The sequence below is a fragment of the Myodes glareolus genome, chromosome 2 (assembly GCF_982192425.1).
Source record: "Myodes glareolus chromosome 2, mMyoGla1.1, whole genome shotgun sequence".
In the NCBI taxonomy this organism is placed as follows: domain Eukaryota; kingdom Metazoa; phylum Chordata; class Mammalia; order Rodentia; family Cricetidae; genus Myodes; species Myodes glareolus.
In genome coordinates this window covers 111,689,282-111,750,226 of record NC_142027.1, presented here as the reverse complement: position 1 = coordinate 111,750,226, position 60,945 = coordinate 111,689,282, and the positions used below count along the sequence as shown (strand labels likewise).

Genomic DNA, 60,945 nt, shown 5'->3' with positions numbered 1-60,945 from the left:
GACCATCCCGCCCCGGAGCGGTAACCACTTCTCAGCTGCAGCCACGCCCTCTGCAGGCCGGCAAGGGCCCTGCCCGCCGCGGCATTGGCGGAATTGTCTTTGCTCGGCACCGCCCCTTCTTGGAGGAAGCTCCGCCCCCTCAATGACAGCCACGCCCTCTTAGGATCGGCGGGGCCTGTAAGCCCCGGAAAGGGTGGAGCTGAATTGTGAATCTGCTTTTGCGTCGCTCCGCCCCCTCATCGGAGGCCACGCCCCTCACGGCGGCAGTTTCGCCCTCTGCCGCACAGCTGGGGTTGCAGAGCCTGCACTCCCACGCCCACCATAAAACCCGCCTCTAACCCGCCTCTTTCTCCTCCTCCTTTTCTGCCTTTCATTCATTATCAGCTTTACTAGGGTACGCCCCAGGACTGCTCAGCGGATTTCCTTGGAAAAGGCGCCTCCCTTCACAATCTTCCGGGAGCCTCTTTGGTCCACCCCACTGGAGTTAATCGCCTAGGACTGATGGTGGCCTTGCGGACCTTGAGGATGCTGCTGGTCGGGGGGAGATGGGGAGTCGGTTGGGTCGGAGGCAGGGTAGAAAAGATAGAAATGTATTATATAGCTTAGCCGGCAGAGTGCTTGCCTAGTATGCTCCAAGCTTTGGCTTTTATCTTCTGCACCACATATATCCTGCATAGGGTGCACACCTATAATCAATCCCAGGACTTGCCTCCTATTCCAGATTCTGATTGAAACCTTTCATCAGCTGAGACTCAAGAATTCCAACACAATTAAGACCATTTGCTTAAGGACTTTTGAAAGGGTTTCTGTACCCCGATATTAAGTCTTCTCCGACGATGCAATACATCAGATCAGGGCAAATTAATAAAATCAGTTTTAATCTGGGCAAAGCATCTCCCTGCTAACACACTGGTTGTAAACATACATTATTATCCGAGTCTCTCCAGATTCCCCCTTTACATGCTTTAAACCCCTTGTACAGCCCTAGTTGCACCTGGTTTTACATTATCACATTAAAATCGTATCCAAGGCACCTGGAGAACCAACCTATGATTTCACGTATTAAAAAGAAAAGTCTGGGGCTAGGGAGATGGCTCAGCGGTTAAGAACACCAGCTGCTTTTCCAGCCGTCCTGAGTTCAGTTCCCAGCAACAGCGGCATGGCGGTTCATAACCATTTATAGTTGGATCTAATACCCTCTTCTGACCTGCAGGCGTACATGCAGATAGAGCACTCATACATAAAATAAATCTTTAAAAAAAAAAGTCTGGCAGGGTTTGGTGGTGCAGGCCTTTTTGATCCCTTGAATGGCACAGGTAGATAGATGGCCATGAATTGGAGGCCAGTCTAGTCTTCATAGGAAGTTCCAGGACAGCCCAGGGATACATAGAGACACCCTTTCTCAAAAACAAAAGAAACGAAACAAACATCAGTCTGGCTAATGAGGCATTCCTATAATCCCAACATTTGTGAGTTAGAGAATCAAGCCTTCAAGGACTCCTTCAGCGACACAAGTTTGAGTCAACCTGGGCTATAAGAAACTATATCTCAAGAAACTAAAAATAAGGGGGCTGGAGAGATGGCTCAGTGGTTAAGAGCATTGCCTGCTCTTCCAGAGGTCCTGAGTTCAATTCCCAGCAACCACATGGTGGCTCACAACCATCTGTAATGAGATCTGGCGCCTCTTCTGGCCTGCGGGCATACATGGAGGCAGAATGTTGTATACATCATAAATTAATAAATAAATAAATCTTAAAAAAAAAGAAACTAAAAATATTAGAGAAAATGAAGAATTTTCTTAGTACTCTTTGATATATAACGGGAGACCCTCAAGCGCTACATATTCCTACTGCTAAGACAATTGCCACCACCCAAGAAGCCCCTTGAAGATGGTTGCACTCCATGTCTTTAATCCTCACCGGAGCGACTCTCTTTCTCTCAACCCTTGTCTTAGTTAGGTTCACTATTGCTGTAATGAAACCAAATGCAAATTAGGAGGAAAGGGTTTATTTGCCTTACACTTCCCCATCGCTGTTCATTATTGGAGGAAGTCAGGGCAGGAACTCAAGCAGGGCAGGAACCTGGAGGCAGGAGCTGATGCGGAGGCCATGGATGGGTGCTGCTTACTGACTTGCTCCCCATGATTTGCTCAGCCTCCTTCCTTCCCTTCCTTCCTTCCTTCCTTCCTTCCTTCCTTCCTTCCTCCCTCCCTCCCTCCCTCTGCAGAGATGTGGAAAATTTTAGAATGCTAGACAGAGGCAGGGGAAACCCTGTCACCTAGTGACATGCCCCAAGAAGGCATGAGGGTCTAAGAGGTAGGACAGCCACCTTTGAGAGGGCCTGATGCAGAGAGGGTTCAGCCAGAAAAGTGAATGCTGTAAATGCCAGGGCCCGATTGGATCCCTAGGACTCACCTGGGACTTGCTGACCAGCCAGTTTAGGACAATTGATGAACTCTAGGTTCAATGAGAGGCCCTGCTGCAAAAATAAATGAATAACTAATAAATAAAAAAAAATTTAAAAAGTGGAGAGGAAGACACCTGACATCAACCTCTGACCTCTGTGTGCATGTGTGTGCACACGAACACAGAGACAGACAGACACACACACACACACGCACACACACACCGACCTTTGGTTTGTGTGTCACTTTCCTGCAGGGTGTGATATTAGATCCTAGCGTCAGGAGAGGTAGCTTAGTGGTTAAGACTGCTTGCTACTCTCGCAGAGGACTGCAGTTTGGTTCTCAGCACCCAAAATAGGTGACGCCCCAACAGCCTATAACTCCAACCTCAGGGGATCTGACATCCTCTTCTGGTCTCCAGGGGCCCCTGAGTGCACATGCCCACACATATGGACACACAGGTGACATGGGAGGTCCTTTTGTCTATGTGTTGCTTTTATTGGTTAATGAATAAAGGAATTGCTTTGGGCCTATAGCAAAGCTGTAGGGGAACAAAGCTAGGCTGTATGCTGGGAAGAAGAAGGGTGGAGTCAGAGAGACACCATGGAGCTGCTGCCAGAGTAAGACATGCCAGAACTTTGCCAGTAAGCCACTGCCATGTGGCAATACACAGATTAATAGAGATGGGTTAAATTAATATGTAAGAGTTGGCCAATAAGAAACAAGAGTTAACGGCCCAAGCAGTGATTTAATTAATACAGTTTCTGTGTGATTTTGGTTCTTGGCAGCCAAGATGAACAAGCAGCCTCCCTGCAACACACAGTAATACACACAACAACAACAATAAATCATGCCCTTGCAGTACATAAAAAGTATACTTTTTGTGGGGGTAACAACTTGTGTTACTAAAAAAAATGTTATGATGAAATATTTATTTATTATTGCGTATATGTATGCACGGTGCGTTTCCGTGGGTAGCTGTGCAACCGCATGCACGTGGAGGTCAAAGGACAACATTAAGGTCAGGTTTTGCTTTCCACCTTTACTTGGGTCCCAGGGATTGAACTCAGGTTGCTGGGCTTGAAATCAAACACCTTTTTCTCACCCAAACCTCTCACTTGCCCTGTTTTATTTTATTGAGACAGGGTCTCATGTATCCCAGGCTGGGCTCAAATTTGCTGCATAACTGAGGGTGATCTTGAGCTTCTGATCCTGTGGCCTCTGCCTCCTGACTGTCAGGATTCTGGGTGTGGCCCACCTGTGTCCCGCCACTGTAAATCTTTCTTCGTGTCCTTGTCTAGTTTGGGTATTAGGGCAATTCCAGCTTCTCCAAATGGGTTTGGGGATATTCCATCTTCTTTAATTTTATTTTGGAAGAGCCTCAGGCGTATGTGTGTTGAAATCTTCACATGTTTGGCAGACTTCTCCATTGAAGCCATCTGCGCCTGGGCTTTTCTTGGTTGGACTCTTTGGGGGCTGACTCAACTCCTTACTCAACATTGATTTGTTCAGATTGCCTATAGTTCTTAGTAGGTTATGTGTTTGTAGAGATGCACTTATGTTATCTAGATTTTCCCCATTTGTTGGCCTACAGTTTTTCTGCTTCCTTACAACAAATGTTCTCCTTCTATGCTCTTCTTCCTCCATGGCTGGTCACGTGAGAGATGAAACTCAGGGCCTTGAGAAAACTAGGAGTATTAGTCAGTTTTTCTTCGCTGTGCTGGACTACCTGTCAGGAGCAATCTAAGTGGGGAAGAATTTATTTTGTCTCGTGGTTTGTGTGGGGACAGTTCGTCATGACAGGGAAGGCATGGTGGCTGCAGTGACTTAATGCACAGTGGCTGGATTATAAGGAAGCTGGTCACATGATGACAATGGACAGAAAATAGATAGGAGACTGGAAGCAGGGCCAGGGTATAGCCCCTGAGACCGTCCTCTAGTGGTGTGTGCCTACCAGCTAGGCCTTAGGTCTCAGAGATTCTACAACCACCCACCTGGGATCAGGTGTCCAAACACCTGAGCCTTCTTGCCTCCCACAGATCATTACTCTGCTTACCGTGGCGGTTGCAGAGACCTCCCCCCAAAGCCCACTCTGTCCAGGGTGATGATGTGTAAGCATTACATCCCTGGGACTCCCTGCACAACCTTGGTGGACCAGGACACAGAAAGTGGCCAAGCTAAAAAACCTGCCTCCAGTGACCAAATTCCTCTAGCAACATTCCCCCTTTTAAGAAGTTCTACAGCCTTCTGAGTCCGCCACCAGCTGAAGACCAAGTGTTGAAACACATGAGCCTATGGGAGACTTTTTACACTGGAAGCATAGCACTCTGGGAGTATTATTTTCCTTTCTTTGAACATTTTGTTACATTTATTTAGCTATGTGTTGTGTGTGTGCTCACCTGACATGATATACCAAGTGTATGAAGGTTAGAGAACAGCTTGGTGGGAATCAATTCTCTCCTTTCACAGTGTAGGTCCCAGGAATTGAACTCAGGTCCTTGGGTTTGGTGGCAAGAGCCTTTGCTCTTTGAGCCATCATGTCAGAGCAAATTGGCTAGTAAGACTAGCCATATTGGCAATCTGTGGGCTTGATTGAGAGACCCTGCTACAGGGTAGGAAGTTGAAAATTCTCTCCCTCCCTCCCCCTCCCCTCCACGCACACACAGAGTTAAATTACTCTTTAAAAATCTTTCCTAGTTCAAGTAGTTCCGATACAGGGTATTTTAGTTTCCCTTCTGTTGCTGTGATAAAATGTGACAAAAGAGAAACTCCGGAGATAAAAGGTTTATGTCACTTCACGGGTGTTAGCCCGTTACGGTGGGGAAGTCGAGGCAGCAGGGACTTGAAGCAGTCAATCACACCACATGAAATGAGTGAGCATCTGCTCATTGGTGCTCAGCTCACTCTCTGTACTTTTATAGTTTAGGGTCCCCTGCCTAGGGAATGCTGCTGCCCATAGTGGGCTGGGCCTTTCCCCATCAGTTCAATCAAGACAACCCCTGCAGTCATGCCTGTAGACCAACTTGATCGAGATAAGCTCTCGTTGGGACTCCTGTCCTTGGTGATTCTTCACTGGGTCAAGACAACAAAACTATCACACCGAGTACTTCTTAATTATCGTGTTTCCTGTACTGGCCGTTATGACCCCCCCCCCCCCCCATTGGCATGCTGAATTAAGGATTTTCCCTTCCTGGGCGTTAAAGGTTGGGCCTGGTGGGTATCTTCCTTCACTCCTAACTTGCTGTCTCTGAATCCTCACTGATTCCTCCCATGGGTTCCCAGCCTTTAGATCCGGATAAGAGCTCCTCAGCACAGACTGAATTCTCTTTCCTTTGGATCCTGTCAGCCGTGGGAAATGGCAAGACAACACCTTCATCTCACTCTTCCCTTCTCCTCACGTTTCTTGCCAAATCCGAGGCTAATGCAGAGGAGGACACCCACCTGCCTCCCTCCTGTTGTAATTCTTCCCTTATACGGGGAAATTCGATCTGGGAAAACAGCCCAGTCTCGGTGTCGTGTCACATCTCCCACAGCAATGGCCACGCTATGGGTGCCTACCGCCCCATCCCATATGCGCCACCACTAGAGATTGCCATGTACCCTGAAGTTCCTCAGCTGTTCAGAGGGCATGCCTGTGTTAATCAATGTTGTCGTCTGGAGAGGGACCTCAGTTATGCTTTCAGCTTTGAATGAGCTTATTAAGTACACAGGAAGTCAAAGTAAAAGAATAAATACCAAGTGACAGATAGACAGATAGATAGATAGCAAAACAATTGAACTGTGTACTCAAAATACCCAGCACGAATCAGCAAGCGGAAGTCATGGGGAGGTGGCCCCGCTGGAGTTCCCAATAAAGAGAGTCCTGGGCAGAGCAGAGTGTCCCTTTGGGTGACACTTCCAAGGAAGAGAACAGATAAAAATAATCAAACCACAAGTCATGGCATCCAGCAGGAACCGTCGGGTGGAGCTGCAGCAGGAACCGGGAAGGAATCCTCATTGACCCTTCATCCCACGACTGAGTTTCTCAAGGCTGAGCGTCCGGCTCCTCTCTCCCACTGCGGAGAATTTTGTATCATGGGGTGAGCACTAGGGACCTCTGTTGGGGATGGGTCACCTTCCGGCTATTCTCGAGCTCATGGTATTTTTACTCTTGGCTCGTTTTTGTGTTCTCTTCCCTTCCTGTCACAGAGATGCGGGGGGTATGGGGTCATAGACGACACTTGACATAAACATGCTTGGGTGTCAAGTTGGGGAACAACCCCACTTTCAGAACCAGTTTAGTGCTGAACTCAAATAACACCCAGCACTTTATTGATAGACTATAAACTACCACTTGGCAGACCTAGTCACCAATGGGGCATCTAACCCATATCATACGGAGGAAGGTGTACTCTCTGGAGCCCTTCTAAAAGTATGCCACTTTTAGACAAGTCAGTCCTGGCTCCAGTCTTATCACCCATTTCAGGGTGCAGCAAGGAGGTGCACCTTCATAGAGGGGAACCTACTGTGGTTGCCCCCACAGATCCTCTGCTCTCGGGTGGCTTGACCTCAGTTGCCTGGCTTATCACTCACCCATAGCCGGGACCATACAGCTAACACCTCTTTGGCGCCGTGAGCCTGTCCCTGTTGGGGTGCTAATTGTGTTGTGTGCTTTCTTCTTGATAGATCTGCACAGATATCCCTTGACTCCTGAGACAGGGCATTGATGACAGACCAGAGAAATGATTCCAGCCAAGCCTGGCTTGAACTAGAGAATCCGCAGGGGTCACTTAGAGGAACGTAGATGATTCAGGCAGCTGTACCACTGATTAGCCAACCCTGATGGGGGGGAACACTCGTGACAGCTATGTGGCTGGAATTCCTAGACAACTTGCAGGTGCTCCAACACAGTCTCCTCTCCCAGCAAGCAGCCACTGTCTGCATGAGATCAGCTCTGTCTGCCTGCTGGCGTCCGTCACTGCGGAGCCTGTGACCCTCACCTGCCGGTCCAGCAACTCTTCCCAGAATGTGTATACAATTCTGCCCTCATTTCCCAAGACACTGGAGTCTCTAGAAGTGGGAGGGTGTACAGACTAGGGGAAATGGATTGACAGGGGCTCCACCTATGTGTGGTGATGTGGAAGCCATCATTTGTTTTGGGAGGAAGACTTCCCAGTCTGGCAGCTTTGGGATTAGCCACACTCCTGTCGACGCTCTGTAAGTAAGTCCCATAAACTCAATGGTTCCCCAGGGTGAATTTTGGTGAAATTGCACTTTGGTTTGTCATTGGGATTTTGGAAGGAGGGAGTAGACATTTAAATCTCCTGGGGGAGGGAAGGAACTCTCCCAACACTCCCTTCTCCTCCTAGGAGGGAATGTTTCAAATTAGAGGAAATAACTGTAGACTAGGTCATGTCTATGCGATTTCTGATGGAGATGTTAGAACTGGCCTTGAAACCAGGAATGGTCACACATGATTATAATCTCTGGAGTTGAGACAATAGGATTGTGAGCTTGAGGCCAGCTTGGATTATGGAGAGAGAGAGACCTTGTCCCGAATAAGCAAATAAAAAACTGACTTGGGTATACAAGTCCTGGGCTTATGCTAAACTTAACAACTTGGCAGTTAATCGTTAAGATACACGGTATTACTTTCCTTTCCTATTTCTTTTCTCTTTTTCTTTTTGTTTTTCAAGACAGGGTTTCCCTGAGTAACAGTTCTGGCCGTTCTGGAACTTGCTTCGTAGACCAGGTTGGCCTCAAACTCACAGAGATCACCCGCCTCTCCTCCCGAGTGCTAGGATTACTGGTATGAGTGACCACAGCCCAGCTGGTATGAATTTTTTAATCACACTTATTTATTTCTGTAGCATCTATTTAGTAACACACAGGTTTGAGGGCCAGAGGACAACACGCGAGAGTCAGTTCCCTCCTTCCACTGTGGGGGCTCGGGGATTTGAACTCATGTTGTCAGGCTTGACAGCAAGTTCATTAAGCTGATGAGACAGCTTGCTGACCCCTCTGTGGTATTTAAAGTCATGAGCTGATCTGGGGTTGTAGCTCAGTGGTGGGGCATTGCCTAGTATGTGTGATGTCCAAGGTTTAACCCCCAGTACCATGAAACAAACTAGCAAACAACTTAAGAGAAACCAAGACAGGAAATCCTAGGTCTCAAGGTCAGGGCTTGCCTATTTGGAGGCAAAGGATGTCAAACCAGCAAGTGATTTTTTTCCCCACTTCGGATTGAAGTACTGGAAAGATGCACGGATGGATGGATCTCCTTTTCCACTTTCTTGAAGAAGCTGGGTCACCTTCACTGCAGCTCTCCTGAAAGGGATCCACGAACTTCAGTGGCCTTCGGAGGGTTCTTGAGTTAGCTCTCCCTTCACCCTATCCCCAGTGTTGAGAATGAGTCTCCACCTCTGATTTCCCAGTCTCAGCCCCTCACTGGAAAACTGCAGGCAGACACTCTAACATTGAACCAAGTGCAGATCCCTCACTGGGGGATTCTAGGCAGGTGCTCTACCATTGAGACACAGCCCAGTCCCTCACTGGGGGATTCCAGACAGGGGCTCTACCACTGAGTCACACCCCCAGCCCCTCACTGGGGAATTTCAGGCAGGTGCTCTACCACTGAGTCACACATCCCAGCCCCTCACTGGGGGATTCTAGGCAGGGGCTCTACCACTGAGCCACACCCCAGCCCCTCACTGGGGGATTCCAGGCAGGGGCTCTATCACTGAGTCACACCCCAGGCCCTCACTGGGGGATTCTAGGCAAGAACTCAACTGCTTAGTTATATCCCGAGGTGACAACAGCTGAATTGGGTCAACAGCCTCCTCACTATATCCTGGGCAGTAGGTATTCCTCATATTAGAACCAATTTACCACTGGGCCAGAAGTTGAAAGCAGATGATAAAACACAAAGGCGGCTGAGGAGATGGCTCACTTGATAGAATGTTTGCTGTGTAAGCATGATGATCTGAGTTTGCTCCCTGGAACTGGGCTCTTGGGAAGCGGCGGGGGTGGTGGTGGGGGAGCAAATACAAGCTAGCCTGCTTGGTGAGTGGACAGCCCCTGGAGGGTAACACCTAGGGTTGTCCTCTGACTTCTACGCACACCTGTGTGTACTTGCACACGCGCCAACACATACACATAAAGCAAAGAAACCCAAGACAATTTCCTTTAAAAGGTTTTCATTTATTAGTCTTTTCTAAAGCAGTTAATTCTCTTTTCTTATTTTGTTTTTGTTGTTTTTAAAAAAAAATGTGTGTTTCATCCAGAGTTATACCAAAGCGATTAAAATGAATTTTCTCCTGAGGATACAGCTCCTCAGATTAGAAAAGGATTTTCCCCCCCAATTAACCATAAAAATAAAACCCCAAAGCACACCAACAATCAAACATCATCCCCAAATATCCAGGACAAAAAATAAAATATTTATTGATCTATCACAGCGAAACACAAAGAGGTGGGTGGTGGGACATGCTCGGTAATGGAGTGGCTCCAGGAAGGGACTGGGGGATACAGTACTGCATGTGGGGAGGATAGCCCTGCCCCAGCCCACACAACCCCTTGCACCTCAGGCCAGCATTTGGGGTGTGTGGTGGGCGTGGGAACAGGGTACAGGCTGCCATGACAGGTGAACCAGGTTGATAGTAGGTGTGCCCAGCCAGCTAGTGGCCTTAGGCAGTCGGGATGGACGGATGGATGAATGGGTGGGGTAGGTGGATTCCACAAGAACAAGGGAGCTATTCCCAGTGTGGGGAGCCTTCCGACTCCAAGATGTCCCAGATGTGGGAAATAGCTACTGGTAGAGGGAGACAGGGCCAAGGGACCCGAAGAGAGAGGGATTGTGTCATCAAATCCAGCGTCAAGGCTTTTGGCACTTGGGTACCAATGGGATGCATCCAGGGATGGCTCCTGATGGGCAGGGGAGGTGGGACTGCCCAACAAAGGTGTGCACCATCTTAACAGAGGGGTTTCAAGGAAGGGAGGGTCCCCCTGGGATACCCTTCCCTCCTCCCTCCCCCCACGAAAAAGAAGCACCAACATGTAGCACCAATTTCTCTTGGAGATGGAGACTGTGTGGAGGGCTCCTGGGTGGGAAGAGATGGGGCACCCGCCCTGGCCTCTGATGGAGGGGGGGGATATTTCTGGTTAGGGGTACGTGGCCGCTGATGTCTGGTTTCCTTGTCCTGTGGGTTTCTAAGGCCGCTGGCCTGTTGTCCCCTCCCAGGTGAGGGTCAGGGGGATGGAGTAGGGGGCGGTCATGGAAGGTTTACATTCTCCACCAAGCAGTAGCACCAACGTTGATGAGGTCGCGAGTCAGGGGTCTCTGGAAGATCACTTCCTCTTCCGGCCACAAGATTTCCCAAAGCAGCCCCCACCTGGGTTGGAAGGAGGCGTAAACAGTTATGGTCAGCTTGGTCCCTTAGGGCTGCTTTTTGAGTCCCTGCCTCCTCTGCTCCCAGGGGCTCATAGCTCAAGCTGGCCATGAATTCAGTACGGAGCTGAGGATGACCTTGAACTCCTGAACCTCATGTCTCTACCTCCTGAGTCCTGAAATCACAGGCATCCACCACCTTGCTTGGTTCTATGCTGTGCCAAGGAAGAAGTCTAGTTTTGCATGGGGGTGTAGTTGTTAAGATCGTCTCCTTACGGAGTCCATGCTTGCCTCTAACTTAAAATCCTGCTGCCTCAGCCTCCTGAGTGCTGGGAAGCCCTGTTCAACAAACCTGGCCATGGATGACCTGGGGTAGGGAGGTACCCCAGGCTGGTGCACAACCATCAAGCAGTTTCTGCTAGATGTGGCCTGTTAGCGCCACTTGGTGGCACCAAGCAGATGGCGCATCCTGGAAGTCCTCATTGTCACTTTAAGTCCTAGGCTCCTCTGTGCAGGTGTAGGCACAGCAAAGAGATATGGGTAAAAATGTCCAGGTCGCACTGGAGGTGAGCATGGGGGGGGGGTGTCCTAGACTTGATCCCAACTCTGACGATCTTCATGGAGGTGCCTCTACTCTAGCCCAGGAAGGTGGGATGTGAACTGACCTCTGATTTTGCCTCTTTCTTCCCTATGGACAAATTCTCTACTTACCTTGGTATCCCAGGGCTCCAAGGGCTCCTCCATAGGGCTTCGGGGGTTTTCCTGTGGGGGTTGGTAGCAGAGGATGAGATAGGGTAGATCCTGGGCTCCCCTACCTCTCCAGCATCCTCACCGTGTGCTAGCTTTGCCCTGTGTTTGTAGGCTTCCAAGACCTCCCTGCCAGTCAGCACACCCACCTTCTAGTCCAGTCATACCTTTCTCCCCAGAACCAAACTATGTAGTACTAGGAATGGAACCTGGGCCTAGTGCATTCTAAGCAAATGCTCTACAGATGAGCCCACCTCAGCCCCTCACTGGGGGATTCTAGGCAGGGGCTCTACCACTGAGCCACACCCAAGCCCTTCACTGGGGGATTCTAGGCAGGTGCTCTACTACTGAGTCACACCCAAGCCCTTCACTGGGGGATTCTAGGCAGGTGCTCTACAATGGAGCCATGCCCTGTCTCCTCATTGGGAGATTCTAGACTGGTGCCCTATAACTGAGTAATGCTCCCAGCCTCTTATGAGGCAATTTTAAGCACCTGCTCTCTTATTGATTTACATCATCAGCCCTTTAAAAAGTGTTTATGAGTTTGAGGCCAACCTGGTCTACAAGAGCTAGTTCCAGGACAGGCTACAGAGAAACCCTGTCTCAAAAAAGTGTTTATAAAAACTTTGAGACAGAGTTTTGCTAAGTTGATCAAGTTGTCTGCAGCTCTCTCTGTAGCCCAGGCTAGTCTTGAACTTTGATCCTTCTGTTTCATTCCCATCTGCATCCCCACCACCGCCAGAGCTAAGATGCCTTCCACCAACATGGTTAGTTTGTATCTTTTTTACTGCAGACTTACCACCAACCCCCAGGCCCCCAGCACCACCACCTATGAAGTAAGAAGAAGAGCTGTCAGTGTGGGCACACTTCTGGGAGCCCCCCATGCCCTCCCTAATTGGAGCAGGACATGTAACACTAGAAGCGTCAAGTCCTGGGCTTGGGTAGCAGGAGTCTTCAGCTCTATCTCTGCTCACTGTGTAACCTTGGAACAGTGTTTAGTGGTCTTTGAGCCTCAGTTTACCTCAGGAGAAGTATGATAGGGAAACTACTTTACTCCCAGGGACCTCAAGAGATGTGAAAGATGCTTTAGAAAAGCTGGTGTACTGTCCCCTGTCCTTAGAAGTGTCCTTAGTTTAGATCAGGGTCTGGCCTCCTCTTGGGGTCTCCTGCAGACGTTAGCTCAACTCTACTAAGCGAATGGAGCAGAGGAGAGCGAAGGGCCTAGCAGAGCCAGGACAGGGCCCCAGGGCAGGACGCTTGGGCATACCTGGGTAAATAGGAGAAAGTCCAAAGCCAGGTCTTGCTGCCACTCCTGCAGGAGAGATTTGGGGTTGGTGATGAATAGTGGCGGCCACGTTCTGGCCTTGCCACCTGGCCTTGATGCCTGGAACAAGCTCCTTCCCATTGCCTTGCCCTACTGAAGCCACATTCTTTGTGGTGCATGCATGCATGCACGTGAGTACATGTGTGCGTGTGTGTGTGCGCGTATGTATGTTTGCTCTCTCTCTCCCTTTCACTTTGAGGCAGGGTCTCTCACTAACCCTTCTTTCTGTCCACCAGTTTGGCAAAACTAGCTGGACCAGCAAGTCCCAGGGATCCTCCGGTCACTGCCTTCCCAGTTTGCAAATTTTATGTCCGTGATGGGGGATTGAACTCAGGTCTTCATGCCTACTCAGTGAGCAGGTGAGTGCTTTACTGAGCCTGGAAGTCACTTTGTTAGTTAAATTTGTCCTTGTCTTATCTGCCTGTGTGGTGTCTTGTGCCTTTGTTCTGAGCTTGGTCGCACTATCCTCCGCTCGTGGGGAGGGCACTCCCTCTGCCCCATTTGTTTCCTAACCTAGAGTCACTTATTCATCTCCGACCCTGGGCCCTCATGTGAAATCGATGTCCAGAACCCTGTTGTTTGTCCCTAGAGCCAGGCAGAGCTAAGAACAACACTAGAGCTGGTCATACCTCCACCTGGGAATGGTCTGGCTCCTAGGACACCTCCGAGGCCAGCAGCACCTGAGGAGAGGACAGAGGGGTGTCAGGATGAGACACGAGGGTGGTGGGGATGATATCTTGGACAAGACCTTTCGGGAGTACCATGAGCTGGGCAGGTGTGGGTGATGGTGATGGGGGTAAAGACCGGGGTTGGGGAGGGGGAGGGTATGGAGGAAGCTCACCATATTTGGCTGCTTTAGCAGCTGCAGCTGGGGATACACCTAGGGGAAACAGACACAGGAGGGCTCAGGAAAGCCACCCTGCCACTCAGGCCGCCTGAGCTAATCTATCGATCAGCATCTGCCCATGACATGTCCTTCCGTATCCCACCATCCCATCATCTCTCCTCCTTCCCACACCCATCCTTCTAACAGCCTCGTGTGTGTGTGTGTGTGTGTGTGTGTGTGTGTGCTAGAGATGGAATCCAGGGTCTCACACATGCTCTGCAAGTGTTCTACCATTGAACAATGCTTCTGGCCACTTACTAGTAGGGGAGTCTAGGCAAGCACTCTACCACTGAACAAGCTCCCCAGACCGCCAGTAGTTTATATTAAGCATAAGGCTTGTTTAGATAGGAGACACATGGTGGCGGGTGTGGCGGGGAGATCCACCATGGTGGTAGAGATTTTGGGGATGTAATTCCTCTCCAGTCTTTGATTTTTCTTGTCTGAGAAATGGCTCTGATCATCATTATGCTAATGAGCCCCTACCTGTAGTAGTTCATGGATTGAACGATAGAGAAGATGGGTTTTGGTACCTCTATGTCAGTGGGCAGACCTGGCTCTTACCTGCTTAAGCTTTCTACCCCTTTGTTTCAAGCAGGGTATAATATAGCCTAGGCTGACCTTGAACTCACTGTGTAGCCCAGGTTAGCCTCTAACTAGTGATCCTCCCGCCTTAGCCTCCCTAGTGCTGGGATGACAGGTGTTTGTCATTACTTGTCTTCAGTATGTATATCTTTCTCCCGCTCAGATACCTCATTCACTCCTTACCTCCAAGGCCTGCAGCACCGGGGATTGCTCCACCAGCCCCCAGTCCACCGGCCCCGAGTCCACCGGCCCCCAGGCCTCCGGCCCCCAGTCCACCGGCTCCCAGCCCACCGGCTCCACCAAGACCTGGGGAGAGACCCATGCATTACACACACTGGTCAGAAGATTGTAATTAGGCCCTGTTGCCAAGGGAATCCCTGAGCTCCCAGGTCACTACTGGGGTACCTAATGACCAGAAAATGGCTGGGCCCTAGTAGCTCAGGGATAGGCCAGAGAGGCTGAATTCTTACTCACCATACTGGGCAGCCTTGGCAGCAGCCTTGGCGGCAGCAGCAGCAGCAGCAGCAGGTGCAGCTCCTGGGGACACAGAGGGACTCAAGGAGGGACTGTTTCGGGTGTCTCGGTCTCCATCCCCAGCCAGTCCATTGTTGGGAGAGCAAAAACATACCTGCTACACCACCTGGAACACCAGCCCCACCGAGACCCCCAGGCCCTCCGAGGCCACCAGCACCTCCAAGGCCACCAGCACCCCCAAGGCCACCAGCTCCTGCTGCTCCTGTAGAGAGAGGACTGAGGATCAGTGCCCAGATCTTTGCTGATTTGAGACCAGGTTACTTAGAACTCAGGTTGACTTTGGGCTTCTCTGTAGCTGAAGACTGATTTTGAACTGATTTCCCTGCCTCCACCTTCCAAGTGCTGGGATTTCTAGGCATGAGTTCCGATGCCTGGAACTTTTTCCCTTTGGCCTTGACTTTATTTGTTTGTTTTTGTTTTTCCAGACAATTGTGTGTGTGTGTGTGTGTGTGTGTGTGTATGTATACATACAAACATACATATCACTGGCTGTCCTGCAACTCATTCTGTAGACCAGACTGGCCACAAACTCACAGAGATCTACCTGTGTCCACCTTTCGAGTTCTGGGATTAAAGGTGTGTGCAACCACTGTCCGGCTCCTTTTTTATCTTTTTCTTTTTTCCTAGTGAGACAGGATCTCACCACGTGGCAGAGACTGGCTTTGAACTCATGCCCTACCTGTCCCATCTCAGCCTCATGACTGCAGGGATGACAGGTCTGTGCCAACATGCCTGCCTTCAGTCCCCTACGTCTGAAAGATGTGTTCATGCCTTAGGGCTATAAGGTATAAGAGAGGCCTGTGGGATTCTAGGCAAGCCCTCTATCCCTGAGTCACACCTCCAGGCCCTCACTAGAGGAGTCTAGGCAAGCACTCTCCCACTGAGACATGTCTTCTGCCCTTTGTTGGCGGATTCAAGGCAGGTGCTCTACCTCTGAGCCATGCGCTCATCCTTTCTATTAATTTTCTGAGACAGGCTCTCCCCACTTAGCCCATGCTGTCTTTGAACTCGAGATGCTCCCGCCTCAGCTTTCAAAATGCTGGCCTCACAGGTATGATCCACCATGCCTGGCAGTCACACCAGTTTTGCAGATGAGAAAGTTGAGGCAAAGGAGAGGTTCTGAACATACACAAGAATGCTGTGTTCAAGGTCCTAAGGCAGATGACCTGATGGCTGCTCTTCCAGGGAGTCCTTGGTGTATTTCCCTGGCGATGTCTGTGGACGAGGGCCAAGAGCAGCCAGCAAGGAACTTGAGAGAAAGCTGTGGGTGACCAGGGGCTCTGTGTGTGTGTGTGTGTGTGTGTGTATGTGTGTGTGTGTGTGTGTGTGTGTGTAGCTGAGGAATGGGATTTTCCAAGGTGGAAACTGGCCTCAAGTGGACGAACTGTGGCCAGTTGGCGCATCCCTGGTAGAGGCCCCCCTGCCTGGCTCTTGAGGAGGCCAGGAATGTGGGGGTCACAGACAGTGTGGGTCTGGCCAGAGTGCCAAGTGGCAAGGCAGGCAGGTCTGCCACGTCTTCCAGGCTGGCGGGTGTTAGGCAAAGTCACGCTGGCAGGAAAGGAGGGAGGAGGGCTGGGGATGCCTGTGCAAGGAAGGAGTATCCACAACTCCACAGGCCAAAGGGTGGAGCGGAGGCTGACGCTGCTGAGCCTTGTGGGACCAACAGCTATAAGCCTCCCCCTGCACCAAGAAAACTGTCAGTGTCATAGTGAGGTTTGGAGATATGAGTGACACAGGGTTTCCTATAGCTTAGGTTGGCCTTGAACTCTCTGTGTAGCCAAGGGTAACCTCCTGCCTCCCCTTTCCAAAGGCAGAGATTATAGGTGTTTACTGGCATGCTGGCCACTGACAGGCGACGGACACCGGGGTCAATAGGCAGGCGCTAGGTCTGTGACCGTCATCCAGATGTCTCTTAACTAGCCTTTCTCTGTGCTGAGCACCTCAGTTCTATTCTGTCAAGGCTGGTGGGGCGACAAGGGGACCAGGTGGCATGCCACACTCACCATATTTAGCAGCTTTGGATGCAGCCAGGGATCCAGGGACTGCGGGAAAAGGGAAAGAGAGGTCAGCTGCTGAGCTCTGTACCCGGGGGTGCTGTTGCCTCTTCCAGAAAGCTCACCCTGACTTCCTCTACTTAGATCATGTTTCTTCTGAAGCCCCGAAACTCCATGGCACTCCAGTCAGGAGGCCCTACTTGCAAGTGCGGGGCTCTAGTATTTAGCCTTGACGTTGTTCATCTAGGGCTCCATGAGGGCCAGCGTGTCCTCTTCCCTTCATCTGTCCCTTCTCGCCCCCTTCACGCCCAGGGTTGCATGCCTGAGGCTGGGCACAGAGCGAGGCTCAGATGGGGTCCCTAGGGGCCCCCTTTTCCTAGAGCAGGGGTTCTCAGCCATCCTCGAATACAGTTCCTCCTGTTGCGGTGACCCCGCAATCATAAGACTATTCCATTGCTCCTTTGGAACTGTAATGTTGCTACTGTTAGGAATCGCAATGTAAATAGTTTTGAAGATAGAGATTTGCCAAAGGGGTTGCGGCCCACAGATTGAGAACCACTGTCCTGGAGCCTTCTGGCCCAGAGGAAGAGACTTCTACCTTCTCTTCTGTGGGTGTTAGGGGGCTTTTGGTGAGGCTGCAGCCTTCTTACGTCTCCCTCTAGCATCTCATACATACCCTGGTGTTGCTTGGCAAGTCTGTCTCTCACCTATTACCCAACTTGCTCCACTTAATCTTGTTTCATTATTAGAAATGAAACCCAGGACCTCACCTGTGCTAGGCAGGTGTTCTACCCCTAAGACACCTGGCCAGCCTCTTATTGAGGAATTCTAGGAAGATGCTCTACCACTGAGCTGCAGTTTTAGCCCCTGGCTATATCAATCAATTGATTAGTCAATCAATCAATCAATTAATTAAAGATAGCGCCTCACAAAGTTATGCAGGCTTTCTGTAGAGTAGGCTGTCCTTGGACTTGTAAGCCTCACGTCTCAGTCTCCTGAGTGTCTTAGCTCACAGGCCTGCCCTATCTACCTAGTACCCGTTTGCTTTTGCCTGCTTAGGAAGAGCTAATGGATGCTGTGTGGAGACACAGGGACAGAGTCCTGGGAGGAGGCGGGGCCCTCTTTCTCTGAGCTTCAGGGCACTTTCTATCCAGTTTCTAGAATTCTCCTTACCTGCTCCAGCCCCAAATCCGGGGACACCAGCACCTGCCCCAAATCCGGGGACACCAGCACCTGCCCCAAATCCGGGGACACCAGCACCTGCCCCAAATCCGGGGACACCAGCACCTGCCCCAAATCCAGGGACACCAGCCCCAAGTCCGGCAGCAGCCCCTGCAGAAAAGAGGTAGGGAGTGGTTGTCGTTAGTAGATCTGTGCCTCTGTAGTGCTGCTCAGCCTCAGGAGCCGAGTCAGGCTCCAAAGAAAAGGGCCCCCAAGGCAGTGGCAGCCTCCACCCAGCCTTGTCCGCCTCTACTAACCCACCCCAGAGTCCACGTGTTTTTTATTATTATTATTTATTATTTTTGAGACAGGTTCTCACTAAGTAGCTTCTGCGCCCTCTTCTAGGTACCACGGGGAGCTCAAGATGGTAAGGATGTATCTGAGAGGTTGGTTCCTGTGGCAGCGCTTGGGTAGTGTGCCCTGGCCAGGTGGGTGAGGACAGGAGAGGGCGGTCACGATGCACTTACTGTACTGGGCTTTGGCGGCTGCCTTAGCAGCAGACTTGGCGGCAGCTGGCGTCCCTGCTCCTGAAGAGAGAGGAAGGACATTCAAGGTGGTACCCGTGGAGGTTCCAGGGAACTCTCGGACCCACTCACCCACCATAGCTCACCTGCAATACCACCAGGTACAAGGCCAGTAACACCACCAGGGCCGACTCCACCGGGAACCCCACCAACACCAACTCCGCCAGGAACCCCACCAACACCAACTCCGCCTGGAACCCCACCAACACCAACTCCGCCTGGAACCCCACCAACGCCAGGGCCCAAACCTACAAGAGAAGGAGTAGTTTTAATAATCGTGTAGTTTAGCTATAATCAAGGCCCAAACAAAGAGGGCAGGAGCCAACAAAGAGAGCACACAGTTACGAGTTAGGAGCTGTGGGCTTTCTTCTCAGCCCTGTCAAAGACTTGCTGTGTGATCTTGGGGCAGATACTATCCCTTGCAGGGCCTCTTTTTAATCCTATATAATAAAAGTCAAATGTAAATTTAGTAGTTTGTAACCTTTTGAAGGACAGGGGCACCTTGGAGGCTTGAGGACAAGCAGGTTTTTTTTTTTTTTTTTTGGATGTTAGTTTTCCTTTTTCCTTTTTTGGTACTGGAGAATGAACGGGAGGCCTTGAACATGCTATCCAAGTGTTTTAGCACTGAGCCACACCCCCATCCCTCACTGGGGGATGCTAGGCAGGTGCTCTACCACTGAGCCACACCCCAGCCCCTCACTGGGGGATTCTAGGCAGTGGCTCTACCACTGAGCCACACCCCAGCCCCTCACTGGGGGATTCTAGGCAGGTACTCTATGACTAAGGATGAAAGAGTCCCAGATTTTTCATCATTATTTTATTATTTACTTTGAGACAGGGTCTCACTAGATTTCTCAGGCTGGCCTTGAACTTTCAATGTCCTTGCTGAGCTCTCTAGATAGCTGGTATTACAAACCAGTGCCACTAAGCCTGGCTACCAAATTCATTAAGGCCAAGTTTCACCAAGCCCCTGCCCCAGCATATGACTGGGCCCCTGCTGAGCTCCAGGTAGTGCATCTACAAGTAGAGCATCCACTGTTAATCATATTCAGAAAATGTATACATTCTTGGGACTCTAAGGGTCAACTTGACCTCTATCAAGAGAAAGCAGGAGGAATGTAGCCCCTCAAGCAGATAAGGCTGGACTCTAGTTTGAGATTCAGAGAGGACCAGCCATAGTTAGACTTGGGGTATCAGGAGCTTTCAGCATAGGACAAGGCCATAGAGGTGTTGGCAGACCTATATTGCTAAAGGGGAGCAGGCAAGCTAAAAGCTATGAGAGTCCATATTCAGGGCTTAGGGTGTGGCTCAGTTGATAGAGTGCTTACCTAGCATGCAGGAAGCCCTGGGTTCTAGCCCCCAGCACTGCATACACAAAGCATGGGAAAGCACATGCCTGGAATCTCAGTGTATAAAATGTAGAGGCAGGAGTAACAGGAGTTCAAGATCACCCTTAGCTCTTCAGCAGGAGATGTGAGAAGGCTATGGTCTGGGGTCAAAGGTTAAATACAGATGGGGACAACTTACCATACTGGCCTGCTTTGGCGGCAGCCTTGGCAGCGGCGGCAGCGGCTGCAGCTGCAGGGGTACCTGCTCCTATTTGGATAAATGGAGTATAAGATGATACCCAATACCCCTCCCCATTGTTACCCATCCCTTCCAGAGTCTGCCCATGGGTATCCCTCTCTGGGTACCATGACCTCACCCTGGCAACAGGGAAGGGTGCTGAGGTGGCTGACCTGGGCTTCAGGCATAGTACTGCTGGTGCCCTCTGCAGGGCACCTGGGCATGCCCTTGTTTTGCTTGGGCTTCAGAGAAGAGCTGAGAGGCAGCTCTGAGCCTATGGGATACCAGCCCTGTATGCTCTTAAGTAAAACATTTTTGGGATGCTCTTAAGTAAAAAATTCCTAGTAGAACTTGTATCTCCCAAGCATCCTTTCTCTTTCCTTTAAAAATTTCAGGTTCATTTACTTATTTGTGTGTGTGCATGCTCACATGCACCCAGCACACATTTGGGGGTTAGAAGGCAATTATGGGAGTCATTTCTCTCATTTTAGCATGTGGGGTTTCAGGATTTGAACTCAGGTTGTCAGGCTTGGCTGCAAGTGCCTCTACCCACTGAGTGCCCCTTTTTTCTTTGCAATACTGGGAATGAACCCAGGTTCTTCTGCATGTTCAGCAAGCGCTCTATTACTCAGGCACACTCCCAGCCCTAGTTCCTTTTTGTAAAAAATACAGAAGGGCAGTTTTCTCCTGGGTGTGGCGGGAATGATACGGAAGCAAAATCTTCCAATGAGAAAACAACAACTAAAAAGGCTGTCCTTGAATGCCAAGGTTTTAAAATCATCTTTCTCTTATCTCTGATTGGTGGATGGGAAAGGACCTTAGGTCACCTGAGTGAAGAGTCCTCTGTTGATAAGAAACTAGAAACTCCTCAGAGTAAAAGGCAGGCCGCTCAACTCTGGGTTACATAGGGATCTTCCACAGAGCTGGCTGAGTTTCCCCAGGCAGGAAGAGGCTTGCCAGAGATCAGCAACCGGGTCTCTACAGAGTGTTCCTCTCCACTCAACTGCTTTAGGGGAAACTGTTCCCTCTTCCCACTCATCTTTGGGGTCAGTTTTCCTATCTGTAAAATGTCAAGCCCCAAACCTCTTCCATAAGACAATACAAACCCATCTCAGGATGAGGGAACACAGCTCACCTGGCACTCCACCAGTGCCTGGTACACCTGGTATTGCTCCTGGTACTCCACCTGCTCCTACACCTGGCACCAGGCCTCCCAGACCTCCGGCTCCTCCAGCACCTGAAGAAGAGAAGCATAAATACCTGTGTTCACTCCATCCATCCATCCATCCATCCATCCATCCATCCATCCATCCATCCATATATCCATTCTTCCATCCATCTATCCACCACCATCCACCCAATCACATGTGCATATACATACACATATACATATATATGTTTGTGTGCATGGATAAATGGAGCGGGAGGTAGGAGGCAGGATTGTCCAGCACCTCCAGCTCACTCTTTTGGAGCGAGCTGGTAAACAAGGTACCAATAATCTTAATGGCAAATGGAAATGGTGGAAGAGTTGAGCATGGCTTAGAGGGCAGATGGGGGCTGTGGCTTTGCATCTTTGCCCTGGAGGCCCAAGGGTGAGGCTGCTCTGCCCTTGCTCAGAGCCTGGGTTCCACAGAGAGAACGGCATCAGACATGGCAAATTTACTCACCATATTTAGCAGCTTTGGCAGCGGCAGCAGCTGCTTGACTTGCACCTGCTAGGAAAAGAGAACAGGTGGGTACATGGATAGAAGGGACAGTGGGAAGACAGGTGGTCAGGGAGGCAGGGGAGTAGGTACGTAGTTAGATAGATGGATGGGTGTGTGAATGAATTGATGGACAGATAGGTAAATAGATAGATGAATGGATGTATAGATTGGTGGATGGATATACAGATGGGTAAATGGGTAGATAAATGCATGGATACAAAGAGGCCTGGACAGATGTATGTGTAAACATTTGGATAGATATATGGATGAATAGGAGATGAATGATGCAGAGATGTGTGGATAAATGAGATGACTAGGTAGATGGATAAATGGATAAAAAGACAATAGGTTAATGGGTAGGTGGATGGATACATAGATGCATGGACGGATAATGGATTGATAGGTAGTTGGACAAGACAGAGAGATGAATGGATGAACTGATAGATGGACGGAGGAATGGATGGATGGGTGGTCTTTTGTCTGGATTGCTGCTGAGCAAGGACCACAGCTTTCCCATCCATTAAAGGCATGATGCTTATCTCTCTCTTCCCTAGCACATCAAAACCCACATCTACTCCCCAACACCCTGCAAGACTTGAATCACTACTCCTTCTTCCCCAGCTTCTCAGAGATGGAACTAAAGCTCATGGGGAAGGATACCTCCAAGTCCGGCTCCGGCTCCAACACCATAGCCAGGAAAGCCCCCAGCACCAACTCCATATGTTGGAATGCCAACTCCACCTCTGGCTCCTGTGGAATAGAAAGAATCCAATAAAAAGAGACCCCTGTGAGGCTGGGCAAACTCTGGAAGAATGCTCATTGGCTGGGAAAAAGGATGCGATGCATGCTTCCTTTAAGTTGGTTCTTAAGGACAAGAAACTGGGATTCCTGGGGGTCCCTGATCAGTTTCCTCCATGAAGTGTGAGTCTTCCCTGGTTCTCTTCCCTGGATATATGGGAAAGCATTGCTTTGTTATGGAGAAGTGAGTGGGTTTACTTCTGTCCTTTGAGAGGACTTTGACCAGAGCATGGAAGGGTAGGGACAGTGTATAGACTGAGAATGTCGTCCTGGGATGATCCCATCACTCAGCAATATGGCTTCATGGTGGGAGACTATTGGAGAGATACAATTTATCCTGGGGTCCAGTGGCTTCAAGTAGCTCTGTCTGGGGCTTTCCCTGAGCAAGTTGCTCTCTTTTGAGCAAGAGGATGAGGGGCTTTCACTCTGGCAAGCAGGAGCCAGAGCAGGGATGGTCAGGGCACTCACCGTATTTGGCAGCTTTGGCAGCAGCTTTAGCAGCAGCAGCTGGTGACACAGCCCCTGGAGAGATCAAGGGGGACAGAAATTCTCAGGAGAGAATGGAGGAGAGATGGTCACTGTATATCCCTCTGCCTACCTGTCTGCTACTCCATCTTTTTTTTTTGTTATCTGTAGAGCTATTTGTCCATCCATCCATTCATCTTCTATCCTGTCTCTCTCTCCATTTGCTGTCTGTCCTTAGATCACTGACCATCCACTCACCCACTAGCTCTCTGTTTGTAGATTGGTGGATAAGACAGATAAATGGATGGGTGAATATATGCATGGATATATGGCTAGATGGAAGGATGGAGGAATGAATGGATGATAACCCATAACCTCTCACTCAGTTATCCATTATGCATCCATCTACCCATCAGCTTACCTACCCACCACCCTGTCTGTCCATCAGATTATCCATCCCACTGTTCATCTATCAATATCTTACAGCCCATCTACCCATCAGTTTGTCTACCAGTCTGCCTGTCTGTCTATTCATCGATCTTAGCCACCCACTTACCCATGCATCCATGCAACCATCCATGCATGCACCCATGTATCCACACACCCGTTCTTCTAAGCACTTATGTAGCTTCCTACCTGCATATCCATCTGTTTTCCCATCTACAGATTTATCTTCCCAACTACTCTTAGTCCCTGTATTCACCAGTTCTCACATCTATTCATACTATGCTCACATTGGTTAGTTTAACTGCTCATCTACTTGATCACGTTTATGGCCACCCACTTGACCATTTACTAATCTAGCCACTTACTCATCTATATACCATTTACTGAGTACCTACTTAGCTAAGGGTGGGGCCATATTAATGAAAGGCATGGTTCCTGCCTCGGCAGCTTGCTGTCAATTAAGAGGGAAGCTGGAGATGCTGCTGTTGCTGGAAGCTAGTTAGAAAGTTGCTATAGTCCAAAGAGGAGGGGATTGGACTTGGTCAAGAATATGTATAGCTGAATGAAGAAGAAGACTTAGGGATCAGCCAAAGTCTTGGCAATACTCTACATTGCTTACACACACACACACACAGACAAACACACAGAGCCCAACTTACCTGGTCCACCCACAATGCCTGGGCCCCCAACACCTGGGATTCCACCAACACCTGGGATTCCACCAACACCTGGGATGCCACCAACACCTGGGATGCCACCAACACCTGGGATCCCAACACCTGGGATTCCAACACCTGGGACCCTAACTCCTGGTCCACCAGGTACTAAGCCTCCAGCAGCTCCTGTAGATGGAAAGAGATCGTCTCAGACTAGGCCTTGTGAGGACCCTCTGTAGGCCTCCCAGGGCAGATGTTTGGTCAGCTTTGGGACCACAGTCTATCCTGAGTACAGGATCACATGCAGATGGGTTGGTGATTCCGCTACAAGGATCCAACTCATCAGAGAGCTAGGGGTGGACTAAGATGGAGCCCAGAGAGACCTCTAGTTTGAATATGTAACTGGGAAGAACATGATCAATTCCAAGGCAAAATCAAAATGTTTGTTGTAGGCACCTACGCTGTGAGCTTTTGTTTGTTTGTTTGTTTTGTTTTTGTTTTTTTTTTGTTATCATGTTTTATTTTGCAGTACTGGGAATTGAAACCAGGTCTTTGCATATAATACAACTCTACTACTGAGTAATGTCTTCAACCCCTCACTGGGGGATTCTAGGCAGGTGCTCACCACTGAGCCACACCCCAGCCCCTCACTGGGGGATTCTAGGCAGATGCTCTACCACTGAGCTACACCCCAATCCCTCACTGGGGGATTCTAGGCAGGTGCTCACCACTGAGCCACACCCCAGCCCCTCACTGGGGGATTCTAGGCAGGTGCTCTACCACTGAGCCACACCCCAGCCCCTCACTGGGGGATTCTAGGCAGATGCTCTACCACTGAGCCACACCCCAGCCCCTCACTGGGGGATTCTAGGCAGGTGCTCTACCACTGAGCCACATCCCAACCCCTCACTGGGGGTTCTAGGCAGGTGATGTATGGCAGTATCTCTTCCTCTGCAAAGTCTATGCAGAACAGGAGCTGCCTTCCAGGTAAAGTGACCAGGGTGGACAAAAACCTCTCTCTGGGGTGGTCAGAGTGGCTCGAGGTGATCAGAGGCAAAGTCTACCCCTCCTCATGGAGTTCCAGTGTTCATGCAGAGACCCAACCTGCTGCTTCTGGGGGACACTCACCATACTTAGCAGCCTTAGCAGCAGCCTTTGCAGCAGCAGCTGCTGCGGGAGTTCCAGCGCCTGCAAAGACGGACATAGAGGATAAAGTTCTGCCCTGGTGGCCCCTCAAGGACACCTCCACCCTCCAGCTGGGAGAAGCATTACCTGCAATGCCTCCAATCCCAGGAATTGCGCCAGCACCACCAGGAATGCCAGCCCCTCCAACACCAGGAAGGACTCCAGCTCCTCCAGCACCTGTTGGGACAGGGGTGGTACCATGTGGCTCCCCAGAGCTTCTCCTGAGGCCAGAAAGGAAGGCTCCAGGGGTGCCAGCATATTGTGTGTGTATGTGTATATGTGTGTGTGTGTGTGTTTGTTTGTGCATGAGTGTACTTGTACATGTACACAAGTGTCAAGGCCAGAGGTTAATTTTGAGGATATTGTCTCAGGAACTTTTTTCTTTTTCCTTTTCTCACATGCATGCCCACATATGTGGATATGCATGTTTTTCCATGCATGTGGGAGCACATACATGTGGGTGTTCACGCATCTGTCCGTGCACACATGTGGAGGCCCAAGGTTGATTTCAGGGACTCATCCTTGGTGTTCCGTCACTTTATTTATTGAGGCGGGCTCTCTCAATCAATATGGCTTGTCTTACTAGCCTGCTTGACTCTGAGGAACTCCCCACCTCTGCCTTCCAAGGCCGAAATTACATGTGGGCCACCTATGTGGGTTTCTGGGGGACCCGGACTCCAGTCGTCATGCTTACAAAGCACACACTTTAACCATTGAGACGTCTCCTAGTCCCCATCTTGATTTCTGAGATGGGACTTCTCCCTTGACCTGGACTGGGCCAGCTAGCCTGGCTGGCCAGGGAGTCCCCGGCATCCAGCTGTCAACACCCCTCCAGCACTGTGATCACGGATATGTGCCACCTCGCCTGCCTTTTTAATGTGGATTATGGGGTACAGGACTCAGGTCCTCAGGCTTGTGTGGCAAGCATTGTACCAACTGGGTTATCTCCCTAGGCCTCTTACTGTCAGCTCTTTTATGAGACAGGGTCTCAACTAGGTAGCCCAGGCTGGCCTTGAACTCCCCATCCTGCTGCCATGGCCTCCAGGCGGGGTGCTGGCTTTTTACCCACCATTCTCTCACCCAGGAACAAGCCTCAGTATGTCCACATGGGCTTGCTTGGGAAGGTTCCTACCCCAGAGTTCTTGGGTTTGCCCCTGAAGTGTCCATTTCCACACGCTTATTAAGGGAGTCCGATGTTCACAGACAAACCCCTCTCTAAACACTGCTACATACTGAGAAACCACAAGCTCCGTTCCTTGGGCCAGAGGGGCCCCCAAAGGAATGCTAAAGGCTTCCTTTCCCTGTGTTCCGAAGACTCAGCCAAATTCATAATCCAAGTGCCTGGCTGCCCGGCTCTGGCAGCCCCTCTCTCCAGGCTCTCCAGCTCCCATATCCCAGCTATTCCCACCAAGCCTGATCCACCAAGGGGCCTCTGTGCCTGGAGAGAAGCCCGGGGGCCTCCGCAAGGCAGGATCAGTTCTTCCTCTAACTCTGCCCTACCCTCCTGCCCCTGACCTGGAAACAGGAAGGCCTCCTGGGCTGGGGACAGGGGAGAAGGCTTTCCTAGTGAGCTGGCCTCTATCTGAAGAGGGAGAAGATGCCCACTTTGTCTACTGCAAGGACATGGCACCACCACACCACACTCCCACCGTGTCATACTCACAGCTAGGATGTCCCAGGGACTGTGTGGATGAGGGGGAGCTACATTTTTGTATGTGAAATGGATGTATAACATTAAAACATTCTTCTACAGATACTGCCGGTATTTCTCTCTCCAATCACCATGACACTCGTCTTTTATGCTTAGGTGCCTCCTTCATCTCTTGCTTTTGTTTTGAGAAGGGCCTCACATAGCTCAGGATAGCCTCAAACTTGCTATATAGCAACAGAAGGCCTCAAACTTCCAATCTCCCTGTCGCCCCCTTCTAAATGCTGAGTCCCCACACTCGGTACTTTCTGTCTGACCCACACGGCCAACTCTCCCTGTCTGCTAAGGCCTTAACGGACAGGTCACTTTCTCTGATAACCTTCTCTCAGTTTTCCTGCAGAGAAACAATGGCTCGTGGGGCTTTGTCCACAGTCCCTGAGACAGGCAGGTGGAGAAAGGGATGGTGGATGAAGGAAAGAAAGGATACAGGGATGGAGAGAGGAAGGCTCGGGGAGGGATAGAAGGAGGCATGGATGGAGGAGTGGGTGGAGGATGGGCAGGAGATGGATAAGAGAGATGTCTGGATGGAGGGATGGGTGTATATATATGTGTGTGCCGTTAGGGAAGGGATAGGTGTGGGAGGAAGATGGGTAGGATAGATAGATGAATAGGAGATGGATGGATGGAGGGAAAAGGAAGAGAAGGTTAGATGGGTGGATGGATGGATAGAGTGAGGGAAGAATGAGGGACGGAGGGAGGTTGAAGGATGGATTGAGAGGAGGAATGATACAGGGATGGACAAAGATAGATGCTGGGAGAGAGAGCTGAAGGGATGCAGGGATGGGTGGAGGGTGGGATAAAGAAAAGAGGGAGGTGTGGATAGAGAGAAGGATGGATGAATGGGTGGAGAAGAGTGATTGAAGAATGGAGGGGTTGGTGGGTGAGTAGGGTATGCATGGATGAGGGAAGGGAGGGAGGTATGGAGGGATAGAGAGGTAGATGGATAGAGGGGAGGAGGAGGGAGAGCCATATGTATTGGTCTTGTTAAGAAGGGGACACAGGAACCATCTGACTTGTTATTCTTCTGACCATTGCAGGATGGGGGAGTTGGGGGCCTAGAAGCTGGCAAGGGACTCCAGTGTACTCACCATACTTGGCTGCTTTAGCTGCTGCTGCCGCCGCCTGTGATCCAACCCCTGGAAGAGGGGAGATGAGGGGCACACTAAACATGGTGCTGATGTCTAGGTATCTCCAGAGTCCCATGCTCCCAGACCCACAGACACCCAGATGTAGCTGGGGACTTCATAGCCAGTAAAGGCCAAAGAGCTGCCCCAACCCAGATCAGAGTCTCGGCTTGGCCCAAGGTCTTCATGCAGGATGGGTAAGCTTGTGTTTGGGATAGTCCCTGGAGCTGGGGGGGGGGCACTGGTGTTCCTTTGGCTCGAAACAGGTGAGATTTTTTTCCCCCTTACCTGTCCCTGTTGGGTAGCCAGCCTTACCCCCTGCACCAGCCACTCCTGTGAAGAAGATCCTTGGTTGTCACTCACACAAACCTTCATGCTCTGCCCTCCCCTGTTCCGTTCATCTGGGGTTCTCCCCTGACACAACCAAAGTGTATACAGATACAAGCATGCGTAGGGGCTGCCATCCCATTTTACAAAGACACCGAAGCTTAGAGAAGGAAAAATGGCTTTCTTAGGGTGTTGTGATTAGCAGTAGGGCCAGGACTGAATGCTAGCCCACATCCCCAGAGCCGGTCTTTGTTCTTTGAGAACTTTTATTCTAGCACCTTGCCCCTACTCCAGTCTAGCTGGGTGTGCTTTTGGCCCACGGCTGGGGCCTCAGTACCCTTGCCAGGCCCACAGAGCAGGAAAGGGTCAGAACACCACAAATCTATGAGGGCCTACTTACCATAGGGTGACTTCCCATTGGTATAAGGCAGTCCGTAGCCACCTATGAACAGAGCAAGGGATGGATGGAATAAAAGATCAGTGCATGGATGGATAGTTAGGGTAGGCACAGGGGTGGGAGGAAGGGGTAGGTAGGGTATGTGGGTGGATGGAGGGATGGATGTGTGATGCAGGAGGGGAGGGATGGATGGAGAGATGAATTTGGATAAGGAAGAAGTGATGGATAGATGAATGGAAAGAGATAGGTAGGAGAAGGCAGGATAATGGGAGATAAATGGGTAGAAGAAGTGATGGATGGGTGGATGGGTAGAGGGAAGGTGTGATGGATGGATGTGTGAGAGAAGGAGGGATGGATGGTGAGGAATCAATGGAGGAAGGGGTGATGGATGGATGGATACAGACACCTTGTTTGTCTCCCATCTACCTGGACAGACCCTGTCCTCAACACACATGCTGCAACACCCTCTCGAGGGCCATAAGTTGTTAATAAAGTCTGTCAGGTAGAGCAGGGAGAGAGACCCACTCCTCTCCAAACCTAAGTCTCAACATGGTTCCTGGGATCCGAGTGCCTACCCTGTGTGGATGCTCCCCAGGGAGTATGCCACTGTCTAGGCTGATGACAGTGGTAGAGGTGGCAGAATGGCAATGGGGCAGACGGTTAGACATCACAGCTGCAATGCTACGATTGTGGGGTTTCCTTTCTTTCTCCCATCCTTTCTCTCTTGCTTTTTGTTTTGAGGTAGGGTCCTATTCTGTAGCCCAGGCTGGCTTCTGATTCATTGTGTAACTCACTAGCAGCCCAGGCTGGCCTTGAAATGACATAATCTTTCCATTTCCAGTTTGCAAAGTGCTGGGATTACATCCTAGTACAACTATGCTTGGCTTTAAATTGTAATCCTTATAATTTGTGTGTGCGTGTGTGCATATGTGTTTTTTGTGTGTTTGTGTGTGTGTGTATGTGAATGTACATGTGTACATGTATGTGCAGAGGCTAAAGGACACAACCTTGGGTGTTGTTTCTCAGGAGCTCTCTGTTTTGTCTCTCTCTAGGACCCGGGCCTGGCTGAGTAGGCTAGGCTAGCTGGCCAGAAAGCCTCCTGTCTCTGCCTCCCCAGCACTGAGATCATAAGTTTACCCTACCATGCCTGGCCCTTTTTCTTGATTTTTCTTTTAACATGGGCTCTGAGGATTGAACTCAGGTCCTCGCACTCATGCAGCAAATGGTTTACTAAGTGAACTATCTCCCTAACCCCATAAGTAGCAATGCTTACCCCAGTGTGTGAAGCTGATTTCATAGCAGGAGGCTCAGCAAACCATGCCTTTTTAAATGTTATCATTATTATTTTGTGTTTGTATATGTATATACACATGTACATGTGTGTGTATGCATGGATATCACTGTGTATGTATATATACATGTGCATGTGTTTATGTGTGTGCACAAATTTGTATATATATACATGTGTATGTGTTTGTATATGTGTAGAAACATGGATACCACTGTGTGTGTAGGTATATACATGTGTACGTGTTTGTGTGTGTGTATATGTATAGATACCACTGTGTGTATGTATATACATGTGTATGTGTGTGTAGGTGTGGATACCACTATGTGTATATGTTTGTGTGTGTGTGTATGCATAGATACTATTGTGCGTGTGTATGTATATACAAGTGCACATGTTTGTGTGTGTGTGAAGGCATGGATACCACTGTGTGCAAGTGGAGTTCAGGTGACCACCTCAGGTAAAACCGGTCCCTACATTCAGCTTAACTGAGGAAGGATCTCTTTGTTGTTTGCTGTTGTGTACACCAGGCTAGCTGGCCCATGAGCTTTCAGAGAGTCTTCTGTCTCTGCCCCCATCTCATCATCGGAGTACTGGGATTGCAGATACACGCTACTGCAGCCAGCCTTCTGTGGACTCTGGGGAGTCAAACTCAGGTCTTCACACGTGTGCAGCAGGTGCTTGCCCCTGGACCATCTCCCTCCATCCTGGCCAAGCATCATGAAACCCAACTCTGGCTTACCTGGCAGCTTTGGTGCTTTGATGGGGTAACCCAGTGGGACACCAGGCTGCTGTCCCCCAAAGGGCCCAACCCCTGCAAGAATAGAGAAAGTAAATTAAAGCCCCAGACCTTGGGGTAACAGCCTCTTTTCAACCCCTTGTCAGTCAGTCTACGATATTCAGATGGAGGGAAATTATTCCCCGTGGCACTCTGGAACTGTCTTACACAGAGTGCCTCGCTGTCCCCCTGACATGGGTCAGAGAAGCACTACCCAGCAGTAAACCACTGACTGGCAGGAGCCGGGAGTCACACTCCTCCACTCCTCTGTGCTGTCTAGGGCCCTGCTGGGTATCTCGGTTCATTTTGTATCCACACTGATGGAGTTTGGGTTAGAGCAGTGATTCTCAGCTCTCCTGATGCTGTGACTCTTTAATTTAGTTCCTCATGTTGTGGTGACCCCCAGCCATAAGAATATTTTCATTGCGGCTTCATAACTGTCATGTTGCTGCTGTTATGAACCGTAACATAAATATCTGATATGCAGGATATTTGATAAGTGGCCCCCATGGAAGGTTGCTCAACCCCCAAAGGAGTTGTGGCTCACAGGTTGAGAACCACTGGGTTATGGGATCATGGTGGCCTGGGACTGATAACACTTTGGGTTGAAGCCTGGCTATCTTCTATCTATCTATCTATCTATCTATCTATCTATCTATCTATCTATCTATCTATCTATCTCTTATATATTTATATATCTCATATATATATATTAATTTTAGAATGTGGGTTCTGGGGATGGAGTTTAGGTCCTCATACTTGTGTGCTAAACACTTCATCAAGCCTTGCAGCGAGTGACATGAGGGAGATGGGGCAGGCATGGCTAGGTTTCTGGGTGTCTAGCTCACCTAGGGAGAGCAGCTTCAACTCACCTGGGATTCCAGCAAAAGCACCACCTCCACCTGCAAAGATAAAGAGCTATCACTGCAACCCAGCGCTGAGGGTGCAGGGCACAGAGCACTGGCTCCATTCCTTTGTTTATGCTGGACAAGAGATCTACCACTGAGCAATGGCCCAAGCCCCTCACTGGGGGATTCTAGGCAAGACCTCCACGACTAAATAAAGCTTATCCTGCCCCATTCATTTACTAGGTTTTTTTTTTGTTTTTGTTTTTGTTCTTTGTTTTTCTAGACAGGGTTTCTCTGAGTAGCCCTGATTGTCCTGCAAATTGGAATTCCACCTGCCTCTGCCTCCCAAGTGCCGGGATTAAAGGTGTGCACTATCACTACCTGACTCACCAGGGCTTTCCAAACAAGTGCTCTACTGCTGAGCCTTACCCCTCAGCCCTCTTTTTACTTCGAATTTGAAACAGTGGCCCACTGTGTTGCCCAGTCTGGCCTTGAACTTTCAAACCTCTTGCCTCAGCCTCCTGAGTTGCTTGGGATTAGGCCGGGGTTACTCTTTGGGCTTTCTGAACAGCATTCTGCTCTTCCTAGCCAGCAGAAGCAGGGCTGGGACATAAGAAGTGTCTCCCTGTCCCCACAGAAATCCCCAAATAAGCCTCAAATCCCAAGGTATCCCTTATACCCCAGATCAGCACAGCCTGCAGGCTGACAGAGGATCCTACCCTGGCCCCCACCACAGCTGGCTGTCCATACCTGGACCCTTGGCTTTGACTCCTGTGCCAGTGGGAACTCCAGGGAGTACCCCCACACCTGGGAAGCGAGCTCCTGATGAGCAAAGACATGGGTGACAGTGAGGGAAGGAAAACTCTGCTTGGCAACCCCTGTCCACCTTAGGTCTGTTAACTAATCGATTTCTGTACTGATGGCCAATCACAGGCATGACTCACAGGGCAAGTAAAGCAAGGGCCAGCTGGTGGGGACTTCCTTCCCCTGTGTGGCTCAAGCTCAAAGAATTTTATTTTATTTTATTTACTTATTATTTTTTGGTGGTGCTGTGAATTGAATCCAGGGTCACAAACATGCACTAACCCCTCACTGGGGGATTCTAGGCAGGTGCTCTACCACTGAGCCACACCCTAGCCCCTCACTGGGGAGTTCTAGACAGGTGCTCTACCACTGAGCCACACCCCAACCCCTCACTGGGGGATTCTAGGCAGGGGCTCTACCACTGAGCCACACCCCAGCCCCTCACTAGGAGATTCTAAGTGGGTGCTCTAATGCCAAGCCATGCCCCTACCCCTAATGCTCTTCTTTTTGAAACAGAGACTGATTAAGCTATCCAGGCCAGACTTGAACTTCCGATTCACCTATCTCAGCCTTCCAAATGACTGGGGTAGCAGGCCTGTGCCACTAGACCTGACTGGAAGATCCGACTCTTAATCCTAACTCATCTGATCCTGAGTTCAGCCTCTGTAGACCTCAGCTATAAGTTAGAGCTCCATTGTGACCCAGAGGAAAGGGACAGAGAGATCTCTAGCCACACCACCCTGAATGTGTCTGATTGCAGAAGCTAACTAAGTAGGATGGGGCTAGTAAATACTTGGATGGGAGAAAGGGTGGAGAGGCACAGCCAGTGTGCCTGCCATGCCTCCTAGTGGCTACCTCACAATGGATTGGAATCTGCCTGATTTTTCCCTCCTCTCCTGCCTCCCCTGGGGCTTGGCTACCTCAACCAGGAAGGAAGGGGTGCTCTGTCAGCAGATCCCTGAGTCTGGGCTTTTGGGGGATTTCAGGAGGCCTTGCTGGGTGGGGAGGTAGGTCCTGTCGGGGAAAGAAGTGAGGGACAGTTCTTAGGGGGTCTCCTGTAGGGCAGATTTCCTGGGCGTGCCAATGCCTGGTGACTCAGGACTTTTGGGAAGAAGCTGGCTACACTAGGGAGTCCATCTGTCCTCTGAGGACGGTTTTAAGACTGTGATGAGGGTGTTGGCCTGGGGTGAGGGACTGGGTGGGGCTGGGGAAGCTGACCTCTGTTGCCAAGGACCTAATGTTCATTAAGTTGAACTTGGACACTTAGGGAAACAGCCACTGGCCTCAGCTGGTCTCAGTTTTATTAGGGAGAGCAAGAGGGTAGATCTCAAATTCTTCCTTCCTTCCTTCCTTCCTTCCTTCCTTCCTTCCTTCCTTCCTTCCTTCTTCCCTTCCTTCCTTTCTTCCTTCCTTCCTTTCTTCCTCCCACCCTCCCTCCCTCCTTCCCTCCTTCCCCCCTCTTTCTTTATTTCTGATAGAGTCTTATGTAGTTCAAGCTGGCCCAACACTTGTTCCGAGACCAGGGATGACCTTGAACTCTATCCCCACCTTCCACGTGCTGGCAGTACAAGAGTGGGTCACCATATCTAGTTTAGGAGGTGCTGGGGGTGGAACCCAGGGCTTTGTGTATGCTAGGCAAGTACTCTACCCACTGAATCATCCCCAGCCTACTCTTTTAAAACATTATCTTTATTTCATGTGTTTGGTGTTTGGCCTGGGTGCATGTCTGTACACTGCACGCATGCCTGAAGTCCTTGGAGAACAGAAGAGTCAACAGACCAATGTGAGCAACCATATGTGTGCTAGGTAGGAATTGAACCCAGGGTCCTCTGGAAGAGCAGCCTGTGCTCTTAATCTCTGAGCCATCTCCTTAGCCCCACTTTTTGTTTTTCGAAATCAGGTCACATTATGTAGCCCTGGCTGACCTCAACTTAAGATCCTTATGCCTCACCCTTCACAGTGCTGGGATTAAACGCATGTACCACCACACCTGGTTTATGGGATGTTGAGGATGGAACCCATGCTAAGTAAGCGCTGTTTCAACTGAGTTACGTTCCCCAGTCTATCCTTGTTCTCACCTGTGCCTGGGAGCACTCCACCTGGGTACACACCTGGAAGACCAACACCTGGAGGCAAAAGAACAAGGAACCTTAGCAGGGGTTCTGCCATCCCTTCAGACAGCGGCAGCCATCCCTTCAGACAGCGGCAGCAAGCGGTCCAGGACTTGCAAGCCAGTGTGCGCACTGGGATAGCTTGGGCCAGATAGAGCGTGACCACAGCACTCCCTGCTCCATGTCAGAGAGAGCCTGCACATCCTGCAGAGCCCCGATTTAACTGTCTTCTGGAGCCCGCAGCCTGTTGACGCAGCCCAGCCAGCCCACCTCAAGTCTAAAGGCTTCCAGATGTTCGCCTTTTATTTAACCTGAAGTCACTTCCTAAAGAGCATGGGGCCAAATGAGCACCAGATGGGGGTGCCGCAGGATGCTGGGCTCCCCTCCAGCTCTACCGGGAACAGCTGTGGGCCCTTCTGTTCTGACTCAACATTTAAAACCTCAGTTTCCCCATCTGTGATCCAGAGCCCGTCTGTGAGGTCTCTTTTTGCTCCAAGATCATAGAAATTTTTAGAAGTCACTCAGCCGCGTTGCCCAAACAGGTCTCCTGCCCTGGATCCAGCTTGTACTGTTCCTTTCATCTTGAGCATGTTGGAGCAATGGAGGGCTCTGACCTCAGCGGATTCCTAGACCTCTGACCTTTAACCTCCATTCCCCCCTCCGCCCCCCCCCCATAGATTCTGCACTGACCCGGAACCTTTCCAGGCTTTGCTCCCGCTCCGACCCCAGCTACTCCAGCTCCGACTTGTGGCACCACAGCACCTGAAAGGAAGGAATTGCAGAGTTGACTCCACCCAGGTCTGCAGGCACCACCTTGAGTCAGTCACTCAAGTCCGGTCACCATACCTGTTGATACCCCTAAGCCACCGATGCCACCAATACCACCAACACCACCAGGGACGCCGCCAATTCCGACACCAGGGACTCCACCAACTCCACCAACTCCGGCACCAGGAACGCCACCGACTCCACCAAGCCCGACCCCTGCATAGCCAGAAGCAGGAGAGTTCAGGGATCAGACCGGGACCGTGCCTTAAGGTCTCTCCTGTCACCAAACCACGTTAAGACTGGGTACGAGCTGGGTGGTGGCGGCGCACACCTTTAATCCCAGCACTCGGGAGGCAGAGGCAGGAAGATCTCTGTGAGTTCGAGGCCAGGCTGGTCTACAGAGCGAGTTCCAGGACAGGCTCCAAAGCTACAGAGAAACCCTGCCTCGACACCCCCCCGCCCCCCCAAAAAAAACCACTGGGTACAACTAGCAGCCCACATCATTTCCCCAGGGAAGTAGGATCTCCCTACCACACCCCACAACTCTTGTCTCCTGGGTCTGGGTGAGGAGCCTTCTCTGAGAATTTCAGAGTCTGGGAAAGCCAGGGGGCGGATAGCACTATCCCTAAAAAAATGCCACTCACCGGCTTTGGCAGCAGCTTTATAAGCTGCTGCTGCACCTGCTGCACCAGGCACCACACCTGCTGCCCCTGGGTAGGTGCCTGCAGGAAAGGCCCCGAGACCTGTGGAGGAGAGCATAGATGAGGTGCGGAAGTGCCCTGCCCAGTGGGAGCTGCCCAACCTCAGCTCAGCCTGGGCCCTTTCACTCAGGAGAGTATTCAAGGTTCCGTGTCCTCTGAAGGCCTTCAACATGATTGGCCCTGCTCACCAGGATGGGAGCATGTGTTAGAGCAACGGTTCTCAGCCTGTGGGTGGTGACCATTTTGGGGTGGAATAACCCTTTCACAGTGGTCGTACAAGCACAGACTTTACATTATGATTCACAAGCGGCAACATTACAGCTGTGAAATAACAATGAGAAGTGATATGGTTGGGGGTCACCGCAACATGAGGAGCTGAATCAAAGGGTCCTGGCATTAGGAAGGTCGAGGACCACTGTGTTGGAGGATTCCTATGTCTAGCTGCTCAGCTCCGCCAGGCAAAGCTGTGTAAATCTCTTAGTCCTTGAGTCAAAGTCTGGCTATGTATGTAGTCCAGGCTGGCCTGGAAATCGTTATGTGGCTGGGGATAACCGAGCACTCCTTGGTCCTCCACCTCCCATGTGCTGGGTTCACAGGTGCTTCACTACATCTGGTTTATGCAGTGCTGGAGATGGAAGCCAGAGCAGGTAAGCCAAGTCTCAAAATGTATGTATACATGTGTGTATACATATACATGAAGACATATACAAATGCATATATAAGTGTGCATTTGAGAAAAGGTCTCACTGTGGAACTCCAGCTGTACTGGAACTCCCTATGCAGACCAGGCGGGCCTTGAACTCAGAGATCTTTCCGCCTCTGCCTGCTGAGTGCTGAGATTAAAGGTGTCTGCTACCATGCCCAGCCTCAATGTGGTTTTTTTTTTTTTTGTTTGTTTGTTTGTTTTTTTTTTTTTGAGACAAGATCGCTATAGCTAGGCTGGCCTGGAACTTGCTATGTAGTCCAGGCTGGCCTTGAACCCATGTCATTATGCCTTTGTCCCCTAAGCACTGGTACTCTGAGCGTTGCACCACACCATCTCCAGTCCCCAGTTTGCTCTTATGCCTTTTCTGGTGGGCAGATCTGCTGGACCAGCAAGGAGATGCCTCTCTCTTCAGTCTCATCCCTATATTACAACTGTCCTGACTTCTTAGGGGCAGGTGACTGGTGTCATTCCTCATCCACGGTCTCATCAACACCTGACTCCCACTCTGTGCCCTGAATACTGTTTATCCCAGGCAGGTGCCCTAGGCTGGGGTGAGAGGCTGGCATCTCGCTCAGGGGTTCACACTAACCTGCCCCAGGGCCAGCACCGGCGATTCCTCCAGGGCCTGTGAAGAAGAGAGAGGAAGAGAAGTTAAGGATGTGGGTTTCACACCTGGGCTCCTTGTCAGACGAGGGCCGTCGTGGAGTGGGGTGGAGGTGGGTGTCTAGGCTGGTCCCTATATCTTCGGTTCTGTGATGGTGGAGGGCAATGGTCCTGATAAATCTGCAGCCATCAGATAGTAACCAAATGTGTGGAGCTGCTTATCTCTAACAAGTGTGACCCGCTCGTGCATCTCTTAGGATGCCTGGCCGCTGGCAGGATCCAGCTGGTTTTCTATGAAGGCGGAAGTGGTCTGCAAGCAAACCCTCACCCCTCCAAGGCCAGCCTTGCTCCCATCGGTAGCTGCCACGCCTGGCATCGTCTCTGCTTCCTTGACTGTACGTCCTGACACAGACCCCCTCCCCCACCCCGGATCTGTAAATGTGTCTCCACCACTTCCTGCTTTTTGTGTTTTGAGAGGTCTCATGTAGCCCAGGCTTGACTCAAACTCACTATGTATCTTAAGGGTGACCTTGAACTTCTGATTCTCCTGGCTACTCTACCTCCCAAATGCTGGGATTTTAGGCAGTTAATAGGAAAGTCCAGTTTATGTGGTCCTAGGCTTCATGCACGCTAGGTTAGGGCTGTGTGATCTGCGTCACATCCCCTGTCCTGGGGGTCCTTCCTGTACAGCATCTAGTCATTCTTCTATCCAGAACCCTCCTTGCTAAGATTCATGAGAAGCCAAATGGGTCCCTCTGGCTCTCTCCTTTCTACATCTGGGCCCGATCATTCCTTCTCCTCCTCCAGGAGACATTCCACGGCCTTGGCCTTGACCGATGGGCCCAGTTAGGTTGGAGTTTTGGAGGCTTGCCTTGGCAGGTTTGTTTCCAATTATGGGAAAAATCTCTCTTGCCGGCACCAGCTCTGGCTGTGGGGTCCAGGGTTGTAGGGCAAAGTCCTCTAAGGGGTCCTCCCCCAATGTTTAGGGTCTGCTGAGCCCTAAGGAGGTCAGAGGATATTATCTTTCCTCTGACCAGCTTTCCCCACTTATCCTCTAACTGTAAGAGGGTTGAGCATATAACTTAGGAGAATGATTGTCAAGCATGTAGCAAAAGTCCCATAAGTGTCTATTGTAGACATCTGTAAGGTGGGTCTGTAATGAGCCATGCCGTATGGTATGGTGGTGGGCAGGGACTGGGGCTGCCTGGACCAATCATTTCCTGTTCTCACCTCCCAGTCCCTCCCCAGTTCTGTCAACAGCTCCCCTGAAGTTAGCCCTGTTTCCTACGCTTGTAGAGGATCGGGGGGCACACTCAAATCTTTCCTGTCTGATGGAGGGGCTGAGAGGACAAGACTGGAAGTGAGAAAGATTGGGGTGAAGTTTGGGGGTGGCCTGGTCTCTGCAGTTGCCCCTCTTTATCAGTAGTCTTGCCCAGTTTATTCTCATCTCTGGCAACTCCCTGTTCTCCCTCTCTTTTGGACTCACCTGCTCCAAACGCCCCCAGAAGCCCTGCACCTGGAGAGATGGAGAAAAAGTTAGAGCCGGATCACAGCTGGGAGCCCAGGGCCTTCTGGGCCTGTCCCCTTCTTTTGGGAGTCAGAAAGTTCTAGACTCAGGTTCTGGGCCCCTTCCCATGGTCTTTGTAGGTGAAAGAGTCACCTTACCATTTCTTGAGCCTCAGTTTCCCCATCTTTATGATTAATAATTAATAATAATTTTAAGAAAGGTATATTTTATCTTTTTTAAATGATGTGTATTTGTGTGTGTCTTGTGTATGGGAGGTGCGAATGAGTGCAGGTGCTCACGGGTATCACAGCTGTCAGATCCCCCAAAGCTGAGATAACAGACCACTGTGGGCTGCCTGTTGTGAGTGCTGGGAGACGACCCTGGGTCCTCTGTAAGAGCAGCGTATGCTCTTGATCACTGAGTCCTCTCTCTAGTCCCCTAGATGATAATCTTTAAAAGGCCTATTTCTATTATATGTATGAGTGTTTAGGCTAATTGTATGTGTGTGCATCACGCGTGTGTGTCTGGTGCTGGGTGGGGGCCAGTAAAGGGAGTCTAATTCCCGGGAACCAGAGTTACATGTGAGCTATCATGTGCATGCCGGGAACTGAACCCTGGTCCTCTGCAAGGTCATTAAGTGCTCATAATTGCTAAGCCATCTCTCTAGTCTCCCCTACTTTCCTTTTCGAGACAGGGTTTCATAGAGCTCTGGCTGACTTTAAATTCAATAGGCAGCCAATATGACCTTGAACTCCTGATCCCCTGGTCTGTACACCCTGGTTGCTGAGATTACAGGCACATGCCTCCATGTTTTATTATGTGGCATTGGGGATGGAAACCAGGGATTTGTGCATGCTAGGCAAGGGTTCTACCAACCGAATCACAAACTCAGCCTTTTTTTTTTTTTTCTTTACAGAAAGGGTCTCCCTGTGTAGCCCTGGCTGGCTTGGAACTTGCTATGTAGACCAGGTTGGCCTTGAATTCGTAGATATCTGCCTGTCTCTACTTCTCAAGTGCTAGGGTTAAAGTTGCGTGTCACTATGCCTGGTTTTCATCTATCTATCTATCTATCTATCTATCTATCTATCTATCTATCTATCTATCTATCTACTATCTACCTACCTATTTATCTATCTCTCATCTTCTGCTTTCTTGACTTAGGGTCTCACTGTATAATTCAGGCTGATTTTGAACTTGCATATAGCCCAGACTGGCCTTGAACTGGTGATTTTTCTGCCTCAGTTTCCACAACACTTAACTCACTCTGTAGCCTTGAACTCAAGGTCCTCTGGCCTCTGCCTCTTGAATGCTGGAACGACAGACTTCTGCCCCTGTGCTTGGCTAATATGCCCATCTACTTGTGGCTTCCATGATTCCTACTTTCTTAGGACCACTGACTTTGTGAGCAGGGAGCACCTACTATGTGCAGCCTACATGGTTGTCCCATGGATACTCATCCTGACTCCTTCTCATCGTTGCCTGTACCCCTTGTTTGTAGTGGCTGGCTAGCCGGCTGGCCTCCAGCTGGTGCTCTGGGTGTGGGCAGGGCTGGCTCCCAGCTGCCTGGTCCCCTACTGAGAGCTCAGGCAGGGAGGGGCCAGCCTACAGCACCCACATGGAGGAGCAGCTGCCAAGTCACCCACCCCTGCTCCCTGGGGATTAATTGTTCCCAAACACGATCTGTACAATCCCTACACCCTATCCCATCCTGCCTGGGCAGGCCCGGACATCCCTCTAGCCAGGATGTGGGGACCTTCATCGGGTTATTCATGGTGGCCTGGCCAAGCCTGTTACAGACTTCAGTCTATGTATCCTGAGGCTAAAAGATGAGCATAGGAACTGGACCTGGTAGCACATGCCTGCCATTTCAGCTACTCAGGAGGCTGAGGCAGCAGGATCTATATATCAAGGCCTGTCTGGGTTATATAGTTCAAGGTCAGCCTGGACAATTTGGGGAGATCCTGTATCAAAATAAAAATAAGGTGGTTCAACTGGTGAAGGCCCTTGTCACTAAGCCTGACAGCATGAGTTCGATTATTGGAACCTGCAAGGTGGAAGCAGAGAATCAGTGCCCAAAAGTTACCCTCTGACCTCTAGAGGCACCCTGGGTACATGCATACCACACCCATAATAAATAGATATACAAACCAATAAATGAATGTAGTTTTTGAAGAAATGTAAAAAGAGATCCAGGGATGTAGCTCAGTGGTAGAGTGCTTGCCTTGCATATAACAGACCCCAAGTTCCATCTTTGGATTAACGAGCCATGGAATCTCCTGGTTTTACAAAATTCTCAGCCCCTAGAACCTAGCTTGTCCAGATGCCCCGTCCTTTTCCTCCCTTACTGGCCCTGGTCCTGAAGTTTCACAACTCCCATAGATTTTAGGGAAGGAGAATCAGCTTCTCGCACATTCATTAGTAGTTGGGTCATCTGTCATCAGGGTTTTGTAAGAGCAGTTGGACCTCTCAACTGTCCAGGAGCATGTGACTTTGGAGCCAGGGTGGCAGGCACTGGGTGGGGATGCATATGCCACAGAGAGAGCATCACACACGAGGGAGGGGCATTAATATGACTAGGGTGCCGTGTGTGTACATGCGGGTGTGTGTGTGTGTGCGTGTGCGTGTGTGCGTGTGTGTGTGTATGTATGTGTGTGTGCATGTGTAAGAGGGATGAAACACAGGGTTTTCAACTTGCTTACCCCTGTATGATACTCCTAGCCCCTCACTGGGGGATTCTAGGTAGGTGCTCTACCACTGAGTCACACCACAGCCCCTCACTGGGGATTCTAGGCAGGTGCTCTACCACTGAGCCACACCCCAGCCCCTCACTGGGGGATTCTAGGCAGGTGCTCTACCCCTGAGTCACACCCCAGCCCCTCACTGGGGATTCTAGGCAGGGGCTCTACCACTGAGCCACACCCCAACCCCTCATTGGGGGATTCTAGGCAGGGGCTCTACCACTGAGTCGCACCCCAGCCCCTCACTGGGGATTCTAGGCAGGTGCTCTACCCCTGAGTCACACCCCAGCCCCTCACTGGGGGATTCTAGGCAGGGGCTCTACCACTGAGCCACACTCCAGCCCCTCACTGGGGGATTCTAGGCAGGTGCTCTACCCCTGAGTTGCACCCCAGCCCCTCACTGGGGATTCTAGGCAGGTGCTCTACCACTGAACTATATATCCTCAGTATTCTTTCTACTTTTTATTCTGAAATAGGTCTTGCTATCTATCTGAGGCTGGCCCCTCTAACTCAGAACCCTCCTGTCTCAACCTTCTAAGGAGCTAAGATCACAGGTGTGTACTACTAGACCATGGCCTCCCCATGCTTCTTATTCCAGAGTGTTCCATCGAAAGACACCCCCCCCATTTGCCCCTTCTCAAAGCTGAGAGTGATCACTGTTGGAAGATCCCAGCATTGCTGATGAAGCAGAGCTATGATTTTTTTCCTTACTATAAAATTCCATGATCTAGATACAGCTGGAAGGAGGCTGGTAACAGGCAGGGAGGTCATCTGGGGCCAGGCGTCAGGTTTAGCTTAAAGTTGATCTCACAAGTCAAATGTCTAGATACAGCGTCTGGGGTCTTCCATTCTAAGTGTTGCCTTACAGGAGGCCATGGGGACCTCAAATGCTGCTTTGCCTGAAACATCAGTTTTTTTTTTTTCTGGGACTGGGAGCAGAGGACACGCTCCAGGAAGCTGGCACATTGGGCCCATGCTGGACATAGGCCACTGAATTGCCCCCAACCTCCTGTGTCCGGCCAACTTGCGGCCTGACTCTAGCCTGTTCATACCTGATAGCTGATGCCTACAGCTCCCTCCTTTTGGATCCCTTGCCAAGCATGGCTCTGTGCATCCTATCTTCCCCATTTCAGGGACCTTGCTTAGATCTTACCTGGTTTAGGTGGTTTTCCTCCAGGTCCCAAAGCTGTAGAGAAAAGAAATGATAATGAATGGTAGGGAAGAAGTGACTCGTTTCTCTCTGTCTGTCTGTCTGTCTGTTTCTGTCTGTCTGTCTGAGACAGGGACTGAGACAGGGACTCTTCACAGCCCAGGCTGGCCTCAAATCCATGATATAGCCAAGGATGACTTTGAACTCCTGAATCTCCTACCTCTAACTCCCAAGTTCTGGTATTACAGGCATGTACCTCCTCCCATCTCTTAGTACTTATCTACCGCTTACGCCCGCCCCACAGTAGAGGGTGAGGGCTGTATGTGGGTCTCTTCCTCAAGTGCTAGAGGTGATGCCTAGAAAGTTCTCTTGCTTAGTCATCCCTGGGAGTCCATCTTTCCCTCTGGAGTTTTGTTGAGTGACAGCTTCCCAGCTTGTTTTGAGATTATGTCTCATGTAGTTCAGGCTGGTCTTGAAGTTGCTATATCGTCAAGGATGACTCTGAATTCTTGATACCTAGTTTCTACCTCCTCGGTGCTGGGGTTATAGGCATGCACCAACATCTCCAGCAATTTCTCAGGTTTTTTTTTTCCCCTCAAGAGGAGTTAATCTCCACCTGGCAGGATTGTTAAGAGAGGAGATCAAAGAAAATATAAAAGTAGGTAGGGGCCATGAGGGTCCTAAAAGGGTTATCAGGGTTTTGTTTTTAAGTAGGTCTCTTTCCCAGGGGAAACATTAGTTGCTGAGATCTCTTGAAGACCTGAGGTCTAATAATGTGTGTTGGGGGGTCACGATGACACCAAGATCCTTTCGCTGAGGAGCCTAAGGCTAGTTTCTGAGCTTACCTCCTGCTCCTCCCAGTCCTCCGATTCCAGCCCCTGTTGTGTACATTGAGAGAGAGAAATATCAGAGGTTAGTATCCAGACAAGCCACACCCCACCACCATCAAATTCTAGCCGTAGAACTTTGGCCAAGTCAGCTCCTATGACCCAGTTTCTTTTTCTGTCTTACTGACTCAATAGCCTTGTGTCCGTTTGTCCTAGGATGGAACTAGAGGGACTTTTGACTTCGTCTCAGTTATTTTCTTTCCATCTTTTTCATGTATGCGTGTCTGGTATGCGTGTGTATATGCTTGTGTGCATGTTTGCGTGTGTGTGTGTGTGTGTGCATTCCTGTGGAGGCCCAAAGTTGATGTCTGGAGTCACCACCATCACTCTTGTACCTTATTCATTGATGCAGGGTGTGCCAATCAAACCCCAAGTTGACCGGTGTGGATAGCTAGCTCGCTCCACAATTACAGGCATTCGCCACGACCCCGTGGTTTATGAGATGCTGGAGCTTCACATACACACGGCAAACGCTCTACCCATCAAGCTGCATCCCCAGCTTAGTCGCTCTATTTATCTTCTCTGTTATTCGCCTCTGGTGGATTGCCAAGAGTGGGATTAAAGCTTCGAGGACTGCGAACCCTTCCAATGACAGGAATGTGTGAAGGCGCCAGCCTCCTGACAGCAGGGATTATGCTCCATCTTGTCCAATATTTATGCTCTTAATAGATGTTCCATTAGCAGCTTTTCTTAGGGTGGAGACTATGCAGCTGAAGCTGGCTTTGAACTCTTGACTCTCTATGTCTGGGATGCTACTGTTACAGATGTGTGCCTTCACAGCTCGCTCCACTGATTGGATTGCTGTGTGAGGCAGTGTCTCACACAGCCCAAGCTGGCCTGAGCTCCTTCTACAGCCAAGGGATGTCCTTGAACGTCTGTCCTCCCAAGTGCTGGGATTACGGGTATGCAGCCACTATACCTGGTTTAAACAGTGCTGGGGAGGGTACCCAGGGTTTCACACATGCTAGGCAAACACTCTGCTAACTGAGCCACATCCCCGGCCTGGTTAACGTCTTCAGAAAATGGGCCCGATTTGCAGGTCCTCAGTGGCAGGAATGGAAATGTGATAACTTCTCTGGCCCATGAACTAGCTCAGTGGGTAAAGCTCATTTGCTGCCAAGCCTAACATATTGAGTTTCAGCCCTGGGACCCGCATGGTGGTAGTAAAGATCCAATTCCCAAATGTTGTCCTATGGAACTGGGCATGGTGTCACATGCTTTTAATCCCAGCCCTCCAGAGGATCTCTGTGAGTTCCAGTACAGCCAGGGATACATAGTGGGACTCTGTCTCAAAAAAACAAAACAAACAAACCAAAAGAAACACCCAAACAAAAAGAGTTGTTCTCCGACCTCCACATGCAAGCCCTAAAAATAAGTGTAATAAAAATACTTAAAAATATTCTCTCTCTCATGAGCAATCCATCCCCATCTGTCATAAAGAGGTGTGGGGAAACTTCATGGACATTACCTGGATAATAGACTCCGCCAGGAACTCCACCGGGCACAGCTCCTGGGACCCCTAGAAGGAAGAGGGTCGACTCTGATTAGCCAGGCTTATCAGGCTTTTTGTTTGTTTGTTTTTGGGACAGGGTTTCATTGTGTTGTGTAGCCCTGGCTGTTCTGGAGCTCGTTCTGTAGACCAGGCTGTCCTCGAACTCACAGAGATCCGCCTGCCTCTGCCCCCTGAGGGCTGGAGTTAAGAGACATCCACCACTACTGCCTGTCACCAAACGCGTTTTAATGAAGATATAGATAATGATTATGGTATTGTTTGTCTATAGATCAATGTCTGAGGGTAAACAACTGCTATACATACATACATACATACATACATATTTGGTTCCTTTTGTGTATGTGTGCTTAGCAAGCACTCTACCACTGAACTACATCCCAGCCCCTCACTGGGGGATTCTAGGCAGGGGCTCTACCACTGAGCCATACCCCAGCCCCTCACTGGGGGATTCTAGGCAGGGGCTCTACCACTGAGCCGCACCCCAGCCCCTCACTGGGGGATTCTAGAAAGGAGCTCTACCACCGACATGATCCCAGTTCTTGTTTTATTGAGACAGGTCCTCACTACGTGGTTCAGACTGGTCTTGATCTTGCACCCTCCTCCCCCATCCTCAGCCTCCTGAGAAGCCAAGATTGTAAGCATGAACCACCACACCTGATTTTGCATTTTCTCATTCTTCCCAAAGCGTCTCAATGAAGCAGGAGGGGCAGAAGTTCTGAACTGTAGTTGCAGTAGACTTGAAATCAGGCCCAGAGAGGTTAAGGGAAGTGGTTGGGGCCACACAGCTGGGTAAACATGAAGCCTGGAGCGAACCCAGGCCACTTCTCTGAGCAGGAGGCTTAACACTGTTGACGAGAAGGGACCTTGCCTGTGGTTGTGACTGGGCGTTGGGCAAGGGACTCTGCCTACCTGCTTTACCCACGACTTTGCTCCGAGCTGGGCGGTAAGGCTGGAGTCAAATGTAAGAGGGCAGGCTGGGTGATGACATCAGTTAGGAGTTAGCTGCTGTCTGGCTTTAGCCATTCCCACTCTGGTAGGATAGTGCGAGGTCAGTGTCCTTGGCCCCTGGGCAACTCTCTTTGGGTGGGGTTCTGGCCGTGGACCCAGGGCTGTTTTGGGAGGCGCCAGGGACTGGAGGGGGTGGGAACACCATGAATGAGCCAATCGAATAGTTTCCTAAGGAACAGTTAATTCCAAGCCAAGGTCACGAATTTAGTCCCCAGGGACCAGCCAAAGCTTTCATTGGAGATGCTGGCCCTGGAGTTGTTGTCATGGCAACAAATGGAGACTCCTATACTGAGCCATGACCTCTAACCTTGACAAGTCACCTTGTCACCAGGGCCCAACTCTACTTTGCTGAAGGGAGCCCGAGAGCCATGTGGTGGGGAATGCAAGGTGGGTGCCAGCCAGTCATGTAGCTTTTTAGTGGGTTCAGGGAGACCTCTCAGCCAGATGTCTGTGTGTCTGGCCTCAGGGACTCGGTGACAATACACAGCTGGGCCTGCCTGGTCCCTGGACCTTGTCAGCTGAAGCAGGGTTAGGAATGTCTGGCCGCCATGGGCAGATTGTGCTAAAGTCCTGGCGCCACCACCTCCTGGGGTCTGTGCCCCTCCCCTTTTAACCCTCGAGAGACTGAGAGCCAGGCCTAGGCCTAGATGGTCTCGATCTGCTCAGAGCTTGGGGGCTCGGGGAGGGGTGGCCCCAGGGATCTGAGTCTGCAGGAAACAGACTTCTAACATTGTCTTGAGCTGCCAAACACACATGGCCCCCCAAGCCTTTGATGCTCTGAGCCCCAAGCGGGGAGTTCCAGTCTCTGCCTCTCTCCTGCACTTTCTCCACTTCTCTTCCTGTTCTTTCTGGTCTCAAGCCCCAGAGCTGCCTGTGGGAACAACAGGAACAAGGGAACAATGTGGTGGGAACAGCAAGGGGACCCAGGGCACGGCCCTCTGGCTTCTCTCCCAGCTCCTCATTCGGTGTGTGACCTCAGGCAAGTAACTGCGTCTCCCCAGTGCTGGGGTGACAGACCTGTGCCACCCCACCTGGTTTGTTCCAGGGCTGGGACTAGAACCCAGGGCTTCAGGCTCGCTAGGCACACACTCTGCCAACGGAACCACCTCCTTAGCCAAGCCTCACTTTTTTTTTTCTTCCTCACAATGTAGGTGTGAGGTTTGCTGCTTCGCATGGTTGCAAGCATTCAAATGAAAGGACAGATCCTAATCAGACCCCACACAGAAATAATTGTTAAAAGAAAGTGCTGGTGATCTTGGGTCCCCTGTTTTCTCTTAGTGCATGGCTAGGCCCAGGTATACAATAGGTACTCAATAAATGGTGAGTGAGGGAGGCAGAGAGATTGGGTTGTGTTTGATTTGTTTCCTCGCTCCCCCATAAGGCCCCTGGGGGTGGGCCTGCTGAGCCCCTGACTTGACTAAGCCCTATGTCCTCTCTCTTAAGAGTTCTGTTATCCAACACCCTGCCTACAACCAGGTTCCCTCTTGAGGGCACTGTTACTTCCCCTCTCTCTAGCTCCTCTCTGCTTTCCACAACCATGTTTCATAGCCCAATCACACTGGTCCAGCGTCACACCCAAACCAGGACACCCCAGATAGTTGGAATGTTGTTTTGAGACCGGATCTCATTGTGTAGCATAAGCTGTTTTCGAACATGAGATTCTCCAGCCTCAGCCACTAGAGCGCTGAGAGGGCAGGCATGTGCCACCAGGCCTGGCTAGAGTTTTTGATTCCTGTTTTTCACTGAGAAAATGGAGAAGGCTGAGTAGCTGCCTTCTCTTATCTTGGCTGCCAAGCCTCATGGCTTGAGTTCAATCCCCAGAACCCGCATGGCGGAGGGGAAGAGTTGACTCCCCCTAATTGTTCTCTGACCAACACCCCCACTATGATATGTGCATATAGACACAATAAATATAATAAGAATAAAGGACTCTGTCGATAGGACATGTTGGCACACACCTGTAATCCCGTACTCAGAGGCGGAGACAGGAGGAGTGTGAGTTTGAGATCACGTTGCATTTCTTAGGGAGATGGAGGCTTTCCTGGACTACACAGCGAGATTCAGGCTAGCCTGTGCAACATAGCAAGCCCCTTGTCTCAAAAATCATACACTGCGTATGGAGGTCTCGACCCCACCCCCCATGGTCTTCATTCCTACCGTCTCCTTTGTGCCAGCAGGATCTCCTACCGAGAACATCCTCACCTCCCTCCAAGTCCTCCTCTTCTCCAAGACCCTGCTGGAAGTCTTCTCCGCTCCTCCTCCTAGCCCGCCACGGTTTCTCCTGCCTTCAATGCTCAGTCGGCCACAAGCAGCTGGCTTAGAACACACTTGTGTCTTGTTTTATGTCAGTCTGGCTCATTCTTCCTGCTAGCCTTGGGGCGAATCTCGTCTCTCACATGTGTGAATCATGACCCTAGACTCCCAGGGATCCGAACAGTCCTCTGACCTGGGCTAGAAGCCCCGAAAACACCCCTTAGTCTTCTGCCTGTAAACTCTCTGAGAAGGGAGATCTTCAGCTCTGCTTTCATCTGTGTGGTCTGCACTTGGCTGGCTCCTGGGCGGCAGCCTGCTCCTCAGTGCCTCAGAATGTTTTCTTCTCTTCTGCTTCCTCTCTTCTGCTTCCCTCCCCTCCCCTTGCCTAATTCTCCTCTCCTCCCCTCCTTTTCCTCCCCTCCTTTTCTCTTTTCTCTCATCTCCTCTTCTCTTCTCTTTTCCAACATAGGGCTTCTCTGTAGCCCAGGCTAGCTTGAACTCTGTATGTAGCTCAGGCTGGATTTGGGTTTACAATCCTGTCTCAACATCCTAAATCCTGGGGGGTAAAGGCCTGGGTCCCCATGTTCAGTTAAATTTTCTCTCAAGTCCCCTCAGATTCTCTGGAGAACCCTCCCTGAGCCCTCTCCATTTCTGTTACCTGTTTATATACCAATCACCAGGGAGAATTAAGCCTTAGAAACTGGGCTGGGTAGGTCAGGGGCAGTGATGGGCACTGATAATCCTGGTACTTGGCAGGCAGAGGCAGGAGGATTGCTGTAAATTGGAGAGGACAATATGTCCTACCTGCCAAGTTCCAGGCCAGTCAGAGCTACATATTCGAGAAACAAAAGTATTCTTTAACCTTAGGAAATTGGATCCAGGCTCAGTGGCTCACAGACTTAATTCCAGCATTCGGGAAGTGGAAGTGGGCAGATCAGGAGTTCAAGGTCACCCTCAACCACAGAGTGAGTTCAATGCCAGCTTGGCCAATCAATGACCTTGTCTCAATAAAACAAAAACAAACACACAAACAAAAAACAAAACAAAACAAAAAACCCATCTTAGAGATTGGGCATACAGCTCAGAGGTAGCACACTTGCCCAGCATGCACAAAGCTTTGGGTTCAGTCCCCAGCACCAAACCCCTCACCCGCAAGCAAACAAACAAACAAACAAAAACAACAAAACCATAAAAATGAAACAGAAATCCAAAGCAACAAAAAACAATAACAAACAATTTTTAAAAAACCTTAGAAAAGTAAAGATAGGAGCTAATTTCATGGACCATCAGACCCTGAGCAAATTATAAGAGAGTAGGTCACTCCAGAGCTTTGCTGTCCCATGATCCTCCAGTGGATATATTTTTGGCAGCTGTCAAGTTGCTACTGTTACCCTTGCACCTAAACCCCAGGGATGCTTAGGGGCTGGGTGCTAAAAATAGGGATGTTTTTTTCCCTTTTGCAGCCAGGGAAACTGAGAATCAACCAGACCAGCACCTTGGCCTGGTATCTATCTACATTTGACCTTGCCACTAGGAGGTTAGCAGGGCTAATGGGTCCTGGCAGGGGGCTCTGCCAAGCCAAAATCCAGTGGGGCAGCCAGGACTGAGCAGATAAAACCTCGCCAAGATGTTTGTTGTGTGTGAGGAGCAGTTTGCCAGACCCTTTGCCAAAGTTGCCCGTGCTCCTGCGTTTGGGTGAGCTATCCCTTGCTCCAACCAGACGCACAGAGCCGGATCAAGGCACTAAATCTTTGGCAGCTTATCAGAGGCACCTGGGGAGCTGTCAACCCTCCAATCCCTCGAACAAGAGCCTCCACAGATCAAATAGAGGAAGAATTCTTAGGTCACGGCATAGGTCCAGGCAACCATCATGCCCATCAGGTTTACCTTGAGATAAACCTTCAGCGTGTAAATGAGGGGGAGGGGCTGCGGAAAACATTTCTGGGGTCAGGAAGATCACTGAACTTTGTTTTACGTCCGATCCTCCAACATGTACTTTTTTAAAAAAAGGAGTTTCTTGTAGCCCAGGCTAGCCTAGAACTCACTCTATAGATGATGACATTGTCTCCATCTTTCTAAAGTGCAAGGCGGCTATAGGCAAGGGTGCTACCATGCTTGATTTTTTTCCCCTTCCTTTTGGTGACCTTTTATTTTAATTTTGTTTTGGGGGGATAGAGTCTCACCATCTAGCACAGGCTGGCTTGGAACTCCCTCTGTGGCACAGGACTCACATCCAGGGTGATCCCGCTGTCCTAATCTCGGGAGCTCCTGGGCCACCACACCTGGTTTATATATTCCCTCTAACACGGGCTGACGCAAGTCATTAGTCAGAGGAAATGTTATTATCACCCCCATCAGCAACGAGGAGCTGGTGCCCATGACATCCTTCTCTTGGGGAGACCGGGATCCCCCCCACACCCGGGACCAGACAGGTGGGAGACTAGGTAGGTATGACCAATGTCCAGCCCCACGTCGACCTCTGACCTCTTAGGAGTTCAGTGGACTCAGAACAAATCTTGAAAGGCCTCATCAATCCACATGCCTCTTGCTTGAACCTAGTGACTCCAGCCACCTGGGACAGAGTTGAGATTTATCTTCACGGGGTGGGGGGTAGGGGAATGATGCCAGTGAGTACTGAATGATGTCACCCAGACTACAAGGGGAGGGTTTCTTCTGCCCTTATAGGAAGACTCCGCCCCAGGGCTGTCTCTCCCCAGTATCCCCTGGCACTTCCCCACCCCCCTCTTTCTTTTTCTTTTTTTTGACTCAGGGCAGAAAGCTGGCTGATACTAACTTCTAGTGGTGGCCTTACCTCAGGCTCTATTTCTGTACCTTTCAAGAAAAGGTCTTGTGTAGCCCAGGCTAGCCACGAACTCCCTCTATAGCTAAATGTGACCTCGAACTCCTGATCCTTCTGCCTCCACCTCCTGAGAGCTGGGACCACAGGCAGGAGCCACCACCACACCTGGTTTGTGTGGTGGTGGGGATAAAACTCAGGCCTTCTAGCACGCGAAGCAAGTGAGCTACTAGCTGAGCTCCATTTCTTGCCTTCCTTTAGATTCTTTTGAGAGAAGATCTCACTATCTAGTACAGGTTTCCCACCAACTAGATAGCCTCCTGCCTCAGGTGTGTTCAGATAATAGTTTCTTTATGATGAACTAGTATAGCCATCGAGGGAGGAGGGTGGGCAGATGTTAGGTGACCACATCTGGGCCGGGAGGGTCAGGCGATCCAGAGTCACGGCTCTTAACCACTGGCTTGCTGAAGCTGCAGGGTCCTGTTGGTACCCATAACCCTCAGTCTTGTCCCAGGCTAGGAACCCTTGTCCTCCAGTGGGCGCCTACCCTGAGCAGGTCATTCTCATAGACCAGCTGCTGTTCCCACCCAGCCTCTGACCACAGCCCAGCCCTGCCCTGCCCCACCCTGCCCTGCAGCCCCCTGTCCCCAGTTCAAGTTCAGATTCCCACGACAAGGAGGGCTCTCACGGAAACCAGATCCCACCTAGATGACCCCAGCAGATGGCTCATGGGCTTGCACCCCTGTCCTCATAGCCGGATGCACCTTCCCTCTGCGAGCCGCCGTCTCCTTCCTCTCCCATAATCCAATGTGCCTGGTCGGGACACATAGCGGATGACCAGAACGGTAACTGGCGGCTCAGTGTAGCCTCTGACACCAGCTGTGCCCTGTCTGCTGGGAGATGGGCACCTTTCCCAGCTCACCCCCTGGCCCATATGCCACCTCAGGAAACCCTCCTACGGACAAGGACTGGCACACACTTACAGTGACAACCTACACCTGAGCACCAGACTTCTTCAGGATGTTATTTTTTTTTTTTTGAGATGGCATCCCGTAGCCCGTATGGCCTTGAACTCACTATGTAGCCAACGACACACTGAATTCCTGATTGTCGGGGGCCACCACACAGGTATGCATCACCATGCCAATCTAGTTTCCCCAGGGCTTTGTTTATATTTAGCAAGCGCTCTACCAACTGAGACATCCTTAACCCTCATTCAGTGTTTTTTTTTTTTTTTTTTTTTTTTTTTTTTTTTTTTTTTGGAGATGGGTCTAGCTGGCTTTGAACTTACATGCTGGGAACACAGGTGTGGCTCACCACGCTCCAACTGTGTGTTAGACTTTGGCAGGTCCCACCAGACAACTTCATGGTTGCCTCCCTCCACCTCCACCTGTCTAGGGATGGACTCATCAACAGACCATACCTTTCCCAGATACTCCTCCTTCAGGGACATGATCAGCCAGATCCTCACATTGACACCTGTGCAACATAGTGTGAAACACCACACACACACACACACACACACACACTCCCAGCATCTCCCAAGCAACCAGGATTGTCTCTCCCCAGGCTGGTGTGTGTACAGGTGTGCAAACTGCCTCCACTGGGTAAGCACCCAGGTGGCTCCGAGGACCGCCCCCCTCTCGAGCTTGAACAGAGGCTAGGGACCATCCTGATTTGTGGAATGTATGTTTGACAGGATCCCCCTCCGCGGAGCTAGCTCTCTAGAGGAGACAGTTCCCAGGACCCTGCCTGGAAGAGGGAGAGGGGGGATCTGGAGGCGAAGGGCTCATCCATCTCCGGGATCCCCCATCAGTCTTGTCTCCTGGCCGGCTGGGTCCCGCAGATGTGGGCATCATGGGACCGGCGAGGGGCAGTGTGGGACCGGCGAGGGGCAGTGTGGGACCGGCGAGGGGCCCCTTACCTCCAGGCTGCGCGGGATGGAGGAGGTTGAGCAAGAAGATCAGCAAAACGCCAGGCTGCGGGACTGCCGCTGTCAGACTCGCCATCTCGGGGAGGACTGCCCCAGCCTGCTTTCTGCGCCTCGTTTTATCCCCAAAGCGTAATTGCTGCCTGGTAGGCTGCTGTGAGGGAGGGAGGGAGGGATAGAGGGCGGGTGGGAGGAGGGCGGGAGGAGGGGGAGCTGGGAGAGGGGGTCGCGGGGGAGGGGGCAATTACGAAAGGCCAGGCTTGCAAGCCTCCTAGGCTGAATCTGCCTGAACCATGGGTCTATTTTCCTGCACACACACACACACACACACACACACACACACACACACACACACACACACGCGTGCGCGGCTTTCCCTCTGTAGCTGTTTGCTTGCTCCTGGCCCTGTTCCCGCCAGAAAGTGCGAGGGGGCCTTTGCCAGGACAGTCCTCTGGAGAGGAAGCAGGAGGGAGGGCCCAGGCAGCCCGGCCAAAAAATCCCAGCCCTAGCCAAGGCTGGAGTAGCCAGGCCCCCGCCCCTCTGCCTGGGCCCCAGGCCCAGTGTGGGGACACAGGCCAGCTGTCCCGCGCCTCAGCTCCCACCCTAGCCCTGCAGACACCCCGATACCCCCAAGCCTAGCTAAAGACAGACCTTACCTAAAACTGGGCTGGGAAGGTTGATGGGTCTAAGGGGGGGGGGGGGTCTGCCTATAGAGTCTGCAGGCAGAATTGCCTGGGAGAGAAAACCAGAGGGTATGGCACTGTGGGAGCATTTTGGGGACAGAATAGGGACGCTGACATACGATCTATTCATTGTGGTTGAGACAAGGTCTTAGTCATCGGTTTGAAGCCCGGGAAAGGGTGTTGGATAAGTCTAGGATCTATGGTTGCAGAAACCAAGGGGCTGAGGTCAGGTGAACGGCTTGGGAGTGAAAGTCATATATTTAGTGTCTCTCTAGGACTCCAAGATGATCCTTGCTTAAGGTGTTGGTTGGTTTTGCATGGGCCACGAACATAGCTTTGCACCATCCCTGGGCAAACCAGTGTCCAACAGAGGTCAAACTGGATCCTAAGTGCCTGGCGGAGAACATGAAGGTGGGAACTCTGTGCAGATGACCATCAACTCAGTATTCTCACTATTGCTTGGTCACCACCTGTCCTAAACTGAGCACCACTAGCTCAAGCCTGGATCTGAAACCATTCTTTTGGCGCCTCTGGGAAGGCGTGAGGATGCTATTCCTCTGTTGACCAGAAGAGGGCAGCATTTACTGAACCAACAGAAATGTCCCGTCAGGAAAGTGTAGTGCCCTAGCCACCCGGTCCTTGAGATATGGGGACCCTGGGAGGTTTTTGGGAGGTGAAGGGGTGGGTTAAGGGAAGGTTATGTCACTCCAAGACCCTTGCATGTATGAAGGAAATGTGGGTGCTACAGGATAGGAGACCATATGCTCTAGGTCATATTTGGTCAGAGGAAAAAAGTCCACTGTTTGTCCTGGGGTTTATCTCCTGCAGGAAGTGGCTCAGAGGGATAAGTTAAGGATATCTTGTCTAGCACAGGGTATAGAGGAGTCTTCATCTCTGATAGTAGTGGCCAGGGGGGAAGAGACCAAAGGCAGGTGGCTTAGGTGGATCTGGGCTCATTTTTGGGTCTCTGTTTTTCTTTTTTTTCCTTTTCTTTTGTCTCCCTCTTTCCTTCCTTTCTTCCTTCCTTCCTTCCTTCCTTCCTTCCTTCCTTCCTTCCTTCCTTCCTTCCTTCCTCCCTCCCTCCCTCCCTTCCTTCTTTCCTTCTATTCTTTCCTCCATAATTTCTTCTTCTCTCTTTCCTTCCTCCCTCCCTTCCTTTCTTCTTTGCTTCTATTCCTTCCTCCATAATTTCTTCTTCTCTCTTTTCTCCCTCCTCCCTCCCTTCCTTCAGCATGGTCATTATCTCACTATATAACTCAGGTTGGCCTTGATCCTCCTGCCTCAGCCTCCTGAGTAGTAGTATTGGGATGACCGGTGTTTACCACTGAATACAGCTAGTTCTAGCACTTTCTAGGGGACAACTCCCTAGAGTTCACTTGCCTCATGTGTTAGCTGATGTAAATTACCCTTAACTTGGAGATAATGGTGTAGGTGAAGAAAGTGTGGGTGCGTGTCTCTGTCCCGTGCCCAGACGTGTGCTGTATCCATTTGGTGCTGACAGTGCCGTGGCTGAAGCTAATTCTGCAAGCTCTGTCCCCATTTGTGGTGTAGCTGTATGGCTTGATTGAGTCTCTACTGGGTTAGTCTGAGATCCTGGGCAGTCTTTCCCTTTCCCGTGGCCTACCAGCTATGCCATGATGTCACCAGCATGTTGGAAAGTGGAAGGGACGTGATGGGAGAGTCATCTCAAAGCTGGGCATGGCACCTTGGAGGCTGTAACATGAGGGTAGATACCAGCCTGGGCTATATAGCAAGCTCCAGGTTAGCCTGGGTTGGATAGGTATAGTGGTACATTCTTCGAATCTCAGCACTTGGGAGGTAGAGGCAGGAGGATCAGGAGTCCAAAGTCATCCTTGTGCAGTGAATTTGAGGCCAGCCTGGGGGTACATGGGACTCTTAAAAACAAACAAACAAAAAAACCTAAAAATCAAACCAAAATATGAGATCATATGAGAGAGAGAGAGAGAGAGAGAGAGAGAGAGAGAGAGAGAGAGAGAGAGAGAGAGAGAGAGAGAGAAATTCAAGTGAGCGGGAACACGGGAACCATCTAGAAACTGCACAGCATGTGTGTAGCACTTTTGTAGTGTATGTGTTTGGGGGGTTCTTTGCTGGGAATAGGGACTATGCCGTGGACCGGGCCTGAGGCTCCAAGTCCTAGATGGAGGAGAGCAGCGGTGCTGGTGGGGAGCTGGGCCCCACTCCTCTTGGAGTAGTGACGCGGGCAGGAACTGGCTTGCAGACTTGCAAACCACAGTCTGCTTGGAGTTTTATTAATTCCAGGACTGGGAAAGGGGTTGGAGCCAGCAGGAGAGGCTTTCTGTGGGGATCCAGGAGAGGTATAGAGGGAGGACTTGCTAGGATAGGCTGTGGACTGTCAGGCCAGGGCCCTGCTTTGGTCCCCAGTTTTTCATCTCTTGAACTCAGTGCTGCAGCTGGTTTCGTATATTGCTGCAAAAGGCTCCATGTACCTGCAAAGGGGGAGTGGGGCGGATCCTCTGCACGCCTCTTCCATGTTAGCTAATGCGGCAGTGACCAGGCAAAGGCTAAGAATGCCAGTCATGGACTGACATATTCATTCGTTAGCCAGTTGCTGGAACATTCTGGCAACCCAGCAGTCTTCAGCTGCTCAGTGCCACCTCCCTGGATAGCGGACAGATGAAATGAGCTCATTTACCAAATGACTCTGACTCTCTGAGAGTGACTAGGTGCCCTTGACCAAGATCATTGACAAATTCCAATGCCTGCAGGGGGCCCAGCTCGCTGTGGGCTGCAGGGTGTCTAGGAGAGTCATTTGGGCAAAGTCTATGATGGGCTCCTGTTCCTCCAGGGCTCTGTTCTAGAGGGACACAAAATCTAGCTTCCTTTGTCTCTAAGAACATCAGTGATTTGTGCAGAGACCCTCAGTAGTCATTCAGGTAACTGTAATCCTTCTCTCCCTCCCTCCCTCCCTCACTCCTTTCTTCCCTTCCTTCCTTCTTTCCTTCTCTTTCTTTCTTCTGCAGAACTGGGGATAACATCTGGGGCTTTGCATTGGTTAGGCAAACACTCTACTACTAAGCTACACCCCAGCCCCTCACTGGGGGATTCTAGGCAGGAGCTCTACTACTAAGCCACACCCCAGCCCCTGACTTACTGGCAGATTCTAGGCTGACCCTTCACTACTGACCTACATCCTTAGCCACTTTTGTCTTCTATTTCAAGCTAGGGTCTTGATAAGTGGCACAGGATAGCTTTGAACTTGCTTACTATGTAGCGCAGGCTGACCTCAAAACCTGTGATTCTCCCACCTTAGTCTCTTAAATGGCTAGGACGACAGGCATGTATTACCATTGCCAGTTCAGTATCCAGGCTTCTGAGTCTGGCCTCCCAGGCCCTGTATGGCTGACTCAATCCACTCCCGTAGCCTTCCTTCCCTGACCGGCCTGGGCTCCCCAGCTCCCGAGCTGCTACCTAGGTTGGGGTACTAAGCAATTGGTGAGTTCCCAGGTCCTGGCATATCTTCTTCCCACCCTGTTTCCTGAACCATTTTGGAGATCCATAGAACAGAGTCCTTTGGGGTCCATTTGGGTGTTTCCTTTTCTCATTTCAACAGTGGCTTGCTGTCATGGCTGGGGGACAGAAGGACCCCCACCGGTTTCAGAGTGTTGAACCAGAGCATCAGTGAGACTTCCAGAAAATGCAGGTAGAGACTTCTGGTGTAGACAGGCCTCTCCAATCCCTGGGGAATGCTTGGGTGTCCTTCCTTGTCCACAGAGGCCATTGTCAAGATTGTGTTAGGGACAGACACACGTTGGGGGCTAGCCTGAGCAGAACTGAATTCAGGTAGCACCCTTGTTCTGTTTTGTCCTTGGGAAACTTAAGACCTGCTGGCAGTCATTCATACTTTAGTGTGAGCAAGTGCCCTGCCTCAAGCTAATCCCAGAGGAAACAGAGTTAATAGGTTACATTAGTAGAACATGAATTTTCGTATGCACGGAACAGAGGCTTGGGAAGGAAATAAGTACGAGCAGGGATGGAAACCCAAGAACAGAATATGCTTCCCCCAGCTTCTTACTACACACAGATACCTATTCTCCTCTGATTTTATTTTAATTGCTAATGAATATTTATTCTTAAAAATTTTTTGTGTTACTAGGGATGGGATCCAGGGCTTCATGCAAACACTACCAACGGAGCTGCCCTCTCTGCTCCCCGATACTTATTTAAACTATGTAGCCTGTGCTGGCCTTGAGTCTGAGCTCTCTCCCAGCCTCTTGAGTGTGGGACTCTAGGCCTGTACCACTGAGGCCAGCCCTTTCCTCTGATTTTAAATCTCCTAGTAGCTCCATAAGATAAAAGAAACTCAGAGTTGGTAATATGGCTCAGTGGGTAAAGGGGCTTGCTGTTAATCCCAAGGACCTGAGTTCAATCCCTGGAACCCACAAGGTAGAGAGTGAGATTCATTCCCCTTCGCCTGCAGGATGTGGCACATGCACACACACACATGCACACACACGCACACATACACACACTTAAATAAATAAATGTAATAAAAATAAGCCTAAAGTAAACATTAATAATATGCTATATCAAACCAACACACTTGAAATATTATCATTTTGCAGGTAATTCACATAAAGTCATAAGAAATTTTGCATTCTTTTTTTGTACTAACTCTCGAAACTGCTGGGATTTCGCATTTATAGTACATCTTTTTCCAGACTAGCTACTTTTAAGGGCTTGATAACCCCAGGCGGCCAGTAGCCCTGACGGAAGTGAAGGCTTAGACTAAGAAGGGATGGGTGGCAATGAGGGCAACCTAGCTATGGTGGGTGGGGAGGTAACATGCAAAGATACGAACGCTGATCTGATGTGAGGGTTTAAGGCAAGATAGGGCTTGTCAGGGGCTGGGGGTGTGGCTCAGTGAGAGAACACCTGCCTAGAATCCCCCAGTGAGGGGCTGGGGTGTGACTCAGTGGTAGAGCACCTACCTAGAATCCCCCAGTGAGGTCCTAGGAGTGTGGCTCAGTGGTGGTAGAGCCCCTGCCTAGAATCCCCCAGTGAGGGCCTGGGAGTGTGGCTCAGTGGTGGTAGAGCCCCTGCCTAGAATCCCCCAGTGAGGGGCTGGGGTGTGACTCAGTGGTAGAGCACCTGTCTAGAATCCCCCAATGAGGGGCTGGGGTGTGGCTCAGCAACAGAGTGCTTGCCTATAATCTTCATTGAGGGGCTGTGCATGTAGCTTAGTGGTACATGTAGCTTAGCATGTCTAGTATATGCTAGGCCCTGGGTCCCATCCTTGGTGTCACAGAAAACAAAGGAAAAATATCAACCATCAGTGTCACGTCTATGACACCATTTGGCACAGTGAAGTAGGTGATGGTGACCTGTTGAAGGGCAGGTACAGAAAGAAATTCCTTCCCACAGACACTTGTGTCTTCCCTCTGCTGCTGCCCTGGGATGCCCTGGCTCCTGCACAGCCTGTTTCTGACCCAGCAACCTAGCACTTTCTCCCAGACTGGGCTGTTTGTGCGTCTGAATCATTTGTCAGTCTGGGTCGTTGACCGGTGTGAGCCGTGAGCCTGGGGGCGGCGGGGGGGGGGGGGGGGTTGTCCTGGACTCGCTGTTTTCATATCGCCTCGTGAGCTGTCTGCTGCTGTCTGGGGATGCAGAACATAACGAGCTGGGCTCTGTGACCCCCCCCCTCCCCACGAGGGACCCAGAATGGAAGAGTCCAGAACACGTCTTTCATGTGTTTGACACTCAACAGTTTACAGAGCACACATCTCTAGTTTTGATCAGGGATATTATTATCCCAGTTTATAAACAGAGGGGTTAGGAGGACTGTCTCCACACCCACAGAGAAAGCTCAGTTCCCATCTCCTTAGATCTATTTAGCTTTAACCTTAAGCCCCTGTCATGTGGAGGGAGGGTGACAACGAATTCCATCCCGGTTACTGAGTTTCTTGCACCCTCTTCCCGAGTCCCAAATCTAGGCATCCCCCGAGGACAATGGTCAGGGTCTCATGAAGCCCAGGCTGGTATTGAATTTACTATGCAGTGACTTCCTCCTCTTCCACCTCCTGAGTGCTGGGATTGCAAAGGTGTGCCTCTACACCCTGTTCAGAGGATGGTACCCAGGGCATTGTACATGCTAGGCGAGTTCTCTACCAAATGAGCCACACCCCAGCCTTCTGACCTCTCTCACACGTTTGGTCTGCATGCTACTGTATATATTAGGCTTGTACAAGAGTCTTGCTGAAGTTAGGCAGCTCACATTTGAACCAGCTCTGGTTAGAACTCTTATTAGAACTCAGTTCTAAGAGATTGGGATGCTTTTAGTTCCAGGATGTGTGCCGTTGAGTCTTGATGTCCCTTTGGGATACTCTGTGTGTGTGTTGTGTGTTATGTGTTTGTATGTGTGCATATGTACTGCAAATGTGTGTGCCCATGTATAGAAATGCATGTGGGAGTCAGACATCAGCATCACATGTCTTCTGAATCAGTAAGCCTGGAGCTCATGAATTAGACTATGTTTGGCTGCCCAGCAAGACCTAGGGATGCTCTTGTCTCTGCCTCTCCAACGATGAGAGAAAGGGTACCACCTTGCCTGGCTTTTCTATGTGGGTGCTTGTGATCTGGATTTAGCTCCTTATGCTTGTGTGGCAAGCACTTCGCACACTCAACCTTCCCACGGTCCCCTTCCGCTTCTTTTGAGACAGAACTCTCACAGTGTAGTTCAGGCTGGTCTCCGAATTGTGATCCTTCCGCCTCAGCCTCTGGCGTGCTGCAATTCCAGCTGTGCACCACCATGCCAAACTCTGTGCCATTTTGTTTTATTTATTTTGAAAGGGAGTCTTATTATGCACCCAGGCTGGCTCAGACTTCTGAAGCCTCTGCCTTAGCATGTGATGCTGGGTGTTGAGAACTGAACCC

At 50.5% G+C, this 60,945-nt stretch overlaps 1 protein-coding gene across 2 annotated transcripts; it reads right to left on the bottom strand.

Annotated features, from left to right (window-relative positions):
• Positions 1–9,801: 9,801 nt before the first annotated feature.
• Eln (elastin) lies at positions 9,802–53,515 on the bottom strand. 2 transcript variants are annotated; one of them, XM_087903559.1, is made up of 37 exons: positions 53,345–53,515; positions 45,318–45,368; positions 43,808–43,840; positions 42,966–42,998; positions 39,054–39,083; positions 37,554–37,589; positions 36,202–36,300; positions 35,636–35,773; positions 35,480–35,551; positions 34,757–34,804; positions 32,625–32,696; positions 31,899–31,928; positions 30,991–31,062; positions 28,964–29,005; positions 28,525–28,569; positions 28,201–28,248; positions 25,492–25,581; positions 25,348–25,407; positions 24,223–24,405; positions 23,120–23,173; positions 22,514–22,603; positions 21,815–21,859; positions 21,283–21,384; positions 20,109–20,177; positions 18,668–18,829; positions 18,525–18,584; positions 18,010–18,168; positions 16,846–16,884; positions 14,937–15,044; positions 14,783–14,845; positions 14,492–14,614; positions 13,682–13,720; positions 13,470–13,520; positions 12,784–12,828; positions 12,316–12,345; positions 11,481–11,531; positions 9,802–10,773 (listed from the first exon to the last, which is right to left on the bottom strand). In XM_087903559.1, the coding sequence occupies exons 1-37, from the start codon at positions 53,427–53,429 to the stop codon at positions 10,730–10,732; spliced, it is 2,601 nt and encodes an 866-aa protein (XP_087759685.1). In that variant the 5' UTR covers positions 53,430–53,515; the 3' UTR covers positions 9,802–10,729. The 2 variants fall into 2 exon arrangements, with proteins under 2 accessions (XP_087759685.1, XP_087759684.1); XM_087903558.1 differs by having other exon boundaries at positions 21,815–21,862; positions 53,345–53,513.
• Between the last annotated feature and the right edge of the window lie 7,430 nt (positions 53,516–60,945).

Coding starts and splice junctions, on each gene's coding strand:
- Eln (XM_087903558.1), bottom strand. CDS start 53,429: ATGGCGAGTCTGACAGCGGCAGTCCCGCAGCCTGGCGTTTTGCTGATC. Junction 36,301..37,553: donor CGGTGCTGGCCCTGGGGCAG/GTTAGTGTGAAC, acceptor TCTCCTCCACAG/GTCTCGGGGCCTTTCCTGCA. Junction 13,721..14,491: donor CGGTGCTGCAGGCCTTGGAG/GTAAGGAGTGAA, acceptor TGTTTCCCCTAG/GTGTATCCCCAGCTGCAGCT.